Raw genomic sequence first — 72,089 nt, 5'->3', positions numbered from 1 at the left:
AATTTGCCCCTTTTCTTCGGGCTTGAAAGACTAATGGGTGCCTTGAAGAAAAACTATCGTCGCATATTCTTCTCACTCCTAATAACTTCTCCTAGATATTTGGGCACGTCTTTTATTCGTGCATTAACTGCTTATGTAACGGGCACGTTTTCCCATTCCTCCCTTAATTTCCTTCTCTTTCTTTCGGGTATTTTAAGGATAGAAAGAGAATTTAATTTCATTCTTCCTAAACACTCTCTTAGTTTTCATTCTTCCTTTAAGTTTTCTGTCTGTCTTCATTGAACCTGTGACCTTAAATTCTCTGTCAGTCTTCATTGCACTTGTGATTTTGAATTTTTTATCAGTCTTCATTGCACCTGTGATCTTAAATTCTCTCCACCTTAGCATTAACCACGCCCGCTTCTCCTGTTTGTTTCTTCTACTGCTGTTTTTGCCGGTAAGTTTTCCTTTTCTTTATTTCCACCGTTTTATGCTGTGTTGACTTGTGAATTTTCTGCTACTGTTGTTCCTTGTTTGTGATGAAGAACTTCTTCTGATGCTTGCATACTAGTTTGCCCCTGTTCTTCGTCTTAAATTAAGGAAGCCATTACTTCGAGGGTGAAATATTGAGCATGTATACTACTTTTAGGGTTGCTACGTTATCGTGGTTGTATTGCTATGGATGTGTTTTTTGATTTTGGTGATAACTTGTTCTTGATTTTATTCTTTCCGCAGCCATGTCTGACCGTCCGCGGCCTACTTATCAGACTCCTGATTCTGGGTTATCGAGATCTCCTCCGCGTCGAAATTCTCAAGATGATGTTCGTCGGAGTCGAGTTTCTTCTGGAGCGAAAGCCTCGTCCTCTAGGGAAGATATTCCCCCGATAAATCCGTCTGGTTCTCGAAGAGTCTTTAATCGCTCAGTTGCTTGTCCTCGTGATGATACTAGGAGTACGCAGGCTCCGCCCCGCGCTGTTGCTTTTGACATTCCTCCTCTACGTTCGTTAGTGCCCGAGCATCATCTACGGTCTTCTCCAACTTTTAAAGGGAAGAATACGAAGAGCGTAGCTCCTAGGGTTGAATCTTCAAAGAATCCCCCCGTGAAGAGAAAAGCTTCGGAAGTGTTCGTTAGTTCATCCGGCCCCGCCGAGGAGGATGAGGCTGCTCCCTTGATACGCAGTGTCTCTGTTAGCAGGAAAAAAGTAACCTTCAAGCATATCGATCTTGAAATATTCAAGGAAAAGCATGAGCTTCAAGCCTTCGGGGTTCGTTTTTATTCCCCTGAGGATGATATTACGTATGAGCTTATCTCCAAGTACGAATTCGATGAGTTTCATTTGTTAACGACGGTTGGGGCATTCGAGGCTGGTCTGATGCTGCCGTTGTACAAATCCGGTGATTCCTTCTACTACGACGTGCTCGCTAGTCGTGAGGGTTCTTCCACCAATACTCATAGTCGTTCCGTATCCCAACTATCGGGGAATTATCTCCGCGCCCTGAAGGAATGCTATCTGCGGAGTAAGGGGGAAACGTCGATGACTTGTTACGTTCCTAATCCCATGGAGAAGGAATGGTATACTCCTGAGAATTTCAATAACTCCTTTGGGGATTACGTCAATAGTAGGAATCGCAAGCCATGGAGTGTCAGCCTTCGGAATCTCCCTGCTCCTCGAGGCGAGATTCGTCTGTTAAATGAGGTCAGCGATGCCAAGCTGAAGTATGTTCCTGGCACGGAGGCGTCCAGTCGTCGGAAACTCTTCCCCGCGCGAGAGAGGATCAAGCGCGATCATGATTACGAGTGGCACGCCACCGTTATCGAGATAGTGGGTCCGTGGGCTTACAGTTGGATTCCCGGTCCCCGCGGTTGGCGGCCTACCGAGAATAGTAAGCCGCGCGAATCTACTCCTATTCGCTATGGAGATTTCTGCCCCTGGCGTCTGAACTTCGCGGGCATGAATATTCCTTATGCCCTGGACGTCATAGAGGGAGACGAGGAGGATGGTTCCGGTGCTATACTCCCACCGAAGAATATCGCAGCTGCTCAGGTACGCAGATTCTAGCTGCGCTTCTTTTTTAGAACTTCCATCAGACGGGAAAAATAATTCTTTTTGTGGTGTTGGTTTCAGGTATTGAAGAAGAAAAATATTAGGCCGAAGCAGTCTTCTACTACGGTGATGGGCGAGGTTGAGGCCCAAGAAGAGGTTACTAGTCCAGTGAACGAAGAGTTTGCTGAAGACGAGATTACAGATGGGGAGGAACGTACTGGTACCTCCCCTATCAATGTCGGAGAAGAGGTCTTCGCTGGTCACGCTGGTGATGAAGGAAGGAATAAAGTTGTGATGGCCGATGACGTTGTCATCGGGGATGTTTCCGTCCCTGCGGGTGATGTCGCGGATACCCTTCCCACTTCTCAAGAATTTTCTTTTGATCGGATGTATTCCACGGGGGAGTTCTTTGACGAAGCCCTCGATTTTCCCGAGGACTTCTCTTTACTTTCCCCCAATGATGATTGGGATGTTCTTGGTGGTGATGGTAATAGGGATGCTACTGTAGAAGACGTTGGTGCGGAGGAGACTGCTGTGCATGTGGGTGCGGAGGAGCATGCTGAGGGGGTCGTGTCAGAGAAAGGAAAATCTGTCGTTGACGCGCCCGCCGATAGTCTTCCTCAGTCGCCGACGTCGGAGGGTGAGGACGCCATCATGGATTGGTTCAAGGAAAAGAATCTTTTGTTTGTCTCTCATCCCGCTCCCGTGGTCGCTGGGGAAAAGGAATCCACCGCGTATACCCGTCGCATGATGGAGATGTCTTCAAAGGCGCAGGTGTCTGAAGCCTGGGGAAAAAGGTTGACTGCTCCCGAAGCTACTCTCGTGCCGGAGCCTCCTACTTCCGTTGCCGATATGATGGCTATCGCCGACGGGTATCAATATGGCTTTCCGCAGCAGCGTGTGCTTGAGGTAAATTTTCGTACACACTTGTACGTGACGATCAGACGCTTCGGTGAAATAATGTTTGTCATCTTGATGTGTAGATGATGAGGAGCGAGCATTGTAACCACGTGCTGTATCAGTTCTTCAAAGCGAAATCTCTGAAGCTTGAGGCTAAGCTTCGTCATCGGGAAAAGGAATTATCTGCGGCTGAAGTGGAAATTGAAGAGCTAAAGAAAAGCCTTAAGGAGAAAGAAAAGCTGGGTGAAGCAGAGGCTGATCTTCGGTCAGAACTTGTTGCAGTGCGCGCGGAGTTAGAGCAAACTCGTAGCCAAGTTTCCACTTTCACAGGTTTGGTTCTTTTCCCTCGCCGTATGTCGTCATTCTTTTATTTCTTAGTTGTTCTGTCTGAGTCTCCCCACCCTATCTCCAGTGGGTGGCGTCCCCGAGCTGATATGGCTTCGAAATGAAAGAGTTCGGCAAAAATCTCGTATTAGAGATTTGGTTGAGAAAATTAAGAGTGAAGCTAAGAAATGGGATGCTCGGGCTGAGGTATGGCGCACGCGGCATGTTCAGATGGTCGACATGCAAAATCTGTACAACCATGATCGTGCTTTATTTAATGGCACACTGCTTTGGACTCGTGATAGTCTGCGGGAAGCCCGTGAGCGTACTTCCTTGTTGGAGTCTAGGATTCAGCGGTTGGAAGAAGAATTACAGACGGCTCGATCCATTCCTCTTTCAGGGGTCCAGGATAATATGCTCTGTCTTTCCAGAGAAAGAGATGATGCTCGTGCTGAAGTCTACGCTCTCAGCAATGCTCTTTCCGCGTCTCGTGCCGACGTAGCTCGTCATGCTGAGTCTGAGAGGAATCTCGAAGTGTGCATGTACAGACTCAGCAAAGGGGTTTCAGAGATAAATAAAGAGGTCGACCACCTTCGTCATATGGACTCGATGAAGCAGGTAGAATTAGATGCCTGTCAATTTACTCTCACCAACCTTCAACTAGACTATAAGAAATTATCCGCGGAATATGATCATCTTGATGAAGCGCGAGATGCGGTTGTTAATGAGTATGAAGAGGCTTCGGCTTGTGTCGAAGGTATAATCCCATTTCATCGAGTGTGACCTTGTCTTTTTTCTACGCTAACTCCGTGGTGTTGTCTTTTTCAGAGCTCGAGGGACGCCTTCGCGTCACAAATGAAAAACTTGAAAAGGCTCAATCGTCCTTAGCGCAGCAGGAAGAACAGACCAATCACTTCAAGAATTTAGCAGCAACCCGCGAGGAGGACGTTGGTGCTGCTTCTGGAGAAGTGAATCGGCTATCTTCGTTATTATCCCAAGCCCACCAGCGGACAACAGTTATTAAACACAAGGCTCGTTGTCAATTGGCTGAGGAGACGAACAAGATGCTGGAGAGGATAGAACTTGGCCTAAGGAATGAACATGGTCTCGTGAAGAACTATCCTCGTCGTCCCGTTCCTTCTGCCTTGCCCAGCTCCTCGGGCCCTTCTTCTGGTGGGAGCGTCCCGTCAAGTCTTTGGAATAATCCTGCCGATGGGGCCGCCACTTAGGTAGAGATCGCAGAGTTTTGTAGGATCCGCGGCATCATTATACTTTTTGTAATCATGTAACAAGGATATTTTTTGCTGATGATCCTGTAAAAGGAATATTTTTTGATTGTGTATCCTTGACTTTGGCCTTTCACTTCTTGTAATCACGCTTTATGAAATGAATCCTCTTCCTGATATACCTACAATGTTGTTTTGTTTTTATTTTAAGTATTTGTGAAAAATCAAAACAAAAGTTTTCAAGTGTTTTTGAGTGCGATACTGAAGGAAGGTACCTTCGTGATCGTCTTGAGATCTGTCACCCCGCTGGCGAATCCTGGGCCAGAGGATTCCCAGACGGTGGGGGCCGGGGAAACGTTCTAGGATATGGGATTAAAATATTTACGCACCCATTCCGTCGACCCGTTGCCTTAAGATTGGTTGGGTATCTCTTTCTGCTGGGTGCCTTCCCCCTGGTCCTACACTTATGGACACTGATGGGGGAGCCCTGAGAGATTGTAGTTTAACTACTTTCCCCAATATTGTAGGTAGATTCCACTGACTTGATAACTTGAAAGCTTGTTTGATTGATAAGTTGAGGTCTGCAATTCCTCTTCCAGAGATAGAAACATGTGGAGCGGTCAGGCTCCCTTCTTCTTCTGGTACACTCCAAGCAGATTCAAATCTGTGTTGCTTCTATGGGAAGTATGGTTTGAGCCATTTAGCATTCCAAGGATGCCGGAGGACCTCGCCTTTTAGATTACGAAGGTAGTAGGAACCGTTACCCGCAATGTCGTGGATCATAAAAGGTCCTCCCCATGTAGGTGCTAACTTTCCCCATTTCTTTTCTTGCTGATACCGTGGGATTGTTCTCAACACATACTGTCCCTCTACAAAATTCCGTAGCTTTACCTTTTTGTTGTACTCCCTTGCTAGTCTTCGTTGATAATTTTCCATCTTTTGCAATGCTACTTCTCTTTGAGATTATGATGACGGTACCCTGGTGTTGATTCATTGGCTCAAAACCTTTGGGTTTATCATGGCCTCATCCAACCACTCCAGGCGTGGCGTTTGTGCATGGGGTATAAGTATTAAGGAAAACAAAACATATAAGCAAACACGTGCGGAGCTAAATGAATGTAAAGTGCTGAAATGTAAATAAGACCATGGTTTACGTGGTTCAGCACTAAGGCCTACATCCACGGGATTCGTTGTTCTACTATGTTCTTCACGGTTACACGAATAGTTGAATGATTCTTGGGGTTTACATGTTTCTCTCCTCTCAGGGATTAACTTACCTTTGCTATTTCTCTCTCTCTCTCCCCTTTCCTTCCTGATGTTTTCGATCCCATTTCCTCTTGGTGGAGATCGGGTATTTATAAGGTTAGAACGTGGGACCCATCTCTGAAGACCGTTGGAACCTTATCTTCTTGTGTCCTTGCGTCCATCGCGCGGAGGTCTGCGTTTCCCCCTTGATCCCGCAGAGGCATCCTCGCTCGTTCCACAGGTTGGTCGACACGTACACTGCTCGGAGTGTTTAATGTGGGTAGTTGAGGGGTCTGCTCGTGTCAGACAAGTGTCTTCTGCCCCTGTCAGCCCGTGTCAGCTAACTTTCTCTCCACCGTTGATCTTGGCTTCTCTTTTGGGGATGAGATAAAGTAACTCCTCGGATTTTATTTGGTGTTTCGTGACCCATCATGTTTTGATGTTTTTGGCCTGCATGCTTTCCACGTACCTCTCTATATACACGTGTATGATAGTGAGATATATGTGTACACAGTAGTACTACCATACAATTCCAACTAAGACACTGAAACACATAAGGGCGAAAATGATAAGTTGACCGAGCCATACTCCCGGTTTTGATCTCGCGTGTAATAAAATATGGGTCCAATATGTGCCCTTCACTGATCCAAATGATGAGAGTTTGGATCTTGTCTATTATTTCTCAATTGGTTTTGCGGGAAAAGACGTCGGTGAATGTAGCATCATCCTATGACCAATCACCAGCCATCTTTTACTTTTTCATTTTCCATTTTTCCACTATTATTTTTCTTTTTTTGAGCTTATTCCAACGTATCAGAAAGATTCTCCAACGAACTTCATTTGTTTTGACATGAAAAATCCTGATATGACTTTTGTTTGGAAAACTTATTCGACCTTTTATTTCCGCTTTCTCGTACAGGCAATCACATAATTTTCATGATCCACTTGTTATTTACTAGTTGTTGTTTTTTTCACGAATCATATACCACACATGAGTCGCAATAACAGACTATACAGTATAAACATACTTCATTCCACATAAACAGTGAGAAGGGTTTGATTTTATGCACACTTTGAGACAACATAAAACCAAACTTTTAACACGCGAGGTAGTGGCACGACAAACGAACATTACTTCTCTTAAATATAGCTCATGTTTTTATTAACTATAGCCAAATAAAATAAGTCATTAATCTAGTTAAACGGATTCTTATAATTATTAACATAACCCATATATATACATAATTTTTATATATAACCCAAAATAAATTATATATCAAATCCCTAAATAAATAATAATAAAAAAATTTAATTATATAATTTTCCTAATTAAAGTTATGTAAGATCTATGGCCTAATTGATGAATACCAGATTTAATGTAATCATGATTGGGAGAAAAGAACATCATCTTAGAATTTTTTTTATAGAGTAATAGTGCTTATGGAGTTTTAGAAAGTTGATTTTTTTTTGAAAAGAATCAAAACCTTAGTTGATCTGATTTCGGTTTTCGACTAATACTGTCGTGGAGAATTTGAAAGGGAACAATTAGAACATATAACTTCCATCGATATTAATTTTATAATGATTTAGGATAAATACCATCATTTTAGAGATAAGGTGAAAAGTTGAGTTTAGATTATTTTTGGAAAAAAGTAAAAATCATTGGTTTATAGTTAGGAAATTTGTAACGAGAGAACAATTAAAAATTAATTAAGGTATAATTTAGTTTGGATCTAAAAAAGAAAAATTATGGTTTATATTTTGATTTTGGGGAAGAAATATGATTATTAGTAAACAAATTAAGACATGTTTGGTAATTCATTTTAGCTGAAATTTTTTGGGCTATAAACAGTTACAATGGATGAAATTGTATATTGCTATAGAGTTGAATTTGATTAACTAGAGTTCATCATCCATTCTAATCTAGAAATTTATGGTGTACGAAAACTTTCACATATATACAACAAACCTATTAAAAACAAAAGTCAATGTATACAAACTTTGGTAAATTTTAATCCCAAAAATACAGTACCCAAAAAAGAAAGAAACGAGCATATAGTCTATGGAAAATACTTTGTTACCTGTTTGGATAGTATTTGGGAAGTTTCTCTTACTCGATAATCCATAAATCATTTCGGTGACACCATCTTAAAATGACTTTTGTATATATGTGAAAGTTTAACACATTTAAAAGGCTGATGTGGGCACACGAACCACGTGGGGGTCCGAACGCTCACAATCAATCATTAACATCTAAAGAGATTATGATGATGGTACCCTGGTGTTGATTCATTGGCTCAAAACCTTCGGGTTTATCATGGCCTCCTCCAACAACTCCATGCGTGGCGTTTGTGCATGGGATATAAGTATTAAGGAAAACAAAACATATAAGCAAACACGTGCAGAGCTAAATGAATGTAAAGTGCTGAAATGTAAATAAGACCAAGGTTTACGTGGTTCAGCACTAAGGCCTACATCCACGGGATTTGTTGTTCTACTATGTTCTTCACGGTTACACGAATAGTTGAATGATTTTTGGGGTTTACATGTTTCTCTCCTCTAAGGGATTAACTTACCCTTACTATTTCTCTCTCTCTCTCTCCTTCCCTTCCTGATATTTTCGATCCCCTTTCCTCTTGGTGGAGATTGGGTATTTATAAGGTTAGAACGTGGGACCCATCTCTGAAGACCGTTGGAACCTTATCTTCTTGTGTCCTTGCGTCCATCACGCGGAGGTCTGCGTTTCCTCCTTGATCCCGCAGAGGCATCCTCGCTCGTTACACATGTTGGTCGACACGTACACTGCTCAGAGTGTTTAATGTGGGTAGTTGAGGGGTCTGCTCGTGTCAGACAAGTGTCTTCTGCCCCTGTCAGTCCGTGTCAGCTAACTTTCTCTCCACCGTTGATCTTAGCTCCTCTTTTGGGGATGAGATAAAGTAACTCCTCGGGGTTTATTTGGTGTTTCGTGACCCATCATGTTTTGATGTTTTTGGCCTGCATGCTTTCCACGTACCTCTTTATATACACGTGTCTGATAGTGAGATATATGTGTACACAATTTGCCCCTTTTCTTCGGGCTTGAATGACTAATGGGTGCCTTGAAGAAAAACTATCGTCGCATATTCTTCTCACTCCTAATAACTTCTGCTAGATACTTGGGCACGTCTTTTATTCGTGCATTAACTGCTTATGTAACGGGCACGTTTCCCATTCCTCCCTTAATTTCCTTCTCTTTCTTTCGGGTATTTTAAGGATAGAAAGAAAATTTAATTTCATTCTTCCTAAACACTCTCTCAGTTTTCATTCTTCCTTTAAATTTTCTGTCTGTCTTCATTGAACCTGTGACCTTAAATTCTCTGTCAGTCTTCATTGCACCTGTGATCTTAAATTTTCTGTCAGTCTTCATTGCACCTGTGATCTTAAATTCTCTCCACCTTAGCATTAACCACGCCCGCTTCTCCTGTTTGTTTCTTCTACTGCTGTTTTTGTTGGTAAGTTTTCCTTTTCTTTATTTCCACCGTTTTATGCTGTGTTGATTTGTGAATTTTCTGCTACTGTTGTTCCTTGTTTGTGATGAAGAACTTCTTCTGATGCTTGCATACTAGTTTGCCCCTGTTCTTCATCTTAAATTAAGGAAGCCATTACTTCGAGGGTGAAATATTGAGCATGTATACTACTTTTAGGGTTGCTACGTTAACGTGGTTGTATTGCTATGGATGTGTTTTTTTATTTTGGTGATTTTTTTGTGTGTAACTTGTTCTTGATTTTATTCTTTCCGCAGCCATGTCTGACCGTCCGCGGCCTACTTATCAGACTCCTGATTCTGGGTTATCGAGATCTCCTCCGCGTCGAGAGTCTCAAGATGATGTTCGTCGGAGTCGAGTTTCTTCTGGAGCGAAAGCCTCGTCCTCTAGGGAAGAGATTCCTCCGATAATTCCGTCTGGTTCTCGAAGAGTCTTTGATCGCTCAATGGCTCGTCCTCGTGATGATACTAGGAGTACGCAGGCTCCGCCCCGCGCTGTTGCTTTTGACATTCCTCCTCTACGTTCGTTAGTGCCCGAGCATCATCTACGGTCTTCTCCAACTTTTAAAGGGAAGAATACGAAGGGCGTAGCTCCTAGGGTTGAATCTTCAAAGAATCCCCCCGTGAAGAGAAAAGCTTCGGAAGCGTTCGTTAGTTCATCCGGCCCCGCCGAGGAGGATGAGGCTGCTCCCTTGATACGCAGTGTCTCTGTTAGCAGGAAAAAAGTAACCTTCAAGCATATCGATCTTGAAATATTCAAGGAAAAGCATGAGCTTCAAGCCTTGGGGGTATGTTTCTTTGACCCTGAGGATGATATTACGTATGAGCTTATCTCCAAGTACGAATTCGATGAATTTCATTTGTTAACGACGGTTGGGGCATTCGAGGCTGGTCTGATGCTGCCGTTGTACAAATACGGTGTTTCCTTCTACTACGACGTGCTCGCTAGTCGTGAGGGTTCTTCCACCAATACTCATAGCCGTTCTGTATCCCAACTATCGGGGAATTATCTCCGCGCCCTGAAGGAATGCTATCTGCGGAGTAAGGGGGAAACGTCGATGACTTGTTACGTCCCCAATCCCATGGAGAAGCAATGGTATACTCCTGAGAATTTCAATAACTCCTTTGGCGATTACGTCAATAGTAGGAATCGCAAGCCGTGGAGTGTCAGCCTTCGGAATCTCCCTGCTCCTCGAGGCGAGATTCGTCTGTTAAATGAGGTCAGCGATGCCAAGCTGAAGTATGTTCCTGGCACGGAGGCGTCCAGTCGTCGGAAACTCTTCCCCGCGCGAGAGAGGATCAAGCGCGATCATGCCTACGAGTGGCACACCACCGTTATCGAGGTAGTTGGTACGTGGGCTTACGGTTGGATTCCCGGTCCCCGCGGTTGGCGGCCTACCGAGAATAGTAAGCCGCGTGAATCTCCTCCTGTTCGCTATGGAGATTTCTGCCCCTGGCGTCTGAACTTTGCGGGCATCAATTTTCCTTATGCCCTGGACGTCATAGAGGGAGACGAGGAGGATGGTTCCGGTGCTATACTCCCACCGAAGAATATCTCAGCTGCTCAGGTACGCAGATTCTAGCTGCGCTTCTTTTTTAGAACTTCCATCAGACGGGAAAAATAATTCTTTTTGTGGTGTTGGTTTCAGGTATTGAAGAAGAAAAAGATTAGGACGAAGCAGTCTTCTACTACGGTGATGGGCGAGGTTGAGGCCCAAGAAGAAGTTACTAGTCCAGTGAACGAAGAGTTTGCTGAGGACGAGATTACAGATGGGGAGGAACGTACTGGTACCTCCCCTATCAATGTCGGAGAAGAGGTCTTCGCTGGTCACGCTGGTGATGAAGGAAGGAACCAAGTTGTGATGGCTGATGACGTTGTCATCGGGGATGTTTCCGTCCCTGCTGGTGATGTCGCGGATACCCTTCCCACTTCTCAAGAATTTTCTTTTGATCGGATGTATTCCACGGGGGAGTTCTTTGACGAAGCCCTCGATTTTCCCGAGGACTTCTCTTTACTTTCCCCCAATGATGATTGGGATGTTCTTGGTGGTGATGGTAATGGGGATGCTACTGTAGAAGATGTTGGTGCGGAGGAGCCTGCTGTGCATGTAGGCGCGGAGGAGCATGCCAACATTCGTGCTGAGGGGGTCGAGTCAGAGAAAGGAAAATCTGTCGTTGACGCGCCCGACGATAGTCTTCCCCAGTCGCCGACGTCTGAGGGTGAGGACGCCATCATGGATTGGTTTAAGGAAAAGAATCTTCTGTTTGTCTCTCATCCCGCTCCTGTTGTCGCTGGGGAAAAGGAATCAACCGCGTATACCCGTCGCATGATGGAGATGTCTTCGAAGGCGCAGGTGTCTGAAGCCTGGGGAAAAAGGTTGACTGTTACCGAAGCTACCCTCGTGCCGGAGCCTCCTACTTCCGTTGCCGATATGATGGCCGACGGGTATCAATATGTCTTTCCGCAGCAGCGTGTGCTGGAGGTAAATTTTCGTACATACTTTTACGTGACGATCAGACGCTTCGGTGAAATAATGTTTTGTCATCTTGATGTGTAGATGATGAGGAGCGAGCATTGTAACCACGTGATGTATCAGTTCTTCAAAGCGAAATCTCTGAAGCTCGAGGCTAAGCTTCGTCATCGAGAAAAGGAATTATCTGCGGCTGAGGTGGAAATAGAAGAGCTGAAGAAAAGCCTTAAGGAGAAAGAAAAGCTGGGTGAGAGGCTGATCTTCGTTCAGAACTTGTTGCAGTGCGCGCTGAGTTAGAGCAAACTCGTAGCCAAGTTTCCACTTTCACAGGTTTGGTTCTTTTCCCTCGCCGTATGTCGTCATTCTTTTATCTCTTAATTGTTCTGTCTGAGTCTCCCCACCCTATCTCCAGTGGGTGGCGTCCCCGAGCTGATATGGCTTCGAAACGAAAGAGTTCGGCAAAAATCTCGTATTAGAGATTTGGTTGAGAAAATTAAGAGTGAAGCTAAGAAATGGGATGCTCGGGCTGAGGTATGGCGCGCGCGGCATGTTCAGATGGTCGACATGCAAAATCTGTATAACCATGATCGTGCTTTATTTAATGGCACACTGTTGTGGACCCGTGATAATCTGCGGGAAGCCCGTGAGCGCACTTCCTTGTTGGAATCTAGGATTCAGCGGTTGGAAGAAGAATTACAGACGGCTCGATCCATTCCTCTTTCAGGGGTCCAGGATAATATGCTCTGTCTTTCCAGAGAAAGAGATGATGCTCGTGCTGAAGTCTACGCTCTCAGCAATGCTCTTTCCGCGTCTCGTGCCGACGTAGCTCGTCATGCTGAGTCTGAGAGGAATCTCGAAGTGTGCATGTACAGACTCAGCAAAGGGGTCTCAGAGATAAATAAAGAAGTCGACCACCTTCGTCATATGGACTCGATGAAGCAGGTAGAATTAGATGCCTGTCAATTTACTCTCACCAACCTTCAACTAGACTATAAGAAATTATCCGCGGAATATGATCATCTTGATGAAGCGCGAGATGCGGTTGTTAATGAGTATGAAGAGGCTTCGGCTTGTGTCGAAGGTATAATCCCATTTCATCGAGTGTGACCTTGTCTTTTTTCTACGCTAACTCCGTGGTGTTGTCTTTTTCAGAGCTCGAGGGACGCCTTCGCGTCACAAATGAAAAACTTGAAAAGGCTCAATCTTCCTTAGCGCAGCAGGAAGAACAGACCAATCACTTCAAGAATTTAGCAGCAACCCGCGAGGAGGCCGTTGGTGCTGCTTCTAGAGAAGTGAATCGGCTATCTTCGTTATTATCCCAAGCCCAACAGCGGACAACAATTATTAAACACAAGGCTCGTTGTCAATTGGCTGAGGAGACGAACAAGATGCTGGAGAGGATAGAACTTGGCCTAAGGAATGAACATGGTCTCGTGAAGAACTATCCTCGTCGTCCCGTTCCTTTTGCCTTGCCCAGCTCCTCGGGCCCCTCTTCTGGTGGGAGCGTCCCATCAAGTCTTCGGAATAATCCTGTCGATGGGGCCGCCACTTAGGTAGAGATCGCAGCGTTTTGTAGGATCCGCGGCATCATTATACTTTTTGTAATCATGTAACAAGGATATTTTTTGCTGATGATCCTGTAAAAGGAATATTTTTTGATTGTGTATCCTTGACTTTGGCCTTTCACTTCTTGTAATCACCCTTTATGAAATGAATCCTCTTCTTGATATACCTACAATGTTGTTTTGTTTTTATTTTAAGTATTTGTGAAAAATCCAAACAAAATTTTTTAAGTGTTTTTGAGTGCGATACTGAAGGAAGGTACCTTCGTGATCGTCTTGAGACCTGTCACCCCGCTGGCGAATCCTGGGCCAGAGGATTCCCAGACGGTGGGGGCCGGGGCAACGTTCTAGGATATGAGATTTAAAATATTTACGCACCCATTCCGTCGACCCGTTGCCTTAAGATTGGTTGGGTATCTCTTTCTGCTGGGTGCCTTCCCCCTGGTCCTACACTTATGGACACTGATGGGGGAGCCCTGAGATATTGTAGATTAACTACTTTCCCCAATATTGTAGGTAGATTCCACTGACTTGATAATTTGAAAACTTGTTTGATTGATAAGTTGAGGTCTGCAATTCCTCTTCCAGAGATAGAAACATGTGGAGCGGTCAGGCTCCTTTCTTCTTCTGGTACACTCCAAGCAGATTCAAATCTGCGTTGCTTCTATGGGAAGTATGGTTTGAGCCATTTAGCATTCCAAGGATGCCGGAGGACCTCGCCTTTTGGATTACGAAGGTAGTAGGAACCATTACGCGCAATGTCGTGGATCATAAACGGTCCTCCCCATGTAGGTGCTAACTTTCCCCATTTCTTTTCTTGTTGATACCGTGGGATTGTTCTCAACACATACTGTCCCTCTACAAAATTTCGTAGCTTTACCTTTTTGTTGTACTCCCTTGCTAGTCTTCGTTGATAATTTTCCATCTTTTGCAATGCTACTTCCCTTCTTCCTTCCAAGTCGTCCAACCTTTCTAACATCATATCTGTTGTGAGGTTTTTTCCCAAGATTCGGTCTTCTTGGTTGGCATGAGGATTTCCGTAGGTATGACTGCTTCAGCTCCATAAGTTAGAAGAAACGGGGATTCCCCGGTAGCGGATCTTCGTGTTGTCCTGTATGCCCATAAGACATTGTGCAGTTGTTTGCACCATCTTCCCTTATGCTCGTCTAATTGTTTTTTGAGTATAAGGGCGAGGGTCTTGTTGGTAGCTTCCGCTTGTCCGTTTCTTTGAGGGTATAAGGGGGTGGACTTGTTCTTTCTTATTTTGAAAGTGTCGAAGAGCATGTTTATATTTTTTCCCTGTAATTGCTTGTCGTTATCAGATACAATTTCCGCAGGTATACCAAATCTGCAAATGATGTTCTGGAATATGAAAGTGAACACATCCGCGTCTCTGATCCTGGCCAAGGCCTTAGCCTCCACCCATTTACTGAAGTAGTCCGTGGCTACTATCAAAAATCGTCTCTTCCTTGATCCTTCGATGAAAGTCCCCGACGATGTCTACGCCCCATTTTGCAAATGGCCACGGGCTATCGACAGAGTTTAACATTGTTGCCGGCGCGTGGATTTTTTTCGCGAAGCGCTGGCATTCTTCGCATCGTCGGGACATCCTCGCAGCATCTTGTATCATGGTCGGCCAGTAATATCCTTGCGTTTTTGCCTTGTCAGCTAGTGATCTCATGCCGCTATGATTCCCTGCGTCACCATAATGGATATCATTTAGAATTCGATGCCCCTCTTTCCGGGACAAGCAGCGTAGTAATGGTCCAAGGAAGGATTTTCTATACAGGACCCCCTCCCGAAGATCATATCTTCCCACTTTGGAGAGCATCTTCCTAGCTTGTTTCCGATCCGCAGGTAAGCTTCCTTTTTCGAGGAAAGCATGTATTGTCACCCTCCAGTCATCTTCGTTGTTGAAGTCTTCGTCTTGATTTGCTCTTGACAGGATGTCCTCTTCATCAAATTCATTATGGATGTCTTCTCCTACTTGGTCTTCAATATCTTCTTCCATCGTATCTTGATTGGTAGCGAAGGAGAATTGAGATGCAATCGAAGGCTCGTATACCCTTGCTATTTTAATACCTTCGGCATTTTTATCCCTCAGCATGGATGATATATATGCTAGGGCATCCGCGTGCCTGAGGTCCCTTCTGCATAAGTGCCGGAACTTAATGTTCGGGATTTGTGATGCCAATGTTTGGACCAAGGCCATGTAAGCTGAAAGGGTGTCATCGTACACATTATACTCGAGCCCAATTTGCCATATGACAAGCTGCGAATCACTTGTCAGCCTTACATCGATTACCCCCATCTCTATTATTATACGTAGGGCATGTACGACAGCTTCGTATTCAACAATGTTATTGGTATGCTCTTTGAATTCCAATCTAAGTGCCTGTATAATCCTTTCTCCAGTTGGGGTGATAATGACAATACCTATTCCTGCTTCTTCCTTATTTTTAGATCCGTCGACAAAGACTTCCCATTGTCTATGACTCGCAGGTTCGAGGATATCCATTGGATCCTTGATTTCTTCCTCGGCTTCTGGTATTCCCTTAATCTCTTCGTCGTTGTCTAGGGGGAGGTCTGCTAAGAAATCTGCCAGCACTTGGGACTTCTGAGAATGTTGAATTTCATGAATGATGTTGAATTGGTCCAGATGGGTGTTCCATTTGGCTATTCGGCCCACTTTTCCCGTGCTTTTGAGGACTGCTTCCAATGGTGCTTTGCATGGTACCCTGACGAGGTGAGTTAGGAAGTAGGTTCTCAGTTTTTGGGTAGCCCATACCAGTGCGAGGATGAGTTGTTCAATCTTAGTATAATTTCTTTCCGCGGAATTGAGTGTCTTGCTGACGTAATAGATAGGCTGTTCTACCTTTGTATTGGTTTTGACTAATACCGCGCTGACTGCGTCCTCCGTTGCTGCTATGTACAGTGCCAAAACTTCATCAGGGTCTGGTTTCTGCAGGATCGGGATTGAAGCTAGATGTTCTTTGATTTTTTGGAATGCTTCCTCGCATTCGGCGGTCCATTCGAACCTGCTCCCTTTTTTAAGAATGTTGAAGAAATGTTTGCATTTGTCCGAAGACCGTGCAATAAATCTGCCCAACGCTGCTATGGACCCATTGAGCTTCTGCACTTCCTTCAGATTCTTTGGTGACGGCATCTCTACTATGGCTTGAATCTTGGCTGGGTCTACCTCGATGCCCCTTTTCGTCACCAGATACCCGAGGAACTTCCCCGAGGTGACACCGAAAGTACATTTCTCCGGATTCACTTTCATGTGATGTTGTCTCATTGCTTCGAAGATATTCCTCAGGTCCTGGTGGTGATTTTTACGCAGCTTGCTTTTGACGAGCATGTCGTCCACGTAGACTTCTAGGGTTCCTCCAATCCATGGCTTGAAGATAGCATCGACCATCCTTTGGTATGTTTCCCCTGCGTTTCGGAGCCCGAAAGGCATTCTGGTATAGCAATAAAGGCCATGTGGGGTATAGAACGCTGTGTGTGGCTGAGCTTCTTCTGCCAGGGCTACTTGGTTGTAACCAGAATATCCGTCCATGAACGACATCTCTTCGTACCCTTCAACTGCTTCAACCAGTTGATCTATGCTCGGCAGGGGATAGCTGTCCTTTGGACATGCCTTGTTGAGATTAGTAAAGTCGATGCATATTCTAACCCCTCCATTTTTCTTAGGAACAATGACCATGTTGGAGATCCAGGTAGGGTACTTGACTTCCTTGATAAATCCTGCATCTAGTAGCTTCCGAAGTTCTGTTTCTACCGCCTCATGATATTCTGGAGCCACTTTTCGTATTTTCTGCCTGAACGGGGGCGTGCCCGGTTTTATGCGTAGTTCATGTTGGATTACTTTTGGGTCAATCCCCGGCATATCTCCTAACTTCCAGGCGAACACATCCGCATATTCCTTAAGTAATTTGGTTAAGGAATGTTCTCTTCCTTCGTTCATGATGGTCCCAATTTTGACCATCTTCGGGTCTTCTTCCGTTCCTATGTTGATTTCTTTTATGGTTTCTACTGGTGTGAACACAGGCTTCGGGTTTCCGAGGACTGGGGCGCTCTTTAATTGCTATTTAGCGTGTTTCTGCTCTTCGAAGGTTGTTGAGGTACTTGTTTCCGAGCCTTGGACATTACCATCTTTTGTCAAGCCTTTTCCTGTAGTTTCCTTAAGGAATAGGTCTACGGCTTTCTCTTTCGCGGTTTCTTGATTTCTTACTCTTCGGATTTTTCGCTGCTCTTCTTGCTCATTGTTGATATGATCCTGAGTGGCCTGGCATTCTCGCGTAGCGATTCGATCTCCCTTGATCTCCATTATTCCCTCAGGTGTTGGAAATCTGAGGTATTGGTGGTATGTTGCCGCAACTCCTTTGAGCTTGTGTACCCATTGTCGTCCAATAATGGCGTTGTAGGGGGAAGGGGTGTCCACCACACTGAATCGGGTATCCAGTTTCATGGGCCCTGCGTTAACCTGTAACACGATGTCTCCCAAGGGCTTCGTGGCTGCTCCATTGAATCCGTAGATGGTGTGATAAGAGGTCATCAACTGTTCATCATGGAGCTTCATCCGTTTGAATGCATCATAGAATAGGACATTTACAGAGCTTCCCCCGTCTATGAGGATTTTTTTGAGGTTACATCCAGCTACTGGTAATGTTAGGACCAAGGGATCGTTATGGTCTTCCATATCTTCTTCGATATCCTCGGCATCGAAGATGACAGGAGATTCCATCCATTCTTCGTGTTCGTCCACCGCTATCCCATCGACCTTATATAACTCGCAGCGGTCTTCGAATTGCTTCCGTAACCTTTTTCCAATCTGCGCTGTGAGTGAGGGTCCCGTTGCTTCGGAACACGAGATGGTGTTGATTGTTCGGTTTTCTTCCGGAAGTTGGACTGGTTTGGTTCGTTTGGATCTGTCCTCGGTAACCTCCTTTCGTATGTAATGTTTGAGCTCTCCCGCATCAATTAATTTTTGGATCATTATTTTAAGGTTCTTGCATTTTTCAGTCTGGTGTCCGTTGAAACAGTGATACTCACAGTAATCTTTAGACTTCTCGGATCTCGGGGGATGCTTTCCCTTAGACCATGGCCACTCTAAGTTTTCCCTCCCTTTGATCTCTCGTAGGATACGAGCATAGCTAGCGTTGAGTTTCGTGTAAACTTGGTCTTCGAATTTTCGGTCGCCTGTTCTTCGTTCATCCCTCCGTTCCTTCCTATCTTCGTGAGGTCTCTCATCTGAGCAACCCCTTTTGGCCCCATTGGTTTGTTCCGCTGAATTGGTGCGGTGAGACCTCTGCGGACATGCCCTCGGGTTTTCCCGTTGAATTTCTTCAAGTCGAGCGTGCTTCTGGATAATTATTCGGAGATCTCCTTCTGTCTTGGGCACGCTCCCGTGAATTTCAACAAATAGGGGACTCATTCGGTCTAAGCCCCATTTATAGCAGTTGATGCTTACCACTGGGTCCACGCTCCCTATGGCTTGGCAGATCTTATGCCATCTGTTTGTGTACTCCCTCGTGGTTTCCTTGTAGCCAATTGCTAGTGAAAAGAGCTTATCCATCCCGGTGTTTACAGTCTTGTTGTACATGTATGTTCTTAAGAATTTCTCTGCGAGTTGGTCGTATGAGTGGATGGAGTTTAGTGGCAGATTATCAAACCATGATAACGCCGATCCCTTCAAGCTTGACGGGAAGTATCTACAGAGTACGGCGTCGTTCTGACCCCATCTAGATAAGACACGGTTGTAGTACCGAACATGTGCAGCAGGGTCGTTGGATCCATCATAGCATTCGAACGTCGGGACAGGGCATTTCAGTGGAATAGGGGTGTTGGCCAAGCGATGTGTTAGGGGCGTGGAGTTAGCTTCTCTCATGACCTCTTCTAGCCTCCCCCCACCTTGTTTATTTTTTAATTGCCTGATCTCTGCCATGATCTCCTCTCGTAGTTCCTCCATTGCGCGTTGGTGCTCTAAATTCTTCAGCTCATTACCGTCTGACTCTCCATCGTCATAATCCGGGTCGGATACGCTACGTCTCCTTGTCGCGTCTTCATTAGCCGCTAGGACGACTCTACAGTCTTGGTTTGGCTCTGGTGCTTTGGAGCTTGCTTCATCAAGTTGTTGGCTGGTCTTCGTGCTTAGAGCAATCCGCTCCTTTAAATCTTGATTTTCTCTGGCCAACAGAGCTACAGCTTCTGCGTAAACCTGCTGGTTCTTCCTTAGTTCCTCCAGCTCAGCCATTAGTCGGTGTGATTGGTTGGACCCCTGATTGGGAGTCCCAGCGCGTGCCGCTACATCCGTGGTGCCTCCCTCCTCCATGGTCTGTACTAAAGGTGGCAGGGGTTCAGCTTCGGTTGCTGGTGTTTCCAAATTGGAGTGAGCACCTCTCTGCGGTGCCAGAGCCGCCGGTATGGTTTGATTCTGATTTTTTGTTAGCGGCATTCCAAAGGTTAGCAGGTGCGCGGGTTGGAATGTTCTGGATTCATCCACCCTTTCTCTTGGTTGATTAAGTTGACTCATGGCGAAGGTATTGCTAGCCTCCCCGTACTTTATCGTTGCTGCTCTGAGAGCCGCCGCTGCAACTGAATTAGCGTTCATGGGTGAAGTGATTTCTGCAGTATCTTGCCTTCGATTGGTCATTTTAGCTTTATCTCCTTTTTGCTTGCTTCGGGTGATGATCGGGGTTGTCCTGGGTGTTTCTTTTGACCAAGCTTTGGATTTTCCTGCTTCCTGCGTCTTCTCCATCACGTGCCCTTTTGTTGATAATGAAATCTCGCGTAAACTTGCCTTCTTTACTCACAACACGTTCTCTCTGCATAAGTTATTTCAAACAACAGAAACGGGAATATCCGCGTGAAGCGGGTTAGTTGGCGAAATACAATTTTTCAAGAGGAAATTAATACCCGTAGGCTATAAAATACGGGTTAGAGTTTTATTAAAGGCGATCCTTAGTATAAAAAATACGAAAATTGTAAATCCGATGGATTAGAACAATAACCCGCTTAGAACAATAACTCTTATCGAAGACCAAAGGTGGGTTTTTGAACATAATACAGTTGACGAATGATATATATGGTCCGAGATGATAAAATCATAGCAATCATATGCTAAATTAAAATGAAATCACAGGACAAGATAAATCTTTTACCGGGACGAAGTCCCTGTTTCTAGCGCCAAATTGTGGGCACACGAACCACGTGGGGGTCCGAACGCTCACAATCAATCATTAACATCTAAAGAGATTATGATGATGGTACCCTGGTGTTGATTCATTGGCTCTAAACCTTCGGGTTTATCATGGCCTCCTCCAACAACTCCATGCGTGGCGTTTGTGCATGGGATATAAGTATTAAGGAAAACAAAACATATAAGCAAACACGTGCAGAGCTAAATGAATGTAAAGTGCTGAAATGTAAATAAGACCAAGGTTTACGTGGTTCAGCACTAAGGCCTACATCCACGGGATTTGTTGTTCTACTATGTTCTTCACGGTTACACGAATAGTTGAATGATTTTTGGGGTTTACATGTTTCTCTCCTCTAAGGGATTAACTTACCCTTACTATTTCTTTCTCTCTCTCTCTCCTTCCCTTCCTGATATTTTCGATCCCCTTTCCTCTTGATGGAGATTGGGTATTTATAAGGTTAGAACGTGGGACCCATCTCTGAAGACCGTTGGAACCTTATCTTCTTGTGTCCTTGCGTCCATCACGCGGAGGTCTGCGTTTCCCCCTTGATCCCGCAGAGGCATCCTCGCTCGTTCCACAGGTTGGTCGACACGTACACTGCTCAGAGTGTTTAATGTGGGTAGTTGAGGGGTCTGCTCGTGTCAGACAAGTGTCTTCTGCCCCTGTCAGTCCGTGTCAGCTAACTTTCTCTCCATCGTTGATCTTAGCTCCTCTTTTGGGGATGAGATAAAGTAACTCCTCGGGGTTTATTTGGTGTTTCGTGACCCATCATGTTTTAATGTTTTTGGCCTGCATGCTTTCCACGTACCTCTTTATATACACGTGTCTGATAGTGAGATATATGTGTACACAGCTGATTTCTCAAAATGACCTCTTCTTTTGGAGGGAGCACAGCCATCCCAGCTAGCTCCAGAACCTAAAATGTAAAAGAGACTGGGCCTCCTGTCCCATTTGTACTTGCTCCACCTAGCAAGAGTTTGCTTCTCCATAGTCATAACATTGGCTCCGCGTAGACTGGCCTATGATCTCACTTAACGTCAAATGAAAAATGTCAACACAACGTCAAATGAAATGAACAATTATCTAACTATTATCTCACCGTGTTCTCATGGATCATTTTTTTAAAAGAGAGCCCATGATAGTACGAAATGGACATTTGTTTGGGGCCTCATGTGCAGTAAATGATTCATGGAAAATGAGTCGAGAAAAAAAATGAAAATTTTAAGTGAAACTATTTCAGATAACCACCATATATATGAACGGTTAAACTTATGGACGAAAATTTTCTAGTTACAAAACTAAGATCAAGTATATTTTCATTCCAGGAAACGAATGAGGTTTGGTACATTTCGGACAATGACAATTGTATTTTTCAGTGTCGAGTTTAAGATTTTGAGATGGTGGGGTAAACTGTATTCTATAAACTTTCCATAACTCTTATCGAGGAAATAAGAATTAATCCCCTTATTTGGTTATAAAGGAAAGAACCGAGGATCAGCAATCAATAAAAAAAACAGTAAACATAATGCAAACGAGTATAGACTGTTAATATTAATATCTTTGTAGATTTGTCAAATACAGGGCCAAGGAAAAAAACTTGTTTAAGGAGTGCAAGAAAGTAAAAATTAATGAACTTGGAAACCCAAACTCGTAGTAGTTTTAGGTTTGGAAATTAGACTGAATGTGCGACTGCACCCCACGCCTATGAATAGATAATCTAAAAACAATCTTTGTACATCGACGAATTAGATTAGCCAATATAAAGGAAAATGTAGAGCTGAAGAAAACTTGATTGCTGGAAGTTTTATAATATTATTACTCGTTCCATAAAAATAACGAAAGTTATGAAGAAAAAAAGTTACGGAGAAAATTCGAAACAACGACAATTTTCCTGTTGGGTTTAAATTGAATTTAGCATTGCATAAAAACTCACATATTGGTTACTCTGAAACTAAAAATAAAGGAATACGGGTAGTCAGATAACGCTCATAACCCAAAAGGTGCTACCGAAAGCCCAAATACTATCGTTGACCAAACAATTTTCTAGAATGCGGGGTTGGAGTTTTCATTTAGGTAGAATCTACAAACGGTTATTTTCCATTGAGAGTTGACATGCGTCTTTAGCGATTCACTAAAAATACCACTGTGAACCATGAAAATTAAGTGAAGATGGTGGATATATAAATTTGATACATTGTCACCGATAAAGTCCAGACTACTATAGTTTAAGCCAAAACGAAATGAAGCTCATTATTTACCAAAATGTTTGTGGAAATAATGTAAATGAACTATAAGTAGGAGGTTGGAGTAAGATGAAAAGATAAATCTAATAATTAGAGGGTTAACTATTAGGTGATCACGATGGTTCCTCTGTTGGTAATCAATATTGTTTATATGTTCTTTATTGTCTCGATTTATAAGGATCTGGTTATTACCTGAGTATCCATCCATCCGAAGAAAATAAGGAGTTGAAAGCCTATGATAACACTATTCTATCAATGTTAGTTACACTTATGGGCAGCTTTCCCTTGGATAATCAAAATTTTCACTACATTGGGAGAAATAGTTATAAGTTAGAATTTGATATTTGTAGAATCTTTCAAGATTTTGCTCTGATTTTAAATCAGTCAGACTTCATAGTATTCTAATCTATATACTCCCATGAGATCACGAAAATTGAAAAAAAACTACTCCAAAAGACTTCAATATAATGTGATTTCATTTTGTCTTGCACTAACTTAAATTTAAACTAGGTTTACTGATTTAAAACTTTCATTATAGCTGTCACTTAATTTTCACATTCCTATGTTATTCACTAGCATTTAGTCTAGCATTCATTTTCCAAGAATCAGTGACCGTTTGTATTTTATTTTCCTACTAAAGTATCAAATTGGTGGCACAATTTCTTTTTGTATAAATCAAACCAAAAAAGTACAGCAACAACAAAGCCATATACAAAGAAAAAACCTTTTACGGTAACTTTGGATGCAACAAAAATCTAAATTGTTTTGGCTTAATTAGCGCAAATTTTATTGAAGGATATTAAAATTGCAATACTGGGACTTCATGAAACATGTACATGTGTAATCTTAATTCATTGTCTCATTTTATTGAACTGAACATTAGGTAGAACAAATAGTATTATCAGTAACCAGATAAAGATACAAATTCCCTCTAATATAGTTTTAACAATAAATAGATAATGAGATATTTTGTAAAAGGGTTGTATGTTTATTGCCTAATTAGGGTCTGGGTCCTAAAACATGCGGTTGACGCATGCACTAGGATCGTTGACTAACTTTGACTGTTTAAATATTTTACCAAAGTACCCCCTTGTGAAACATCTAAAATGCACCCTAACCTAACCCCTTAACGGAGTGCATCTTCTTCCTTCTCTCCTAGCTCCTTTGTTGCCGCCACCACCACAAAACTAGCATCGTTTTCTTTAATTATAATCATCACCACGAACAAAAACAGAGAGGTATCTAAGATCTTCTAAATATCTCATGGCCTAGTATACTCGTTGAGGACATTTAACAATCACCTGATGCGCGAGAAACTGGTGAAAGAGAGGTGAGTCGATTTCTTTAGTTTTTCTTCCCAGTTATAGGCCTCCTTCCCGGTAGAAATATCAAATTTGATAGAAACCCAAGTTTCATCATCCATCGTGTATTCTAAAGCTCATCAATTCATGACCATCAATCACCTAAATCAAAGGCAACAGTAACAAACTCTTACCATACCCATTTCTTATCCTCAAATATCTCTTCTAGGCATCATGATTAGCCATAAGAACTTAAGAATACCAGCCAGCATACCCATAGCTAGTCGCGTGAACAACACGAGCAGGTGATTTGTATAATAATAAGCTGGCAGTTGCAGCTCTTTTGATGGTTCACTCACTCTTCAAATTTGAGTTGATTGTTACAAGCATTTTCCTTACTATAAACTGTAAAGTCATTTTACAAATTCAAGCATATGAATGTTATAATAGAAATTGATTGAGGATATGAAATAAACAATAATTTCAGAGAGTGAATATAATGTGAAAATAGTTAGGGAAGAAGATGAAAGGAATAAGATGGAATAGTCAACATCAGTCTACTGATGGTCCGGGTTTGTGGCAAACTAAAACAAGTCACCTAACAATTTTATCACAGTCTTCGTCAGTCAACGATCCTAATACATCAATTGCATGTTTTAGAACCCAGACCCTAATCAGTAAATAAATATCCGAACCTTTTACAAAATATCTCTTAAATAATTAAAGGATGAAATTGTATTTGTCAAGAACCAAATTTATAAAGTTTTGCATTCAACTGATAAACAAAGTCTCAATTTTTTGACAAGACAACAAAATATATCCATCAATGGATTGCCGAGTTCTTTGTCCATGTAGTTTACTCCAACATCCCACATTTTTAACATTTGAATACCAAAATATACGATCTAATTAACTTTACCAAACCTCAATACTCTTTTCTGTAAATGAAATGACCTCCTCTTGGTTTTGTAACTAGGAAGTTTTTTTTTCTATACTTTTACACTTTTATGACGGCTATGTCAAATAGATGCTCACTTAACTTCCATGCAGCCTTTGGTATTTACTCATTTCCATGAATCATTTAGTATATATGGTGCCCAAATAAAATGAGGTCCCAATAAATCTCAGGTTTCTTCCTTAATAGACGAGAATGATGGACGTGACTCCCTACTACAACTTGCGTGTTTGGATAACTTGCGGATTTCCATTAGTCGCTTCTCCTTCAATAGAAATTTTGATCAATGAGAGCACGAACAATATGATAGTAATTTGATATGCATTCATTTGACACTGTGTATTGGCAACAATATTTTAATTATTTATATTATGTTACATAAATTCCCGTACGGCGGTAAGCCAAGGCATAAACTAATAATGAGCAAGCTATACTGACTCTGGAGTCTAGATTTTGGATAGACTTGACACAAGTTACCCTTAGCATTTGGAGTCAATAAGCTCTATATGTTTAACTCAATCCCAATTACAAATTGGTGATATCGTGCACATATTTTATTTTCTGATCTAATTTAATATATGCATATTTATCGATCAAACAAAAAAACGAATATCTTAAAAAACCGTTATCTAAGAATATTGTAGTGTATTTGTCTTGTTCTATCCGTACAAAAACTTGAAACTATATACTTCAAGTTTTCCACACATAAGGATATGGAAGTTGGCAAGGTAATTAGGTGCTGCTCGATCAGCCTCTCAATAAATATGATTTGTTCAATTTTTTTATTTGTACTCTAAACATTTTCTTACCTCTACTGCTGATCACGTTCAAATACTAGATCACCCCTGCCACGATGGGGAAGGCCGATCGAAAAAAATGAAACACCGTCATGCATAATGGTGTTATAAGGTTAAAATTGATATGCATCTAATTTATGGTAGTTTATATAAATTTTCCACATTTTGTATGGTGGTTTGCATCAATTTACCTTATTTGTTATGCATTCTTTGTGTTGGTTTGCATCAATTCCCCCCATGTATTATGTACTATGCATAATGGCAATGCATTAAATTTTAAAAATATAAACATGATCGAATTTTTCATAAAAACTCTAAATTTTATATTGTTGTTTGTACTCGTTGTGTTCATTTTTGTAAAACCTTTCCACTGACATAAAATTTATAAAATTCTAAGGAACGGATTTTTTAAATATGTTATATTAAAGTTTGGTTACCAATTATACCCCTGAAAAATAAGAAACACAAGAAAAAGGAGGGACATTTTGGGATTTTCATGTCCCAAAGACTACCACCAAATTCAATTTCAATCTTTTTATCAAATTGAATATTTGTGTTAGTCTAAATTTTACAAAAAAAGTGGCCATAAAATGGACTCCTTCCCTACGAACCCTTCGGGCCCTCCAGTCGATCAGTCCAACTAAAATTTAAACATTTTCTTAACTCTACTATTGATCACATTGAAATACTAAAATTTTAGTAAAAGAACTTTTTGATTTTGGCCCAACTTACCTCCATTTTAACTCTTGAATTTGGCCCAAACACCAGTAAATCCTAAAAAATTCAATATCACTTATGTCACTGGCTTAATGTATGGGGTTTTGTTATCTTGTGCATGGATGCACCGATCATTAACATGAGAAAGTGTAAAAGACTATAAAATATGAGATAATAATTATTTACATTGGAGAATGCATTTGTAGAGAGAGAAATTCAAAAATCCATGAATCTTTGCATTTCCAAATACAAAGAATCATTATCTCTCTTATATTAATTTTATAGTTTTTTACACTTTCTCATGTCAATGATTGGCTCTTATCTTGTGCATCCATGCACAAGATAACAAAATCCGTATGTTAAATGCACCACGTACAAAAAGTGGAAACAATTGTTCTTAGTTAAAATCGCGGAACGACTAGGAAGTAGAAACCTTTTGTCGATTTTATAAGCCTACAAAAATTAATCTAAAATTTTATAATTAACCAATTCACAATGTTAAATGAACATTTTAATACTGTATTTTTATTAGCTAGTCTAATACGTACATTCTTTCTATTACGAGGAAAAAAAAACAAAAACGAGAGTGCATCTATGTGCACCCAAGAGTGCACATTTCTCCTCTCTTCATTGTCTGGAGCTAACGGGGTTATCTTGTTATAATAAATTTAATTTTTATTTAAGAAAAACACACACACACAATTTCCAAGATTAATTATTTCTCTTTCTCTTTTTTTCCTCCTTTTTCCTGCTGCGGTACTATCTTTTCTCCTCGGATACATAAAGAACACATCCAATTGTCTGAATTTCTAAATCCAAAGGTAAATAACATATCAACCTCGTTCCACTGTTCAAAGATGAAAATAATAATAATCCTGAATCCAATTTTTTTCATCAAAATTTCTTTACTCCAAGCAACACTCTTATCTTTTAATCTCATAGTCTTTCTTCACTGACAATGATGACCACACAATTGGGTCAGAACTGATATTTAGTCAATAACAGAGAAACATGAACCTAAAATTAAGTTAATTAAACGAACCAATTTAAACTATATTGATTTCTTTTATCAATAAAAATAATACTGTAATTAGGAATGTGCATTGACTTCATAAGTGTGAAAAAAATTTGTCCAAAAATCATGATGATGCTACAATGACCGGAAGAACGTACCGTGCATTCTCCCGCGTCTCACGAAAAAGGGGAGCCCCCGGGACCTTATAGGGAGAAAACAGGAGGCCCAGACATTTTATGTAAGACATGGGAGAATGCGCGGTACATTCTTCCAGTCAATGTATTATTATGAAAAATTAGTCATCTAAAAAGCATCTATCCACTACCTGACGTTGATAACATAGCCTCATTTAATTGGGGCCTCTGAAAACAATTGGGGGCTATCACAAATTTTATCTTTTTTTATTGATACAATTTTCGTTTTGATAGCCCAAGTTTTAACCTTTTAATTATTAAGTTTCTCCTTTTAGCTCACTCCAACATCTTAAATTTTATTTTGATTACTCCTACAAACACTTTAAGAAACAACGTGTTTTATTTGGCTTTGCCTTGAACTACCTTAGTTTGAATCTTTTTTTTGGAAACCCTTTTACTTGGTGTAATAGGAGATTTAAAAATCCTTCAGAACTTATTTTTGAGAAGCTGGATAGGGCTTTTATGAATGATAAATGGGTGTCGATTCTTCCACAAACTAGAGTCACAAATTTGGGTCTTACATACTCTGATCATAGTCTGATTTTGGTCAAATGTTTTCATTTTGAGAAGCATTATAATATTCCTTATAAGTTTTTCAGATGTTGGCAGCTTAATCCTGAGTGCAAAGATGTTTTGCATTCTTCTTGGTCTAAAAAAGTTAAAGGTTCTCCTAACTTTATCATTGATAAGAAACTCAGTAATATCAGTCTTGATCTGACCAAATGGAACATCAATTCTTTTGGTCATATTAAATCCACAATTGGTAAAATGAACACAGAGTTAGAAAGGCTTCAAGCTCTGCTTTATTCTCCTCGGATTGGTGTTTTCATTCTTAATTATGCCAAACAACTTGACTATTGGTATGAAATAGAGCACTCATTTTATGAACAGAAATCTAGAATAAACTACTTCACACAATACGATAGGAATATGCACTACTTTCATAATACTGTTAAGCTTAGAAACATGTATAACGCTATTCACACAATTAGGGATGATCAGGGTAATTGGTTAGAAAATAGAGATCAAGTTTCGGATCTGCTCACCAGATATTTTAAGAATTTTTTTACTTTCTCTAGTCCAAGTATGGTCGATATTGATGACTCTCTTAAGTATGTTTCCCCTATTATCTCTGATGAAGTTAATGCTACTTTAACTGTTGTTCCGTCCCCAAAAGAAATTTTGGATACTGTTATGGCTTTAGCTCCTTGTATTTCTCCGGGGCCTGACGGTTTCCCAGCTGGTTTCTATTAGGATAACTGGGACACTGTTAAGGATGACGTCATTGCTCATGTGGAGAATTTTTTTCACAAATAGGTACCTGCTTAAACACTCTAACTATACTTTTATAACTTTAATCCCTAAGATCAAGAATGCTTCTTCCCCTCATGAATTCAGACCCATTAGCTTATCTAATTTTGTGTATAAAATAATTTCCAAGATTTTAACTAATCGCTTAAAACCTATTCTAGATAGTTTGATATCTCCTTTTCAGTCTGCATTTATTGCCAATAGGCAGATTCATAATAATATAATCATTACCCATGAAATTCTTCAAGACTTTAAAAAGAAAAATGCCAAAAATGGTCATATTGCTATTAAGCTGGACCTTTCAAAAGCTTTCGATAGACTTGAATGGTATTTTATTATTACTGTCTTTAAGAAACTTGATTTTTTGAAGCATGGTGTCAAATGATACATCAGTGTATCAGTACGGTCTCCTATTCTGTTTTGGTAAATGGTTCGCCAGGTGAGACCTTTTTCCCTTCTAGAGGTATTAGGAAGGGCGATTGTGTTTCGTCCTATATCTTTATTCTTTGTATGGAGGTTCTATCCCAATTGATGTTCACAGCTGAAGATCAAAATGTGATACAGGGTTTTAAATTTAAGAAAAACAGTCCTTCTATTTCACACTTATTTTTCGCCGATGATTGTATGTTGTTTGATAGAGCTTCTATTACCTAAGATAGGAACATAATGAAGATTATTAATGTGTTTTCAAAAGCTTCATGTTAGGCGATTAATTTTGATAAATCGGGTTTCTTTACCGGTGGAAAAATGCATCATCGTCACATCAAACTTTTATCTAAAACTCTTGGTATGAAGTTTCTTAGCCGTGCTGAAAAATACTTAGGTACTCCGTTGTTTATTGGCAGAGATAAGATTAAATATTTCAATTTTCTCATTGAAAGCTATTATTCTAGGTTAAGTTCTACTAAGAATGCTAATCTCAATATTCTGTATTGGCATAGTTCTGATATCTCTGCTTCTCCTTATAAAGTCGCTTGGCCTTCGATTGGAGCTATTGTCATGTGGTGTATTTGGGAGCTAAGATGTGATGTTCTGTTCAGACACATTTCAATTGATTTTCCTCGAGTGATTATTAATACTAAGAGAATGATTAACTCTTATATTGCTCCTCAACATAGCATTTCTGTTCATATTAGTGATCATAAATTCCTTTCTTCTGAGGTGGATCATTTCATGTTTGTTGATGGCTCCTACAAGGATTTTAATATGGGTTTGGGTGTCATCTGGTGTGACTGTGCAGGGAATGTAAAAATCTCGAGAGCTGACTTTGGATTGATATCAGATGCAGTAGGTGTTGAAGCTGCTGCTCTACTTTTGGCAATCTCTTGGGCAGAAGAGATGAATCTCTCCAAAGTTTTCTTTGTTTGTGACTGTCTCCAATTGGTGCATTTTGTTAATGGAGGCAACAGTAATATAGAGTGGCGGAACGGGGATCTTTTAGAACAATGTCGGAGTTTTATATCTATGTCATTATCTTTTGAACTTGTGTATGTTAAGCGTCTGAACAATAGTTTAGCGGATCGACTTTCACGTCGAGCTAGGAGTGATAGTCTTAATGGTCTTTGGTCTCCTTTTCCTCTCTTTTTAAACTTGTCGAGGAATGAGAACCTATCGGATTTCTGTAAATCTTTCCTTTGTTAATGTCATGATGTGTTTTTAAGCAAAAAAAAAAAAAAGAATCTTGCCACTAATCATAAAATTTATATATCTGCTATCTTCACTGTATTTTTATGTTCTCTTTGTTATCTACCGGTGGTATTTTTAATGAATCAATCAACACACATGAGTCTGAATACACAACAACCATATGTAGTTTCTTCTTGAACATCAGCTTGACCTTTACAGTAATTTCTAAAGGGTTGGGACATGCATAGATAGTGTCCATCAAGTATACTCCAATTTGTGTGTATAAGGTACGTAGTCGTACCAACCAGATGTCAGATGACAAAGTAGAGATTTAAGGTATCTGAGGGAATGAAGGTATCAAATCTTTTACTAAATGCAAACTCAATGAGCGGATATTCAAATTGCAAAAGTGGGATATGTATAATCCAAATCAATTATTTCATTCTAATCTACTTCTGTATATTTATTTAAGAGATTATACTGGAATAATTATCAAGGAATCAAGCAGAAGGATTACTACTCCCTCAGTTTCAAATTATAAGGTTGGTTTCATATGCAGTTTACACATGAAACCAGCCTAATAAATGGAGGGAGTAGTAATTATATGCGTTTATAGGGTGTTTCTGTCCAGAAAATATTGAATCATAAATCATTTAGTTGAGTCCGGTTTTCTGTCAAGGCTAGCCTGGATGAAGGAAGATTCAAGATCTGAAGCTGTCAAGGTCTTATTTTTCACTCAATTTGATTTCATTTTATGGTAGAAACAAACCCATTTTTGCAATTTGGGAATTTTTCATTGATTAGACCATGAATTAGACTAATTTCAGCATGGATTTTGTTTTTGATTCCTATAGTTCATGATTTACAATGAATTTTTGATTTTTTTGTGAATTTTGATTCATTTCTTAGAAATTTTTTATGATGTCTGATGTCTGTGGTTCAAGGTTGTTTCTGTCTTTACCAGGTGATGCATTTATACTTCTGACTGATTCTGTATCTCCTAGAGATCTATGTTCAATCAGTTCATGTTGTACTAGTTTGAATACCCTTGTATCTTCGGACCCTAGTTAGTAAGTTCGCGAATGATTCGCGAATCATTCACGAATTTTACCGTTTTATTCGCGTACATTTGCAACTCCGAACCCAAATCGCGTATTATGTGGCATTCCCGGATTATTCGCGAACCGTTCACGAATTTTACGTATTCCGAATGATACGTCCGCTTAATTCGCCATAAATTCTTTAGCTTTTACTTTTCAAAGACTTCACTTTTTGGGCTTTACTGCCTTCCGAGCATACACGACCGAATATTAGACGTGTTGTAATTTTTATGAAACAAAAACGACTGAAGAGATTTGAAGGTGAAGGTGAGAGAGATCTCAAACTCACTAACCAAGCATCTAAACCACCATACGACGTCCTCTTGGATAACTAATGTTGTATATATTATTAATATCATCATATTAAGTTTATTTTTTCTTTAAATAACTCACACATATGCATAAAAATTGGTCTATGACCTTATAAATACAAATTATTTGTTATATATAGATACCGAATTTTCAGAGCCGAACTCACATTTATAAATCGAATTATACACGTACGTATGCCGTTCCGAATTACTGACGAATCACGTCCCGTTGACCGAATTTTGGACCGAATCTGGATTTTACAAAACCGTATAATACTCGTACGTTTGCCGTTCCGTACGTTTGCCGAATCCCGAATTGCTAACTAGACTTCAGACAGAGTGTGGTTATCACAGTGTGAAAGCCTTAGAATTGTGAATTCACAAGATCTTGTTGAATGGAGAAATGGTGTTACGTCGTATAAATGTTTATGCAAGTTTATGTTCAGTGTACAACCTTTACTTGGTATTTGGGTTCATCAAAACCCTGAGCTTGGCAATGTAGCTTATGCCATGCCAGGTTTTTTATCGGTCACTAGGGCTTTTAAATGGATCACTATTGTGGGCACCGGTTTTTGAATGCCAGGTTTATGTAGTTTATGTTCAGTGTACAACCTTTACTTGGTATTTGGGTTCATCAAAACCCTGAGCTTGGCAATGTAGTTTATGCCATGCCAGGTTTTTTTATCGGTCACTAGGGCTTTTAAATGGATGGGGAGTTGGTGTTTCTTCTGTTGGAAAATGTACTAAGTAACAATACAGAAGACAAGTTAGTATACTCAATACAAGATACGTTATAAGTAAGACACAACCAAATATAACAAAGGCACAAACTTGGACTTGTTCTAGTGTGACGTTTTCACAAACATGTTGAATGCAGTAGACATGTAAATTGATGTTAGTTCAACTCATCCCCTATGCTTGCTACAAATGCAATGTTGGTGTATTCCATTCAATACCCAACTTCATAAACATTCCAGGGAATATCGTAAACACAGTTTCAACGTAATTCAAGCATTCAAATCAATAACACAATTGAAAAGAAAAGGACATATAGAATTAGGGAATAAAAATAGCAACCAGTGGATTGAGGCTAGAGAATTCTCTATGTTCTTAAGACGATTGCGCCCCCACAATGATGTTGTATAGTTGATTGGCGTTCGTCTCCCAAGATATAACAATCTCCTTTTTGATTGATGCAACACTTCAAACAATCAAGACTCATCAAACTAAATTGTGCAAAGATGTAATCTCTTTGACACTCTGAACTTGACACAAAACAGGGAATAAAAACATTGATGTCCTTGAAATAAGAAAACAAATCAGATTTTTATAGGAGAAAATTGTGACTGTAGCGAGAGACAGGAGTCTGTTGTGAAGAGGCACCACGTCTGGTCCTCAAACAGACACTAACCCTTTCGGAGAAGACACAACAAGAAGTTAAGAACTATTTGTTGGTTATTTTTGAAACCAAGTAATAACCCTGCTACCAACGCTTGGCATAGTTCCCTTATTTCTATTCAACTGATTAGGAATTATGCCTAATAATTCCAATAATCCCCTACATGAATAGAAATCGTCTATTAGAAGAAAAAAAACGACTCGAAAACAGACATTGAGATTACATAATGAAAGTTACAGTGTCGAGATAGGTGGATTTTGTCTTTGAACCTTCCCTAGTGAATTTTTTCCGAATTTACTAGCCTCCTAGTGACCATTGGTCTTGAACTATTCAACTGTATAATGTTAATTGAGACAACAAAATTCACACTGTTTCTTTCGGGTACCTTTAGTTCTTACAGTTGTATTCATTTTGGCCCCGAACAACTCCCGGTATTCATGAGTGCTATTGGAGAATATAGCCTTAAGTATTCTCGTATAGGTGATCTCCCATTAAGAGTAACCTGTCTTACTCCACTTATTTCTAAGTATAAGAATCGTTAAAAGAATACCTTAACCTCTATCACTTGTACAGGCAACACTGTTTGGGTTTATCATAGGAATGAGTGGAAGAAGTTTTACATCTTCTACGGTGTTTTACTTTGAACTTTACATACGTTTGTTGTCTCTTTGAACCAAGTGTAGTTGCATATTTTCTGATGACTACAACCAAGTGAAATTAAAGACTAAAAACTACTAAAACATACAAGATTCAAGATAAACAAGATGTAAAGATTATGAAATATAAAGATTGACAGAACCATACAATGTGGTTCGGCCATCAAGACCTACGTCCACGGGAAAGAAGATGTTTTCTTATTGATTATAAGGTATTACCCTTGAAAGAGTTACAAATCTCTTTTAGATTTCTTACTTTCTCTCTATCTATGTCTCTCTCAGGAATTCTCTGTAGAAAGACCATCTAATATTAGATAAGTTGTCCATCTCCTTCTACATGGACTGGTATTTATAGGCGAAATAAACTCGTGGTGGCTTGATCGTCCGAGCTTGGTGAGCTGTCATTCATCGGTCTTGCAGCTTCGGACTGGTTCTATACTATCCCTCGTGATGGATCGTATGGTTCTTCCTACGAGTTGTCTCGCTCCTCTTCGTATCGCGCTGCTCTTCTAAGGAGAACCTTGTGCTTTGTCACTTCTGGGTAGTAGTATAGATCGTCCGAGTCTTCTGTCACGATGTAGATCGGCCCACGTCTCGTCCTTATCCTTCATTAAATGCGGTCTTCCTTTTTAGACTTGACCGTCTGGGCGGATTAGACTGCTCCTTACACGCGTCATTCATGTGATACTGTAACATGTGCCTCGACTGAGATAAACTCTCCTTTTTAGAGGATGATTCGATGCTCATATCTCATCATCTTATCATGCATTCATCCCTTGAGATGTTGACACGTGGTCATCGGGTATTTTACCTACACATTTTGCTCCGTTTCTTTGCAACTTGCCGAGGGCATGATGGGAAGAAAACTATGTAACCGTCCCGTATTTTTCGCCACGTCCGCGATTTCCTCCACGTCTGCACTTTTAGTGAAATTTTACCCATTGGACTTGAGACACCGGTTGGGGGTCCTTCCGTTTCTTATAAAATATTTTGGGGGGGGAGAGAATGTCGCTTTTATTATCTCTTTTCAGAGTTCAGAACTTTTTCATTCTTTCTCTCCTTTGTCTCTTGTTGTTTCTTCTTAACTTCCTGTCTCCTATAAAGAAGCTTATAATGTCTGGAGAAACTCCCCATCTCGCTCCTCAAGACGGTATGGTCCCCTTTCTTTGCTCTTTCTTTTGTTTTCTCCGATGGTTTACATCGTTATTTTTGGACTCTGTGATCATTATGCTTGTTAGCATCAACGGTTCTCGTCATTGCTCCACTCTCTTTCTTGGGTTCTGCGATCATCATGACTGTTTTGATGATTTCCCCATTTGTCTTCGACTGTGAAGTTTTACTGTTACCGTCGCCGGTTTTTCTACCGGTGCATGTATATTTTGGTTCTTCTTTGTTTTGATTACCATCGTTCTAACTTCCTTCTTTTGTTTAACCTTTCAGCAACACCGGGAAAGCTCCAATGAGACATTCGAGTTCCGACCGTTCCTCTGGTATCCCGGATGAGGCCTTCTTGGAATTGGTGAGGGTTAGACATCGTCTTCAACGGTTTCATATTTCCTTTGCCACTCCCGAGAGTCAGTTTGGTGTTCTTTCGAATGATCCTTTTGAGAAGAACCCATGTGGTCCCAATGAAATCATTGTCACGGTGGGTCAACTCGACGCCGCCTTCGTCTTCCTCTGTACTGTCCGCTAGACCCTTTTCAGTACGAGGTATTGCGTAAGCTTGAACCACAACGAGCTATATTTTAGCCCAATGGTAATTTTTACCGAATCACCCGATAATGTTCTCCCCGAAGCCAATGTAAGGTTACTGAGCACGAATTGAATCAGTATGTTCCTTCTCAGAAGAATTTGTACACTTCTGGTACTTTCGTGGAGAACTATTGGTGTCAACAGTCCGATACCTATGATGGTTTTGGGGTTGGGATTTCTCGGTCTCGAAAAGCTCTCCGAGGTCCTCCGCTTATGACCGACTTAGATCCTCTTGTTGACACCCAACATACGCTTCGCAAGACTCACGATCCCAAATGGCTTGTTTCTCCTATTCGGGTTGTGAGACCTTACATTTTTGGTCGGGATGAACTTGGTAATGTTCTTCCTTATATTCCTGAGATGCATGCCGATCTGCCCTCCTATATGCCTTGGGAGCTTAAATGGGTCATTTCTCGTAGGCGTTTGTCTCAGTCTGATCGGGATACTGAGGATGGTAAGGTAAAACATACTTATTTAACATTTTGACGTATATGTATATATACCTTTCCCCTGTTTTTTGCCGTAACATCCGTTGTATATGTTTTTGGCAGAGGAGGAGGTTAGCTGATGGGTCTGGGCCATCGAATACTTCTGGGGATGTTGTCGAGCATGCCCTGGAAGTTGATATTGGTGCTTTGTTTGGTGAGAAAGAAGTGTTGGATCTTATTGAGTCATTCTTGGATGATCTTGATCAAGCTTTATTGGAAAATCCCATTGAGCCCGATACCGTTGTTGGACTGGAAGTGAGTCTGCCCCAGGCGAGTGATGTTGCTGACAAGGGTACTTTTCCTGATGCTAGTGCTCGGGGTGGTGGCGAGAACATAAGTAATAGCTAGCCTCGTGACGATCACGAGGGTTGGTACTCCTGGTGTACCGAGCAACTTTGTTGGTGGCTTTCCTAGCTCTTCAGCGGATCCGTATAGTGCTTCTTCCGCTAGGCTTTGGTTTAGTGGCGGGTCCGAGGCGATGAAGGTGTTATGCTCGGATAAGTATTCTCAGTTGAGCGAGGACGAGAAAGCTCGTATCTTGACTCCCTTGCCCAAGTCTGCGCAGCAGCAGCTTGTGTTATCGGTATGTGGTGAACTATTAGCTTCTCCTTCTTTTTTGGTCATTTTTTATTTTTGTTTCGTTTTGACAGGTATTGTGATCTTGGTATACTAGAGCAACAATTTGAGGATTGGTATGATTTCCGAGACTCTTGTTGCTAGGAGGAGAGCCAGAACTTCCGAACAAGAGGTGCAACATCTTCGTTCTGCTGTGGAGATGGCTAAGCATGAGGCTTTAGCTTTTCGTCGGGATAAAAAGGAGTTGGAAGGTATTTACGTGCTCCTGTATCTCAGTTTTGATTTTCCATGGTAGGGTTTAGACTTCTGAATTATACCCTGTATTGGTAGCTACGGTCATACGGTTGGATGGGCAGTTATATAATGCTGGTCATAGACATGCTAGAGAGCGTAGAAGTCTTAAACTCAATGTGAGTGCATGCCAGTGCAAGATTGACTCCTTGGATTAAGAGAATGAAAGGTTAGGAAGTATGTAGAAGTACGTCGTGATCGTATTGTAGAGCTTTGTGATTTACTAAATAAGGCTAAGAAGGTGGCTGTGGACCATGCAGATGAGATCAAGTTCTTGCGTGTTCAAAATGATGAGCTTATTGAACGGCAGTGCAACCATTTTCCTGTGCTGGCGCAAGCTGAGGATGATAGGGAAGCACTGAGACAACTCAAGCGGGAGTATATCGCGCTTGAGAGGGATCGTGAAAGGCATATGCTATCATTCCCCCATGGTGATGTGGCCATAACTCTAGCGGAAGCGAGAATTAGTGCTTTAGATACTGAAAAATTCGATTAGAACATAATTTAGCTGCCGTTTTATTTGAGAATGAAGGTTACTCATTTGAAAAATTTGTGAGTCGTCTTAGCATGATATCTTGCCTAGTTTAACCATTTTTTTTTTTTTTGCAGAGGCGTGAAAGCAAAGGTCCGAGTTGGAGAAGCAACTAGAGGAGGAGAGAGCTGCTAGGCGAAACCTTGATGAGGAGATCAACGAGTTGGTAAACCAACATGAAGAGGAATTGTCCGCCGAACGTGCATACAAGAATGAGAAGTTGAGAAACCTTCATGCAGAGTACAAGGCTTTGATAACGAAGACCTGTGAGGCTTCCATGTTACGTGAGCTCCAAAAACTCGCCGATGTTGCTGCTGCGAACATTGTGGTTCCTCCACCGGCTGTCGATCACGAGCCTGAGCATAATGATCCAGATGTCGAGGATATGGTGGATGTTGAGAAAGATGCTCTTGATGGTGGAAAGACTTGAGTCTATCTGTCTCCATACTCGTGTAAGCGTTGCCTCTTATAGGATTTCTAGTTTTCATCTTTTGGTCTGCGATGTTGTTCGAGAGTTTATGTAATGAACATAGCTTGATAGGTTCGTATGCTTCTTTATGAAAACATTAATTTTCGTATCTTTGGAAAGTCCTCAACTGTGGGAGGCGTTATTTTGCCACTTATACTTTGGTAAGTCCTCATGTGTGAGGCACGTTGATACTTTTGAATAACTATTTTATCACTATATCTAGCGACATATTGCTTTTGAATCACGCAATGGTCTATTGTTAATGCCTTTGAAAGAGATTTGGATGTTCATTATTGGTCCAACTTTGGATGACATAGACAAGCAGTGATCAGTTTCTTGATTGGATATGTCACCTCTTACGGTGTTGGGCCTCGAATGTAACAAACTTTCATTTAGCTCTTGCGTTATTGTATGTTTGGTTTTGTAGTGTCCGTTTAGGTTACGCTTTCCCCTTGGCTGAGTGATCAGATGTTTGACTCACTGTTTATGTGTTGTAGGCATGTTTCGAATAGTGATACCTCGGTCGAGTGCTTCTTGCCTTGGCCGAAGGTAAGCATCTTGAATCTGGGTATCTCCTGTTATGGGAGGACATCATCTGATATCATGATCGTGATGGCATTACCTTAGGTTTGTCGTCCGTGTAAGGTAGCTTAGGTTATTTGACCCGCATCATTGGCTGTGGAATGGAATGTGTGTCTAGCACCGTGCCATAGCTTTTGATGGACTTTGCTCTGGAATGTAAGTGTGGTGTGATGAATCTATATGCATGTATAAAGCAAAAGAGGCGAGAAAATAAGCAATAAAAAGTTAAAATAATAATAATGATAAAAAAAAAGAAAACTTAATTAAGAAGTGGAACTGTAATGTTGACAAGAATACACAAAAGGAGCAGTTTCATTATTTTCAAAAGAGGGTTTGGTGAACCCTTAGTACATTTGGGTAAGGTTCGTAACCTTATTAAAAGTAGGGATAGAACCCCTTCTTCAAGGTTTTAACCCTTGGAAGGCTATTTCAGTACCATATGCTCATTTGGTATTAAAAAATATGTTTTGGTTGCTTGTAATTTGGTTGGAGTGACTTTCGCGCTCCATTCTCATTGTTTCATGAGACGACTCAGTTTGAGTTGCTTTTGTTCTAGTGAGGTGTATTGGTTGTTTTGGCTGAATTTGGCCAACGAGCAGTAATTCAGATACTTGGCTCCATGCTGTATAGTAGCCATCGGCAGCCATTCGAGGTTCTATATTATTTTTCAGGGTCTCTTCGATATCACCTCGTCTTATGATACATGGCCAAGGATAGAGGGCGGGCCCTAGATTTATAGGATGTGCCAAACCTCCTATTTTTTCTTTTCGACGTTCTCCTTCGTCCTTTTGGTCAGAAAATGTTTTCTTGTCTCCCGGTGCTCTTGACCAGGGTTGGTACTCGATTCTAAGTTGTCTGATTTGGGCCTTCCATCTGGATACCCTTTTGGTGTCGTCATTATGGTTATGCTTGAATTCTATCACGTTTCTAGTGACAACAGTCACATCGTGCTTTTGGAAGTGATTTCTCCACTTGTGTGTGGCATATATTAGTGATGATATAATTTTCTCCTTCTTCGAATAATTCTTCTCTGTTGGTTTCAGAATTCTCTTTATGGAGCGGACCCGCCTTTCTGTATTTTCTTTGATTTGGGTCATTACCGCACCAATGGATATGTTGGTGGTGGTTAAGTAGACGAAAATTTTCTCGCATGCCTTCTCTTTTATCGAAGGAACGAGTAGTTTGCCTTCCTCCTTTGCTGCTTCATTTTCTAGGCCGGATGTTGTGCCGTTGTCGAAAGGACCTTGTGAGGTACTGTCCCTAGTTTCTTCTTCAAGGAGAAGGTGCTTGTACCCAGAGTAGTTATCCATCAGTGATAGCAATTCTAAACTAGGCGCTACATCAATGAGTCGCCCGATGTTATCTGTTGCGATTAGGGGGTCCAATCTTCCTTCCCCGTCGTTGGGAAGGTTTTGCAGGGCTTTTGATGACATGTTTTTTTTTCGAATTAGGTGTAATGTCTGAGTTCTCGGCCTCGTTCATGCTCGTCATGTAGAAACGTGCACTTTCTTTGCCTCTTGCCTTGTCCTTCTTGGATTTTGATGAATTCACCCTTTGTTCACCATTCTGAACGTCCATATTGTAACAGTATTTAGCCTCGCCCGAATCACTTTGGATTTCGGCGATTCCACAAGGTTTAGGAAACCTTAGTTTATGATGGTACGTAGAGGCAAACCCTTTGATCCCATGGATCCAGGATCGCCCGATGATGGCAGTGTATGGCGAAATTACGTCCACTACGCAGAATGTGGTGAGTGTAAGGATTGCTCCTACACGAATCTCCAGAGTTATTTCTCCTATTGGCGGGTGGATGAGCCATTGAATCCAAATATGTTGTAGGTAGAGGGCACAAGGCACTCATCTCCAAGGCCCATCTGTTTGAATGTTTCGTAGAACAAGATTTCGACAGAACTACCTCCGTCGATCAAGATTTTGGGCATTTCCCATGGCAGTTCTCTAGGTTTTTTTTCCCCACCTTCGTGATCGGGAAAATCAATGGCCTTCGTGACCATTAGTGGGTCGTTTTGGTTTCGTCCTCCATCAGGTGCCTCCGAGGCTGAAAAGCTGATGGGTAGTTTCATCCATTCCTCTATCGGAGGTTCTCTGGCCATACTGAAAACTTCATCACCTTCAAAGTTTATTTTGTGGATTCGTCTTGTAATATTTCCTTCTGGTATGGGAGCAATTATTACTGAGTGCGATATCGTGTTACATCCTAAGTACTGTGCTTCACGAGGGATCTCCGCATGATGTATTGTTGCTCCTGCGATGGGTGGGATCGCCGGTTGTAAGATGTATTCTTGGATCTTTCCCTCGTCGACCATGTACTGCACCATTTTATTTAAGTCTCTACACGAGTCTGTCGCATGGATGTGAAATTGGTGGAAATCGCAGAAGTCTGTTCAATTTTTGGTTCGTTCTGGCTGCTGACCTTTGTTCCATGGGTAAGTGATTTTATGCTTTCCGTCGATCTTTTTGAGGATCTTTGATATGGGGGTGTTCAGCTTCGTGTAGTCTGGGTCTACGAATTTTCCCTTCTTTTGTTGGGCCTGATCTCGCCCTTTCCATCCTCCAGTCCGATGTTTACCGAACTGGGATGACCAATTATTGTATCGTCCCGCTCCTTGGGATGGCATCTGAGGGTTCTGTGGTTCTACCACATTTGCTCCTCTACTGGTTCCTTTTGCCATTTTGTCATAAGTATCATCTTGGAGTTCCTCCAAGGCCACGTAATCCTCTTGGATTTCTCTTAGTTTTCCCAAGTTCTTTGGCATGGTTTCATATATGCGTACAAATATAGGGTCTGTCTTCCTAAAACTATTTTTAAAGCCCAAGATCGCATGGTCTTCAGGGACCTTCCCGATCTCGGCACACAATTTCCTCCATCGTGTCACCAGGGAGCGGAGTGACTCGTTTGGCCCCCGAGACATCTGGAACAGCGCGTCAACTTCTGGTCGAACTCGGCTTTTATGAATGTATGTTTCTAAAAACAGCTCGGATAGGTGAGCAAACGATTTAACTAATCCTTTGGGCAAGTTTTTGAACCACATTAGGGCTTCATCTCTTAAACTGGCTGGGAAAAATTTACACAACACCACATCATAGTGGTCCCATTGGGTTAGTGTCATTCGGTAAGTTCTAAGATGCTCAATGGAGTCTCCCGTTCCGGTGAACGGGGCATTAAACGTCGGTAAGGAGCATTTCCTTGGAAATGGCAATCTTAGCAAATTTTCAGATAAGGGAGATTGTCCTGCTTCTTGCATGACTTCCACCAATTTTTTCCTCTCCTGTTTTCCTGTGGCTTCTCTGTACATTTCCTCAAGCCGGCTGAGTCGATCCTGGAGTTGGTCATCACTTCGTCTTGTTTCGGCCTTCTTTTTTCTTCCCAGAGCTCTCTCGGGCGAGAAAGATGGTTCGTGGTTGCGATATCTTGATCGTCCTGAGTCATCGTCAGAATGTTCGGCATGCGATACAAACTTAGAACGGGTTGACCTCGAGGTATCCACTCGCTTGGTATTTGGGGCTGCGAGGTTCATGGCCTCGTAGTTGGTTTTAACCTCGCCGATTCGATTCTTGTCTCGTTTGTGCTTGGGATCGATATCTGACAATCCCTCGGATGGGCTATCCTCGTGGTCGAAGACACCCTTGCTTCCTCCGGGAAAGCGATCCACTGTTTCCTCGTTACACTAGTGGAAAATGGAGTATCTTTGACCCACATCAGAGACCCTCGTTGACCGTAGCCGACACGTTGACCATAAATAGCCGTCTCTGATTCGGTAAAAACACGGAGAAATTCCGGGTATATAATAAGTCGTCTCTCAATTAAAAAAATTATTTACTATCTTGCCATCATAAAACTACCAATTCAACGACCCTCAACCTCCGATTCAGATCTGGTGATCGATTCTGGGCCCCACAATTTGATTGGTCACGATATGGTAGACTGAAAAGAACGGCTGGATTATAACAATCCTTTCTTCATTTTTATCGATGTGTTTGTACTCATCTCTATCTCTTCATCTTTCATTATCTTCTTTATTCTCTCTCTCATACCTCTTCACTAGCTCACACCGAACTCATGTCCATCCTTCTTTCTCTTGTTTTGTTTTTTTTTCTCTGTAAGTTTAAACATTTGCTCTCAATCGACCTCCATCACCTTCTTCTTCTTCTTCTTCAAAGAATCTGTTTCGTCGATTTTTTCTTCTCGATCCAGATCCTGAAGGTGAAACAAAAGTCAATACCCACAAGCTAATAATCGATTCATCGGTGATCTGCGTTGTCAATGATGAAATAATTCTTGCGATTCATTGGGGTAATTATCTATGACTCAATCTTCTTCATCATCTTCAATTTCAGAAATTTAATTTTTAATATTAGGGTTAGTATGAATTTCCAAGCTCTTGATTTTCCTGGTAATAGTTTCGATTGAAGTGTTATTTTTCTGATTAGGGTTGTGGTTTATTTCAACTGGTTCCTATAATGATTCCTGATGATGATGGTGTGGTGGTGGTGATGAAGCAGAAGTTTTTCAGTTGCACTGCTTATCAGTTCAGTTTTTTTTTTTACTTTGATTTGGTGTTTGTTGATTTGATGGAATTGTAATGAGCACTGTCTTCGATATCAAGAGACTTACTGGAAGAAAGTAAGTCAAAAAATGGTTAGATTTGGATTAGATTTAGATTTGTTTTTTAATTGGTAGTGGGGATTTGTCTGGATTTGTGATTTATGAGTGATTTTGGTTTTGTGTAGGTTTGATGATAAAGAGGTGCAAAGAGATATGAAACTCTTACCATACAAGATTGTCAACAAGGAAAGCCACATGTTGAGGTTTAACTTAAGGATGAGGAGACTAAGGTTTTCAGTCCTAAGGATATTAGTGCTATGATTCTGACCAAGATGAAGGAAACAACTGAAGCATTCTTTAGAAAGAAGGTTAAGGATGATGTCAGTACTGCTCCTGATAAGATTGAGAACCAAATCAAATCAATTCAAATGTGGCTGATTGGTTGTTGTCTTTAGTGTTCTACAACATACTTCAATGATGCTCACTACCAAGGATGCTAGTGTGATTGCTGGATTAAATGTAGCAAGAATCATCAACGAGCCAACAGCAGCAGCTATCGCTTATGGTTTGGACAAAAAGACCAGAGAAAAGAACATCCTTGTTTTTTTATCTTGGTGGTGGTACATTTAGGAGGTATAATTCTTACATAATAAGGATGTATAATTAAGTTAGGTTTTAATCTGCTTTGTATTTTGTTTTTTCTTCTGCTTAGTCTCCATCGATAATAATGGGTCTAAATATTTCTTCTGATAGACATATTTATGATTTTGATATTAATTCTTATTATTGATGATTTCGTTAAGTCATCCCTGTGGCGAATAGGCTTAGGATGCAAACATAATTGGAAACTAGTGTTGTTTGTTAGTACTTGAAGCTTGCAACTGGGAAGAGTAGGTGTGGAAAATGCATATGGTTCCTTGAGATGAGTATCAAAAACTAAAATTAATGTATGTGGGATTTATGCACATATGCCAACAGTGTATTTTTGTATTCTATTATAATCCACGGTAAGTTCCGAACTACATATCCAGCTGATCTGGAACACTTACGTATATCATATTCCCTTGTACTTCTTTCCTGTTCTGGCCATTAGATTTATACTCACCGTTCTCATATATCTTTGATACTTTAGTATTAAGCAAATGTTTGATGATTTCTTTACGGCATTGTACGGTGGTATTCATGTAGCATCTGGGCACGATGACTCCCATTGAACCTGCACTTTGTTTAGTTATTTGTCATTTCTAAAGTTTTAGATGTCTTATATTCACACCTCAGATAATGTCTATTGAATGGTTTAAGACTTAGTGCATTCTTTTCAGGCTCTTTCGTTAAATGAGGTTAAGAAGGGAGGGCTCTCTGCAGGCGATGTTGCAGCGCAATACAAGTACAAGAATGCAGTCATGGATGTCAAAGTTGACACAGAATCAAATGTGGGTCACTTACCTTTGTAATGTGCACTACTGTCTTAAACTTTCAATGTTTATTTTCCTGCATGATTTATAGTTTTTAATCATGATATCTATGTTTATCGTCACTCTGGCAGATTTTGACAACCCTGATATTCTTGGAGAATTGCTTCATTTAATCTGCCCAACTACAACTCTGGAAAGGTACCAAGTTAATTTCTTAAAAATATTTACAAGTGCAAAATCTTAGTTATTATCTGATATACATATACTTTTGTTCTGTTGTAGCTAGAGGCGCAATACTTCCATGATCATGCAACCGTCACAGCAGTTGTTGGCCTGAACCAGTCTACTGTAGTGCGAGCAAGTGAATGCTCCTGATCCAATTGTGAGTTAGTTTGCCTTGAAAAATGTTCTAAACGAGCTGATGTTTTACCAATCAAGATCGCAAATCCATTAGTTATTCCGTATACCATGATTTCCTGACATTGATAATATTTACAAAATATCGCAGATCAACACTTGCAGTGACTTTTACAAATTCTGGCAGGCAACCCATGATTTGCACGATGCCATAAATCTTAAGCAGCATTGGTAGCAACTGATCCTAAGGAAGTTAAGCTTGGTGATAACTTAGAGGTAACACTTTATCGTGCATATGTCTTCAATTACATTTAATCCAACACATCTTAAAGGCATATTATAGTAAAAACCTTGACAATTAGGTACTTATTTGCGTCAGATAGCATGCTGAATCTTGTATATATTCCACTATATCTAACTTGTTGGTTGTTGATGATTTCTAATTTCTTACGCATAATCTTGGATATCGTTAATGAACAGTCTGATGCATTCTGATTTTTAATTTCTTATGATTTATAGTTTAGCTTGTGCAAGTATCTTCTTCTTCCCCTGTATCTGCCTTCGATTTCCCTGAAACTTCTGTTTTGTTGCAATCTTCTTCCATCGTAGTTATAGTCATCTTCCCCCCAGCTAATATTCTTAGTTGTTAAGTTACATATGTGATGTGCCCTTCTAGAGTAACTACAACTAAGGATTGATTTGTCAAATTTACCTCACACATGACCTAGATTAGGTTATGGTTATGGTTAATCACAGAGAATTTGTATGTATGCAAATGATGCAAGAAACATGTTTTTAGCACTCTTAATGATGAGGTTATTGAATCTGGTGGTACGTAGTAGTTCAGGAAAAATGAGATTGTTGGTGATGATTGAAATGAGATTGCAGTTATGGGTGGATTGGAAAGTAAGCTGAGTTTATGATTGTATATTACAATGAGTTTTGCTTGGATTGTATAAGTTGTTCAAATAATGTGAATTATAGTTGTGGTCTTGATTAGTCTGGTAGAATGGAAATGTTATGGTTTGATCCATGCAATTAATGAGCCAATAACTGTTATCTACATGACCTATATGTCAAATTACCTCACACATGTGCTTCAAGCTACTACCCATTGCTAGAATATCTGTCGAATTACCTCACACTATTGTACATGACCTATATCTAGTAATTTATTTTGGTCTACCGTGTATTATGAACTGAACGAAGTTATTGTACTGTTGTTGATTTGCTTTGCAGGAAGTCGCATGTGAACCAAGGACACAACACATTGATGCTCTGCTTGATATCATTTGTGAAGTATTGTCATAGGAGGAGCTGAAATATCATTTTTTTATCAGTTGTCTATTAGTTTAGCATATTGTTGTCAGAATTTAGCAATCTTGGACATGTATTCCCTGAACTCAGTATTTCATCTTTTTTGTGTAGTTTTACACCCAATGGAATGAATGTTAAAATTCTCAGTTAAATTTGAAGTTGTACTTGAATTTCAGTTATGAGTCGTATTTGAATTTCAGTTAAATTTGAGGTTGCATTTGAATTTCAGTTTGACTGTAGTTTGACATGACTGTAGTTTGACTTGACTAGACTTGACTGTTTGACTTAAATTCCAGTAAGATTAATTCAGATTCAACCATTCAGACATTTCAGCTGATCTGAATTTGTATTTTTTTTATATTATAATTAAAATCTACGACCAGTATAGTGGGTCATCATCTAGTTACTGTAAGAAACGGTCTCTGTTCAGAGACCCACGCAATAAGGGTCGTGCAATTAAAAAACGCTTTATAAACGACCCATTCAGAGAACCCTAGAACAGGTCGTTTAACTCGTATATATGACGTGTCCTGGCGGTCTCGGAATGTCTGTTTTCCACTAGTGTTAGTGGTGTCAGAGATGTTGATTCGTTCGTCATCTTGCAAGTGCTCAAAGGGGTTTTCTTCCTCTGGGATCTCTTCGACGGTGGCGAGTGGCATCTTCTTCTTTGCTTTACGTTTCAGCCTACGGTTTCTCCGTTCCAACCTCCTATTAAGCCTTCCTAATTTCTCCATTCTCTCATCCTGAGCCTTTTGGGATTTTAGGATGGTAGTATTAGCATCGCCGAGGTCTGAAGGGTCGTCCTTCTTGGCCTCTCTATTTAATGTTTGACTTGGAAAACGGTTCAACCATCCTGGTTGAGTTAGATGAACGTCAGCATGCCTCTCGAAGGGGTTTCCCTCGCCTTCGGAGCTAGAATTGTCAGGGTTTCCCCTCTCCTGGGATTTCACCGTTTAGCATGGCCTCGCCTGGTTCCATGTCGTCGAGTCCTTCTGGCTGGGCTCCGCCGTTTTCACCTTGGCTCATGCGAGCAGATCGTCGCGTCACCATTATCTTCCCTGTAATATATGCAATAATACTTAATTTTTCTTTTCTTCAGAAAAGTGGGACCCTAGATTTGCAGATCATGTGCAATTACTAAGTCATAGTTCAGACTGGACAATTTAGTACATGAAGACTTTTTAAGTTATTTTGGAGACATGTGAAAATGTCAAAACATTCCCTCTTTGCACGATGAGCTTATGATGAAAAAAGGTGTGTTATCAGTTCTCTTTTTTCAAGAAAAATACCTCCTTCAACACGTTATACCTTTATTGGGGAAAAAACCAAATTATGACGATTGAGTATATCTTCCCATTCTAGGAAACATCACTCATCATCTTTTAACTTTTGATTTTGGATAAACTTTGAGTTTGATGATTGATTATGTACTCATTAATCCTTACCCTTGACTTAGATTTAGGTTCTTAATAAGGAGATCTTGGACTATCTTGAGTTTGATGAAGAACATCATGAAAAATTCGTCATTTCAACTCTCATAAGGTGATATTTTCCTTATGTAGTTTACTGACTAGCATCTCTTCCCAGTTCTCTCATGGAGGAGATTGTTTGAGCACGGAAGTGTTTAAACTTCATTTCTACTCCGATCTACAACACTCTGGAGCTCTTTGAGAAAGGCCTAAAAATCTTTGACATAACAAAAAATCTTAAAGAAAATAGGTGAAAACACGTAGATCTGTTGATTTTGAGTTTCTTCTAGACTTCTCAGATCGTGGAGATCATGTTTGAGTCCGAGCTATACTCATTCATCCCGACAGGACTCTACTCGGTAGTATGAAGGAAACATCACTCTTATGGAGATTATGAAAACAATATAGAGTTGTTATTAGGGAGGTAGATTAAATCTTCATACCTCCCTGTTTCTAGCGCCAAAATGTAGTTGCATATTTTCTGATGACTACACCCAGGTGAAATTAAAGACTAAAAACTACTAAAACATACAAGATATAAGATGAACAAGATGTAAAGAGTATGAAATGTAAAGATTGACACAAGCATATAACGTGGTTCGGCCATGAAGACCTACGTCCACGAGAAAGAAGATGTTTTCTTATTGATTATAAGGTCTTACCCTTGAAAGAGTTATAAATCTCTTCTAGATTTCTTACTTTCTCTCTATCTAGATCTCTCTCAGGAATTCTCTATAGAAAGACCATCTAATCTTACATAAGTTTTCCATCTCCTTCTACATGGACTGGTATTTATATGCGAAATAAACTCGTGGTGGCTTGATCGTCCGAGCTTGGTAAGCTGTCATTCATCGGTCTTGCTGCTTCGGACTGGTTCTATACTATCCCTCGTGATGGCTCGCCTGGTTCTTCCTCCGAGTTGTCTCGCTCCTCTTCGCATCGCGCTGTTTTTCTAAGGAGAACCTTGTGCTCTGTCACCTATGGGTAGTAGTATAGATCGTCCAAGTCTTCCGTCACGATGTAGATCGGCCCACATCTCGTCCTTATCCTTCATTAAATGCGGTCTTCCTTTTTGGACTTGACTGTCTGAGCGGATTAGACTGCTCCTTACACGCGTCATTCATGTGATGCTGTAACAGGTGCCTCGACTGAGACAAACTCTCCTTTTAGAGGATGATTCGATGCTCCTATCTCCTCATCTCATCATGCATTCATCCATTGAGATGTTGACACGTGACCATCAGGTATTTTACCCACACACCAAGATCATGGGATCTCCAATCAACAAGGTAGAGTTTCTTTTATGAAAGATCATGTTTCAGTAGGCTAAAACCCATTCCCCTTGATAACATTTCTCTAGACATCCAGAATTTTATTCTTTATTACGCGCGGTCTATCTAGACTATTCTCTAGAGATTTCAACTTTTATAGCCAATTCCAAGTTCAAGTATTCAGCTATAATTCATGTTTGCAAAACACAAAACACCGGCATTTGGTGATGCCTGAACTCTTCAGTTCGGATATTAGATCTTCTGCCCTTATATCCAAGTTACTGCTTCATTGTCACTCATGCCCCAATTGCAAAACATAAATTATTAAACTTAAAAATAAATCCCTCACAGTAGGAGGATTTATTACCTCAAAACTAAGTTTGGTACTGGTCCACAACCAGTTGGTCAGAACTTAGTATAGTACAGTAAGTACTATCACAAATCATCAACTATCTTTGTGGTTTTTGTGCTTCATTTAGTTTTCAAACTTAAACTTCTCAAAAGTTAAGATGAGTACCTAATGGGCACCACCAGCATAGTAGATACTGTTACAACGATCAACCATCTCTATGGTTGTGCTAATTAACTGGGTCACCCAAAAAACACCAACTTTTCCTTTTAGTTTTCATTAGAAAACCAAATCCATTTGGACCAAACTATGGATTTCCACTTGGGTACAGGTTTAACGTTCTTTAACCCTGTTAAACTTACACCATGGTGGACTTGACACATACATATCCTTTCTTTGGTTAAGTTGGAACAAGTCTTTCTAACTTACTATCCATTTAAGACCAAAACCAAAGTATAGTTGTTTAGCAAAGTCAAACTATACATATATGCTAAATACTATGAAAATGGTTACACTTAAACCATTCAATTGATCCACTATTATTTTGTTTACTGACTAGTCTTTGGATGTATTCAGGAACCACATACCACAATGTCCAACAGAGTACAAAGTGGAAGTTCATATGTATTAGTCTTAAAGTCGAATCAATATAGAAAATGCATCCTTCCAAATTTGTTCAAAGGCAACACATTTTCATATATTTTGGTTGATATAAGGTCAAGACCAAATGAACTTAGTCTTTGCTTAGCGTACTGCACCATGTATCAGTACAATGGTTTCACACTAACCATCCAAAATGGTTTCACAATAACCATCCGGTACCATATATGTAATAACATAATCACTCTGAACTAGGCTGACTTTCCGGCTCTTCAGAATTTTTGCAGAAACAAGACTTAACTTTCTCAAATTTCTAAAAATACTTCCACAATTCCAAAAATTCAGAAATTTGGTGGGGATTATCATCAGAATGTGTATACACGTCCAAAAGGATTAACCCAAATTCCTTTTCAGTAAAAAGATATACCTGAATATCTAACTGATGTGCAAACTGAACCTTTTACCAAATTCACCAAAATGATCCCAAATTTGTGAAATTCAGAAGAAACAATTCTAAAATTTTCACATACCTTTTTCGCAACAATTGCATGCTAATCCTTGTCAAAACTTTTGCTTTAGAGGGATGTCCTTGCGCCTTAAGTTCATGGCGGTCACTACACAACGCCATTGTTCTCTTCTTTTTCTATGATCACAAAACCAAGTAGAGGATAACTTAGTACATTTCATAAATTATAATCGTTTTAAGATTGTTGGAAAATGTACTAAGTAACAATACAGAAGACAAGTTAGCATACTCAATACAAGATATGTTATAAGTAAGACACAACCAAATATAACAAAGGGACAAACTTGGACTTGTTCTACTGTGACGTTTTCACAAACATGTTGAGTGCAGTAGACCTGTAAATTGATGTTAGTTCAATTCATCCCTTATGCTTGCTACAAATGCAATGTTGGTGTATTCCATTCAATACCCAACTTCATAAACATTCCAGGGAATATCTTAAACACAGTTTCAACATAATTCAAGCATTCAAATCAATAACACAATTGAAAAGAAAAGGACATATAGAATTAGGGAATAGAAATAGCAAACAGTTCATTGAGGCTAGAGAATTCCCTATGTCCTTGAAACGATTACACCCCCACAATAATGCCGTATGGTTGATTGGCGTTCGTCTCCCAGGATACAACAATCTCCTTCTTGATTGATGCAGCACTTCAAACAATCAAGACTCATCAAACTAAATTGTGCAAATATGTAACCTCTTTTGACACTCTGAACTTGACACAAAACAGGGAATAAACACTTTGATGTCCTTGAAATAAGAAACCAAATCAGATTTTTATAGGAGAAAATTGTGACTGTAGGAAGAGACAGGAGTCTGTTGCGAAGAGGCACCACGTCTGGTCCTCAAACAGACATTAACCCTTTCGGAGATGACACAACAGGAAGTTAGGAACTGTTTGTTGGTTATTTTTGAAACCAAGTAATAACCCTGCTGCCAACGCTTGGCATAGTTCCCTTATTTATGTTCAACTGATTAGGAATTATGCCTAATAATTCCAACATCTCCTTCACGGGCAAGAAAAAGATGGCGAGTATTTTTATCTTTGGTGACTTGAGGTTGAGCCAAGAATGAAGAGTTATGGTTGTAAATTGTTCCGTAGTAAGAGCCTTAGTCATCCTCATTTGGATTGGGAGTCTATGAGATGGACTCATAGGTCACATGGAGGTGGTTTTAGTAGGTCACAAAGGGTTTCTGGGCAGAACAGTTCTGTATTTGTATTTAACCGGTTGACATTTGAAGACAGACAAAAATTACTTGAACTTGCAATGAGTCAAGTAGGTTTGGAGGTTTCCTAATTTAGCTTCTGGCCCATTGCTCCCCCGCTTTGGTGATGGAGGTGATGGCTTAAAGAAAGACTTGATGCTTTTGTCAGAACGAAGGTTACAACTTTTGAAAGTGTATCAGAAAGGCGGTGGCAGGTACATGGATTGGCAAAGAATGTCTGGGAATCCATCAAATACAACTAGGGTGGCTGCAAGCAAACTAAAGAAGAGTCTGGAACCCCCAAGTAGTACTGGTGCATCGCCTAATGGAGATGATACTATTCATTTGCACAGTTTGAAGAGAAGAAGTGTGGCCATTTGCTTGAAGGAGAGCCTGACACCAGTACTTTGCAAATTTATTCCGACTGGGGGACTTGTGATATCAAAAAGTGGTCCTTTCATCTCGGAAAGTAAGCATGCATCACAGCTTCATCAGTTTCTTTGGTCGGGTGACACATTAGAGCTCAGTCTACATGCCTCGGCTTTGAAGCCATATACTAGAAGAGCATGGCCAACGATGCATGATGCCCTCTACAAAGTGCCAACGTGGAACCCAAAGTCTGGTCAAGAGTATGCTGGCTTATGGGGTGGAACTTTTTGCTGGGCGCCTGGTACACCTAGTGAAGACAAGGGAAAAGCCTTGTTCTTTCTTTTGCTTTCTTATGAAGAATCCGAGGGGCAACAACTTCTGGCGACCAAAATTTTAGAAGGTAACCATTATGTTCATCATCCAAATGGTTCGGCAATGTTTATTGTGAATGTTGATGAGCTATGAACAGAGCGATTCCCGTTACAGACAGATGGAGATTTTGCTAGGCTGGACATAAAACATGCTTGTACAGGGGAAGGTATCGCAGATGGTTATGGTTTTCGGTATCCTGGATATAAGCCTGGTTCTTTATTTGCAATTCAAGATGATCTCCTTGCATTTGTTTGGAAGGAATCTAGAACTGTCTTAACCCTACAGAGGATCAATCTGCAAGAGCTCTTGAGGAAAGGTAAAAGGGTTCCTGCGTTACCTCCTATGGAGACATATCTGACGAGATCATATTCAAATGTATACACAAGCTTCTCCAACTCCACATCTGCACTTTAAGCATCACTCATCTTGTGCTTTTAAGCTTTCTAAGGTTTCCAATCTCATTCGTCTTCTTACTGAAAGTTTACTATTATACTCTCATTCAAATAGCAGAAAGCCTAGTATTCCAGTATCTCGGATTCTCAGTATAAGCAAAAGTGGGTTTAATCTTTGTTTATGTAATTATAAGAGCTATCTGTTGTTTTAGGGGAGGGACCCCTGAAGATGTAAAATGAAATTTGATACCCACATGATTCCATTGTAAACCTACACAAGAAAACTCGTCCCATTGTGGTTTAAGTGATTTTTGGTGTAGCTTTGATCTGTTGAATATGTTTTTCTTTGAATTTTTTAAATTGTTCCATTCGGGAGTTTCATACCTGCCATCTGGTTCGTTTTTTTCTAATGGAAAGACTAAATCTACTTCTAGTACCCCATAGAGTTTCTTTTATGAAAGATCATGTTTCAGTAGGCTAAAACCCATTCCCCTTGATAACATTTCTCTAGACATCCAGAATTTTATTCTTTATTACGCGCGGTCTATCTAGACTATTCTCTAGAGATTTCAACTTTTATAGCCAATTCCAAGTTCAAGTATTCAGCTATAATTCATGTTTGCAAAACACAAAACACCGGCATTTGGTGATGCCTGAACTCTTCAGTTCGGATATTAGATCTTCTGCCCTTATATCCAAGTTACTGCTTCATTGTCACTCATGCCCCAATTGCAAAACATAAATTATTAAACTTAAAAATAAATCCCTCACAGTAGGAGGATTTATTACCTCAAAACTAAGTTTGGTACTGGTCCACAACCAGTTGGTCAGAACTTAGTATAGTACAGTAAGTACTATCACAAATCATCAACTATCTTTGTGGTTTTTGTGCTTCATTTAGTTTTCAAACTTAAACTTCTCAAAAGTTAAGATGAGTACCTAATGGGCACCACCAGCATAGTAGATACTGTTACAACGATCAACCATCTCTATGGTTGTGCTAATTAACTGGGTCACCCAAAAAACACCAACTTTTCCTTTTAGTTTTCATTAGAAAACCAAATCCATTTGGACCAAACTATGGATTTCCACTTGGGTACAGGTTTAACGTTCTTTAACCCTGTTAAACTTACACCATGGTGGACTTGACACATACATATCCTTTCTTTGGTTAAGTTGGAACAAGTCTTTCTAACTTACTATCCATTTAAGACCAAAACCAAAGTATAGTTGTTTAGCAAAGTCAAACTATACATATATGCTAAATACTATGAAAATGGTTACACTTAAACCATTCAATTGATCCACTATTATTTTGTTTACTGACTAGTCTTTGGATGTATTCAGGAACCACATACCACAATGTCCAACAGAGTACAAAGTGGAAGTTCATATGTATTAGTCTTAAAGTCGAATCAATATAGAAAATGCATCCTTCCAAATTTGTTCAAAGGCAACACATTTTCATATATTTTGGTTGATATAAGGTCAAGACCAAATGAACTTAGTCTTTGCTTAGCGTACTGCACCATGTATCAGTACAATGGTTTCACACTAACCATCCAAAATGGTTTCACAATAACCATCCGGTACCATATATGTAATAACATAATCACTCTGAACTAGGCTGACTTTCCGGCTCTTCAGAATTTTTGCAGAAACAAGACTTAACTTTCTCAAATTTCTAAAAATACTTCCACAATTCCAAAAATTCAGAAATTTGGTGGGGATTATCATCAGAATGTGTATACACGTCCAAAAGGATTAACCCAAATTCCTTTTCAGTAAAAAGATATACCTGAATATCTAACTGATGTGCAAACTGAACCTTTTACCAAATTCACCAAAATGATCCCAAATTTGTGAAATTCAGAAGAAACAATTCTAAAATTTTCACATACCTTTTTCGCAACAATTGCATGCTAATCCTTGTCAAAACTTTTGCTTTAGAGGGATGTCCTTGCGCCTTAAGTTCATGGCGGTCACTACACAACGCCATTGTTCTCTTCTTTTTCTATGATCACAAAACCAAGTAGAGGATAACTTAGTACATTTCATAAATTATAATCGTTTTAAGATTGTTGGAAAATGTACTAAGTAACAATACAGAAGACAAGTTAGCATACTCAATACAAGATATGTTATAAGTAAGACACAACCAAATATAACAAAGGGACAAACTTGGACTTGTTCTACTGTGACGTTTTCACAAACATGTTGAGTGCAGTAGACCTGTAAATTGATGTTAGTTCAATTCATCCCTTATGCTTGCTACAAATGCAATGTTGGTGTATTCCATTCAATACCCAACTTCATAAACATTCCAGGGAATATCTTAAACACAGTTTCAACATAATTCAAGCATTCAAATCAATAACACAATTGAAAAGAAAAGGACATATAGAATTAGGGAATAGAAATAGCAAACAGTTCATTGAGGCTAGAGAATTCCCTATGTCCTTGAAACGATTACACCCCCACAATAATGCCGTATGGTTGATTGGCGTTCGTCTCCCAGGATACAACAATCTCCTTCTTGATTGATGCAGCACTTCAAACAATCAAGACTCATCAAACTAAATTGTGCAAATATGTAACCTCTTTTGACACTCTGAACTTGACACAAAACAGGGAATAAACACTTTGATGTCCTTGAAATAAGAAACCAAATCAGATTTTTATAGGAGAAAATTGTGACTGTAGGAAGAGACAGGAGTCTGTTGCGAAGAGGCACCACGTCTGGTCCTCAAACAGACATTAACCCTTTCGGAGATGACACAACAGGAAGTTAGGAACTGTTTGTTGGTTATTTTTGAAACCAAGTAATAACCCTGCTGCCAACGCTTGGCATAGTTCCCTTATTTATGTTCAACTGATTAGGAATTATGCCTAATAATTCCAACATCTCCTTCACGGGCAAGAAAAAGATGGCGAGTATTTTTATCTTTGGTGACTTGAGGTTGAGCCAAGAATGAAGAGTTATGGTTGTAAATTGTTCCGTAGTAAGAGCCTTAGTCATCCTCATTTGGATTGGGAGTCTATGAGATGGACTCATAGGTCACATGGAGGTGGTTTTAGTAGGTCACAAAGGGTTTCTGGGCAGAACAGTTCTGTATTTGTATTTAACCGGTTGACATTTGAAGACAGACAAAAATTACTTGAACTTGCAATGAGTCAAGTAGGTTTGGAGGTTTCCTAATTTAGCTTCTGGCCCATTGCTCCCCCGCTTTGGTGATGGAGGTGATGGCTTAAAGAAAGACTTGATGCTTTTGTCAGAACGAAGGTTACAACTTTTGAAAGTGTATCAGAAAGGCGGTGGCAGGTACATGGATTGGCAAAGAATGTCTGGGAATCCATCAAATACAACTAGGGTGGCTGCAAGCAAACTAAAGAAGAGTCTGGAACCCCCAAGTAGTACTGGTGCATCGCCTAATGGAGATGATACTATTCATTTGCACAGTTTGAAGAGAAGAAGTGTGGCCATTTGCTTGAAGGAGAGCCTGACACCAGTACTTTGCAAATTTATTCCGACTGGGGGACTTGTGATATCAAAAAGTGGTCCTTTCATCTCGGAAAGTAAGCATGCATCACAGCTTCATCAGTTTCTTTGGTCGGGTGACACATTAGAGCTCAGTCTACATGCCTCGGCTTTGAAGCCATATACTAGAAGAGCATGGCCAACGATGCATGATGCCCTCTACAAAGTGCCAACGTGGAACCCAAAGTCTGGTCAAGAGTATGCTGGCTTATGGGGTGGAACTTTTTGCTGGGCGCCTGGTACACCTAGTGAAGACAAGGGAAAAGCCTTGTTCTTTCTTTTGCTTTCTTATGAAGAATCCGAGGGGCAACAACTTCTGGCGACCAAAATTTTAGAAGGTAACCATTATGTTCATCATCCAAATGGTTCGGCAATGTTTATTGTGAATGTTGATGAGCTATGAACAGAGCGATTCCCGTTACAGACAGATGGAGATTTTGCTAGGCTGGACATAAAACATGCTTGTACAGGGGAAGGTATCGCAGATGGTTATGGTTTTCGGTATCCTGGATATAAGCCTGGTTCTTTATTTGCAATTCAAGATGATCTCCTTGCATTTGTTTGGAAGGAATCTAGAACTGTCTTAACCCTACAGAGGATCAATCTGCAAGAGCTCTTGAGGAAAGGTAAAAGGGTTCCTGCGTTACCTCCTATGGAGACATATCTGACGAGATCATATTCAAATGTATACACAAGCTTCTCCAACTCCACATCTGCACTTTAAGCATCACTCATCTTGTGCTTTTAAGCTTTCTAAGGTTTCCAATCTCATTCGTCTTCTTACTGAAAGTTTACTATTATACTCTCATTCAAATAGCAGAAAGCCTAGTATTCCAGTATCTCGGATTCTCAGTATAAGCAAAAGTGGGTTTAATCTTTGTTTATGTAATTATAAGAGCTATCTGTTGTTTTAGGGGAGGGACCCCTGAAGATGTAAAATGAAATTTGATACCCACATGATTCCATTGTAAACCTACACAAGAAAACTCGTCCCATTGTGGTTTAAGTGATTTTTGGTGTAGCTTTGATCTGTTGAATATGTTTTTCTTTGAATTTTTTAAATTGTTCCATTCGGGAGTTTCATACCTGCCATCTGGTTCGTTTTTTTCTAATGGAAAGACTAAATCTACTTCTAGTACCCCATAGAGTTTCTTTTATGAAAGATCATGTTTCAGTAGGCTAAAACCCATTCCCCTTGATAACATTTCTCTAGACATCCAGAATTTTATTCTTTATTACGCGCGGTCTATCTAGACTATTCTCTAGAGATTTCAACTTTTATAGCCAATTCCAAGTTCAAGTATTCAGCTATAATTCATGTTTGCAAAACACAAAACACCGGCATTTGGTGATGCCTGAACTCTTCAGTTCGGATATTAGATCTTCTGCCCTTATATCCAAGTTACTGCTTCATTGTCACTCATGCCCCAATTGCAAAACATAAATTATTAAACTTAAAAATAAATCCCTCACAGTAGGAGGATTTATTACCTCAAAACTAAGTTTGGTACTGGTCCACAACCAGTTGGTCAGAACTTAGTATAGTACAGTAAGTACTATCACAAATCATCAACTATCTTTGTGGTTTTTGTGCTTCATTTAGTTTTCAAACTTAAACTTCTCAAAAGTTAAGATGAGTACCTAATGGGCACCACCAGCATAGTAGATACTGTTACAACGATCAACCATCTCTATGGTTGTGCTAATTAACTGGGTCACCCAAAAAACACCAACTTTTCCTTTTAGTTTTCATTAGAAAACCAAATCCATTTGGACCAAACTATGGATTTCCACTTGGGTACAGGTTTAACGTTCTTTAACCCTGTTAAACTTACACCATGGTGGACTTGACACATACATATCCTTTCTTTGGTTAAGTTGGAACAAGTCTTTCTAACTTACTATCCATTTAAGACCAAAACCAAAGTATAGTTGTTTAGCAAAGTCAAACTATACATATATGCTAAATACTATGAAAATGGTTACACTTAAACCATTCAATTGATCCACTATTATTTTGTTTACTGACTAGTCTTTGGATGTATTCAGGAACCACATACCACAATGTCCAACAGAGTACAAAGTGGAAGTTCATATGTATTAGTCTTAAAGTCGAATCAATATAGAAAATGCATCCTTCCAAATTTGTTCAAAGGCAACACATTTTCATATATTTTGGTTGATATAAGGTCAAGACCAAATGAACTTAGTCTTTGCTTAGCGTACTGCACCATGTATCAGTACAATGGTTTCACACTAACCATCCAAAATGGTTTCACAATAACCATCCGGTACCATATATGTAATAACATAATCACTCTGAACTAGGCTGACTTTCCGGCTCTTCAGAATTTTTGCAGAAACAAGACTTAACTTTCTCAAATTTCTAAAAATACTTCCACAATTCCAAAAATTCAGAAATTTGGTGGGGATTATCATCAGAATGTGTATACACGTCCAAAAGGATTAACCCAAATTCCTTTTCAGTAAAAAGATATACCTGAATATCTAACTGATGTGCAAACTGAACCTTTTACCAAATTCACCAAAATGATCCCAAATTTGTGAAATTCAGAAGAAACAATTCTAAAATTTTCACATACCTTTTTCGCAACAATTGCATGCTAATCCTTGTCAAAACTTTTGCTTTAGAGGGATGTCCTTGCGCCTTAAGTTCATGGCGGTCACTACACAACGCCATTGTTCTCTTCTTTTTCTATGATCACAAAACCAAGTAGAGGATAACTTAGTACATTTCATAAATTATAATCGTTTTAAGATTGTTGGAAAATGTACTAAGTAACAATACAGAAGACAAGTTAGCATACTCAATACAAGATATGTTATAAGTAAGACACAACCAAATATAACAAAGGGACAAACTTGGACTTGTTCTACTGTGACGTTTTCACAAACATGTTGAGTGCAGTAGACCTGTAAATTGATGTTAGTTCAATTCATCCCTTATGCTTGCTACAAATGCAATGTTGGTGTATTCCATTCAATACCCAACTTCATAAACATTCCAGGGAATATCTTAAACACAGTTTCAACATAATTCAAGCATTCAAATCAATAACACAATTGAAAAGAAAAGGACATATAGAATTAGGGAATAGAAATAGCAAACAGTTCATTGAGGCTAGAGAATTCCCTATGTCCTTGAAACGATTACACCCCCACAATAATGCCGTATGGTTGATTGGCGTTCGTCTCCCAGGATACAACAATCTCCTTCTTGATTGATGCAGCACTTCAAACAATCAAGACTCATCAAACTAAATTGTGCAAATATGTAACCTCTTTTGACACTCTGAACTTGACACAAAACAGGGAATAAACACTTTGATGTCCTTGAAATAAGAAACCAAATCAGATTTTTATAGGAGAAAATTGTGACTGTAGGAAGAGACAGGAGTCTGTTGCGAAGAGGCACCACGTCTGGTCCTCAAACAGACATTAACCCTTTCGGAGATGACACAACAGGAAGTTAGGAACTGTTTGTTGGTTATTTTTGAAACCAAGTAATAACCCTGCTGCCAACGCTTGGCATAGTTCCCTTATTTATGTTCAACTGATTAGGAATTATGCCTAATAATTCCAACATCTCCTTCACGGGCAAGAAAAAGATGGCGAGTATTTTTATCTTTGGTGACTTGAGGTTGAGCCAAGAATGAAGAGTTATGGTTGTAAATTGTTCCGTAGTAAGAGCCTTAGTCATCCTCATTTGGATTGGGAGTCTATGAGATGGACTCATAGGTCACATGGAGGTGGTTTTAGTAGGTCACAAAGGGTTTCTGGGCAGAACAGTTCTGTATTTGTATTTAACCGGTTGACATTTGAAGACAGACAAAAATTACTTGAACTTGCAATGAGTCAAGTAGGTTTGGAGGTTTCCTAATTTAGCTTCTGGCCCATTGCTCCCCCGCTTTGGTGATGGAGGTGATGGCTTAAAGAAAGACTTGATGCTTTTGTCAGAACGAAGGTTACAACTTTTGAAAGTGTATCAGAAAGGCGGTGGCAGGTACATGGATTGGCAAAGAATGTCTGGGAATCCATCAAATACAACTAGGGTGGCTGCAAGCAAACTAAAGAAGAGTCTGGAACCCCCAAGTAGTACTGGTGCATCGCCTAATGGAGATGATACTATTCATTTGCACAGTTTGAAGAGAAGAAGTGTGGCCATTTGCTTGAAGGAGAGCCTGACACCAGTACTTTGCAAATTTTTCCGACTGGGGGACTTGTGATATCAAAAAGTGGTCCTTTCATCTCGGAAAGTAAGCATGCATCACAGCTTCATCAGTTTCTTTGGTCGGGTGACACATTAGAGCTCAGTCTACATGCCTCGGCTTTGAAGCCATATACTAGAAGAGCATGGCCAACGATGCATGATGCCCTCTACAAAGTGCCAACGTGGAACCCAAAGTCTGGTCAAGAGTATGCTGGCTTATGGGGTGGAACTTTTTGCTGGGCGCCTGGTACACCTAGTGAAGACAAGGGAAAAGCCTTGTTCTTTCTTTTTTTCTTATGAAGAATCCGAGGGGCAACAACTTCTGGCGACCAAAATTTTAGAAGGTAACCATTATGTTCATCATCCAAATGGTTCGGCAATGTTTATTGTGAATGTTGATGAGCTATGAACAGAGCGATTCCCGTTACAGACAGATGGAGATTTTGCTAGGCTGGACATAAAACATGCTTGTACAGGGGAAGGTATCGCAGATGGTTATGGTTTTCGGTATCCTGGATATAAGCCTGGTTCTTTATTTGCAATTCAAGATGATCTCCTTGCATTTGTTTGGAAGGAATCTAGAACTGTCTTAACCCTACAGAGGATCAATCTGCAAGAGCTCTTGAGGAAAGGTAAAAGGGTTCCTGCGTTACCTCCTATGGAGACATATCTGACGAGATCATATTCAAATGTATACACAAGCTTCTCCAACTCCACATCTGCACTTTAAGCATCACTCATCTTGTGCTTTTAAGCTTTCTAAGGTTTCCAATCTCATTCGTCTTCTTACTGAAAGTTTACTATTATACTCTCATTCAAATAGCAGAAAGCCTAGTATTCCAGTATCTCGGATTCTCAGTATAAGCAAAAGTGGGTTTAATCTTTGTTTATGTAATTATAAGAGCTATCTGTTGTTTTAGGGGAGGGACCCCTGAAGATGTAAAATGAAATTTGATACCCACATGATTCCATTGTAAACCTACACAAGAAAACTCGTCCCATTGTGGTTTAAGTGATTTTGGTGTAGCTTTGATCTGTTGAATATGTTTTTCTTTGAATTTTTTAAATTGTTCCATTCGGGAGTTTCATACCTGCCATCTGGTTCGTTTTTTTCTAATGGAAAGACTAAATCTACTTCTAGTACCCCATAGAGTTTCTTTTATGAAAGATCATGTTTCAGTAGGCTAAAACCCATTCCCCTTGATAACATTTCTCTAGACATCCAGAATTTTATTCTTATTACGCGCGGTCTATCTAGACTATTCTCTAGAGATTTCAACTTTTATAGCCAATTCCAAGTTCAAGTATTCAGCTATAATTCATGTTTGCAAAACACAAAACACCGGCATTTGGTGATGCCTGAACTCTTCAGTTCGGATATTAGATCTTCTGCCCTTATATCCAAGTTACTGCTTCATTGTCACTCATGCCCCAATTGCAAAACATAAATTATTAAACTTAAAAATAAATCCCTCACAGTAGGAGGATTTATTACCTCAAAACTAAGTTTGGTACTGGTCCACAACCAGTTGGTCAGAACTTAGTATAGTACAGTAAGTACTATCACAAATCATCAACTATCTTTGTGGTTTTTGTGCTTCATTTAGTTTTCAAACTTAAACTTCTCAAAAGTTAAGATGAGTACCTAATGGGCACCACCAGCATAGTAGATACTGTTACAACGATCAACCATCTCTATGGTTGTGCTAATTAACTGGGTCACCCAAAAAACACCAACTTTTCCTTTTAGTTTTCATTAGAAAACCAAATCCATTTGGACCAAACTATGGATTTCCACTTGGGTACAGGTTTAACGTTCTTTAACCCTGTTAAACTTACACCATGGTGGACTTGACACATACATATCCTTTCTTTGGTTAAGTTGGAACAAGTCTTTCTAACTTACTATCCATTTAAGACCAAAACCAAAGTATAGTTGTTTAGCAAAGTCAAACTATACATATATGCTAAATACTATGAAAATGGTTACACTTAAACCATTCAATTGATCCACTATTATTTTGTTTACTGACTAGTCTTTGGATGTATTCAGGAACCACATACCACAATGTCCAGAGTACAAAGTGGAAGTTCATATGTATTAGTCTTAAAGTCGAATCAATATAGAAAATGCATCCTTCCAAATTTGTTCAAAGGCAACACATTTTCATATATTTTGGTTGATATAAGGTCAAGACCAAATGAACTTAGTCTTTGCTTAGCGTACTGCACCATGTATCAGTACAATGGTTTCACACTAACCATCCAAAATGGTTTCACAATAACCATCCGGTACCATATATGTAATAACATAATCACTCTGAACTAGGCTGACTTTCCGGCTCTTCAGAATTTTTGCAGAAACAAGACTTAACTTTCTCAAATTTCTAAAAATACTTCCACAATTCCAAAAATTCAGAAATTTGGTGGGGATTATCATCAGAATGTGTATACACGTCCAAAAGGATTAACCCAAATTCCTTTTCAGTAAAAAGATATACCTGAATATCTAACTGATGTGCAAACTGAACCTTTTACCAAATTCACCAAAATGATCCCAAATTTGTGAAATTCAGAAGAAACAATTCTAAAATTTTCACATACCTTTTTCGCAACAATTGCATGCTAATCCTTGTCAAAACTTTTGCTTTAGAGGGATGTCCTTGCGCCTTAAGTTCATGGCGGTCACTACACAACGCCATTGTTCTCTTCTTTTTCTATGATCACAAAACCAAGTAGAGGATAACTTAGTACATTTCATAAATTATAATCGTTTTAAGATTGTTGGAAAATGTACTAAGTAACAATACAGAAGACAAGTTAGCATACTCAATACAAGATATGTTATAAGTAAGACACAACCAAATATAACAAAGGGACAAACTTGGACTTGTTCTACTGTGACGTTTTCACAAACATGTTGAGTGCAGTAGACCTGTAAATTGATGTTAGTTCAATTCATCCCTTATGCTTGCTACAAATGCAATGTTGGTGTATTCCATTCAATACCCAACTTCATAAACATTCCAGGGAATATCTTAAACACAGTTTCAACATAATTCAAGCATTCAAATCAATAACACAATTGAAAAGAAAAGGACATATAGAATTAGGGAATAGAAATAGCAAACAGTTCATTGAGGCTAGAGAATTCCCTATGTCCTTGAAACGATTACACCCCCACAATAATGCCGTATGGTTGATTGGCGTTCGTCTCCCAGGATACAACAATCTCCTTCTTGATTGATGCAGCACTTCAAACAATCAAGACTCATCAAACTAAATTGTGCAAATATGTAACCTCTTTTGACACTCTGAACTTGACACAAAACAGGGAATAAACACTTTGATGTCCTTGAAATAAGAAACCAAATCAGATTTTTATAGGAGAAAATTGTGACTGTAGGAAGAGACAGGAGTCTGTTGCGAAGAGGCACCACGTCTGGTCCTCAAACAGACATTAACCCTTTCGGAGATGACACAACAGGAAGTTAGGAACTGTTTGTTGGTTATTTTTGAAACCAAGTAATAACCCTGCTGCCAACGCTTGGCATAGTTCCCTTATTTATGTTCAACTGATTAGGAATTATGCCTAATAATTCCAACATCTCCTTCACGGGCAAGAAAAAGATGGCGAGTATTTTTATCTTTGGTGACTTGAGGTTGAGCCAAGAATGAAGAGTTATGGTTGTAAATTGTTCCGTAGTAAGAGCCTTAGTCATCCTCATTTGGATTGGGAGTCTATGAGATGGACTCATAGGTCACATGGAGGTGGTTTTAGTAGGTCACAAAGGGTTTCTGGGCAGAACAGTTCTGTATTTGTATTTAACCGGTTGACATTTGAAGACAGACAAAAATTACTTGAACTTGCAATGAGTCAAGTAGGTTTGGAGGTTTCCTAATTTAGCTTCTGGCCCATTGCTCCCCCGCTTTGGTGATGGAGGTGATGGCTTAAAGAAAGACTTGATGCTTTTGTCAGAACGAAGGTTACAACTTTTGAAAGTGTATCAGAAAGGCGGTGGCAGGTACATGGATTGGCAAAGAATGTCTGGGAATCCATCAAATACAACTAGGGTGGCTGCAAGCAAACTAAAGAAGAGTCTGGAACCCCCAAGTAGTACTGGTGCATCGCCTAATGGAGATGATACTATTCATTTGCACAGTTTGAAGAGAAGAAGTGTGGCCATTTGCTTGAAGGAGAGCCTGACACCAGTACTTTGCAAATTTATTCCGACTGGGGGACTTGTGATATCAAAAAGTGGTCCTTTCATCTCGGAAAGTAAGCATGCATCACAGCTTCATCAGTTTCTTTGGTCGGGTGACACATTAGAGCTCAGTCTACATGCCTCGGCTTTGAAGCCATATACTAGAAGAGCATGGCCAACGATGCATGATGCCCTCTACAAAGTGCCAACGTGGAACCCAAAGTCTGGTCAAGAGTATGCTGGCTTATGGGGTGGAACTTTTTGCTGGGCGCCTGGTACACCTAGTGAAGACAAGGGAAAAGCCTTGTTCTTTCTTTTGCTTTCTTATGAAGAATCCGAGGGGCAACAACTTCTGGCGACCAAAATTTTAGAAGGTAACCATTATGTTCATCATCCAAATGGTTCGGCAATGTTTATTGTGAATGTTGATGAGCTATGAACAGAGCGATTCCCGTTACAGACAGATGGAGATTTTGCTAGGCTGGACATAAAACATGCTTGTACAGGGGAAGGTATCGCAGATGGTTATGGTTTTCGGTATCCTGGATATAAGCCTGGTTCTTTATTTGCAATTCAAGATGATCTCCTTGCATTTGTTTGGAAGGAATCTAGAACTGTCTTAACCCTACAGAGGATCAATCTGCAAGAGCTCTTGAGGAAAGGTAAAAGGGTTCCTGCGTTACCTCCTATGGAGACATATCTGACGAGATCATATTCAAATGTATACACAAGCTTCTCCAACTCCACATCTGCACTTTAAGCATCACTCATCTTGTGCTTTTAAGCTTTCTAAGGTTTCCAATCTCATTCGTCTTCTTACTGAAAGTTTACTATTATACTCTCATTCAAATAGCAGAAAGCCTAGTATTCCAGTATCTCGGATTCTCAGTATAAGCAAAAGTGGGTTTAATCTTTGTTTATGTAATTATAAGAGCTATCTGTTGTTTTAGGGGAGGGACCCCTGAAGATGTAAAATGAAATTTGATACCCACATGATTCCATTGTAAACCTACACAAGAAAACTCGTCCCATTGTGGTTTAAGTGATTTTTGGTGTAGCTTTGATCTGTTGAATATGTTTTTCTTTGAATTTTTTAAATTGTTCCATTCGGGAGTTTCATACCTGCCATCTGGTTCGTTTTTTTCTAATGGAAAGACTAAATCTACTTCTAGTACCCCAGAATGATGAATATCTTTGGGGCTACTGACAAATTCTTTCATGATGAAAATGCGCAGTTACTTTCTTCATTGTCACTGGAAATGCTCAAAAAGTTTAGCAAATAATCTTTTATAGGTGATCTGCTTGCTCTATTTTTTTTTTTGCAAACATGTGATAATCGGCAGCGGACAGTAGCAATTTACACTCTGAAACGGTACGTGACTTGCTATAATAGTATAATGTGAACTGAATTCGCTGAAGCTTCCAAATTGTCAGGACTTTCCATTTTTAGCCACAAACCTCAAAACAACTTAGAGATGTCAATAACAGAAGTCAACTGGTCAAAGGTCGATTATCTAAACAGTCATCTAAAATCGCCAATCAACATATATAGACCCTAATAAAATTTCATTCCCATCTAAAAAAACACATTACAAGTATTTTGTTGCATCTGCCATGAAGATGTTGCAACTAAATGACCCCAGAATCTGATCAACAAAATCTGTGCAAGTGAGCTTTCAAAAACTCAATTTTTTCATTGTTGCTTAAGATATTTAGAGGTAATTGGATTTGATACTTGATCAATGGAAACCAAACAAAGGCAGAGTTACATATCAATGGAGGAAGAGAAGGAATTTTTTTTTTTTTGATCGATGGAAGAAAAGGAATATGGTAGTAGAGAAAATGAAAATGAGGAGATAAAGTATGGTGGAATGAAATCCATGCCCTTCATAATAGGTATGTTTTACGTACTGATCGAGAGAAACGAAGATAAAGTGAATAAAAATTCTATTCTTCTTGATCATGCATAATCAATATATAATCTTCTTTCGGTTTCCATGCATGTTCACGTTTTCTGTAAAAATTGGTAATGAATATAAGCTGGTATGATGAAGTTATAACAATCTTGAATAACTTGAACTTGTATATTGAAGATTTGATTTTACATTTTCTCAGTTTTACAGAAGAGAGTTTTTTTTATGAAAGAGAAACTAAATCTCAGGAGATAAACTAAAAAGCAAAACACGCACTTCTCAAATGAGTCTGAGAAGTATTAAAAAGACACAACCAAAGAGAGACTCACATGAGTCAGTCACACCAACGCAACATAAGGTAAAATACAATAGAAATGTAAAATACATTTCACTACCCCCCTCAAGCTCATGGGGAGTAAGGACCCTGAGCTTGTGACGCAGTTGACTAAACCTTGGACCATGCAGTGCTTTAGTGAATACATCCGCCACCTGATCAAGGATAGAAATGCAGAAAAATCGCAATTGATCTGACTGCACAGGTTCTCTAACAAAGTGAAAATCAATGGAAACATGCTTCATTTTACTATGCATAATAGGGTTGCTAGCCAGAGAAATAGAGGAGATGTTATCACAACCAATAGATGGAATCACAGCCAGAAAGATGCATAGGTCTCGAAGCAACTGATAAACCCAAGCAAGTTCTGCAGCAGTTTGAGCTAAGCACTTGTACTCTGCCTCAGTACTTGTTAAGGATCGAGCAAGAGAGAGGAGAGCATAAACGCGGAAGCATAAAAGACTACATTGATAATAATTCGGTGTGTCAACTTTCATGGCTCAACAGCCTATTTATATTGTTCACAAACTTGACGACCACTCAAGGTACTTTCCTAACTAAGATCAAACTCTAAACATAGACACTTTCCTAATATAACTCTCACAACTTAATGTGCATATCTCCTAAATATAGACTCTCATATATTATTTCCTAATACCCTCCCTCAAGATGGAGCATGTAGATCACAAATGCCCATCTTGGACCAAAGAAATTTAACTTCGGTTTTCTTTCTTTTCTTTTTTTTTTTCAACGCTTTTGCGGAAAAAAAAATATCTTCAGATCATAGTTTAAGGACGTTTCGGTCCCCTTCGTAGTTTAAGGACATTTCGGTCCTCTTCGTAGTTTAAGGACATTTCGGTCCCCTTCGTAGTTTAAGGACATTACGGTCCCATCGTAGTTTAAGGACATTTCGATCCTGTTCGTAGTTTAAGGACGTTTCGGTCCCCTTCGTAGTTTAAGGACATTTCGGTCCCATCTTCGTAGTTTAAGGACATTTCGGTCCCATCTTCGGAAGTTTAAAGACATTACGGTCCCATCTTTGTAGTTTTAGGACATTACGGTCCCATCTTCTGAAGAATACTTCTTGTACTCTTGTTTTCTTGGTTTCTTCGATAGAATATTTTTTGTACTCTCTCGACAACTCATAGGATTTCAGCCTATTATTGTTGTTCTTTTCTCATCACCTCTTGGTGATTGTTTTCTTCTCTCTCTTTTTTTTTTTTTTTTTTCTTCACAACATGAATGTTGTTTCTTCTTTTCTTGTTCCAGTCACGCTATTTTTGCGAAACCTTCACACTTCTTTGTTCTTCAAGATTCTCTCACAATCTTGTCGTCTTTACAAAGTCTGCCACACTTTGTAGGATCTCCAAGTTTCTACCACAAACTCTTCAACCACACTTCACTTCTTCCAACATGTTTAACAGCTTTCTGCAATACCTCTGACAGAACTGTCACACTTGCTTCTGTTACGCTTCTGTAACGATTCTTCTTTGTAACATCTCTTCTCTAACAATTCTGTAACTGTTACTGACTTTAAGTAACACCTCTGACAGAACTGTCACACTTGCTGTTACGCTTCTGTAACGATTCTTCTTTGTAACATCTCTTCTCTAACAATTCTGTACTGTTACTGACTTTCAATAACACTTCCTCACAAACCCTAAACATCACGTACTGTGATTTTTTTTTTTTTTTTTTTTTTTTTTTTTTTTTTTTTTTAGAGCATCATCTAATTTTGTTGCTCCAAACTTCACCAATTCAATCAACAGTAGTAACCACCGCATCATATTCTTCTCTGATTTTCTCGGTGGGGAAATCTCTGCTCAATCTTCTCATAATTCAATGGCAACAGCTTTTTTTTTTTTTTTTTTTTTTTTTGCGGTAGGTAACCATAGCAGCAGTCATCGAACCCTACAGTTGCCATCAATGTTTCCTCTCGAACTCCAGCAGCAACTTAACCAATTTCTTTCATCGTCCTTCACAGCCCAAACAACACAACGTCTTCTTCTTAACCACCGGCAGTATCATTAATTCTTCTCGGTTTCAAACTCCAAAACGAACCCAATCAATCACAATAGCTAACCCTAATTCTTTCCTTCTTCAATTGCCTATAGCATGGACGACATCAGTTTCTCCCCCTTCACAGCCAATCAATCCATATTTAACAACATCAGATGCTGCATTTTTTTTTCCTTCTTTCTTAGCTTAAACACACAACAACTACAGAACCCATCTCTCGGCATCTGGATCACTCTTTTGTGCTGGTAATCGGAGTTATTAAGTAATTCAAATTCCCATATTAACCACCTATTTCCTTGTTTATCTCCACTTCTAAAAAAACAAGTTCTGACTTTTTCTTTTTCTTTTTAAACACGATCACACCCCAACACACGCCTCCACCTAGTATTATCACCGAGCTACTTGTTTTACTGGTTTATCGGCACAAATAACCTGACCAAGACCACCGTAAACTTGTACCAAAAACTTACCTCTTGACCCTTGGTGAACAACTTCCAACACCATGCAAACGTACGTACTGTTCAACCCACATAACCGCAGCAACAATTGAACCTTCTTAACAGCACGCGAACAAACCCACACGAACGGACTTTGATAGGCAACAAGTTTTGGATCAGCATCTACCGGCTACACCTTCTTCTTAGCTCACAATTATCATCAGAACTTTAAGCAGCCGATTTTTTTTTTTTTTTTTTTTTCCTTCTTAAACGTGGAACTCTATACCAAAACATCTAACTTCTCTTCCTCTCCTCTCTCCCTCTCACCTTGCTCTGATACCATGTTAAGGATCGAGCAAGAGAGAGGAGAGCATAAACGCGGAAGCATAAAAGACTACATTGATAATAATTCGGTGTGTCAACTTTCATGGCTCAACAGCCTATTTATATTGTTCACAAACTTGACGACCACTCAAGGTACTTTCCTAACTAAGATCAAACTCTAAACATAGACACTTTCCTAATATAACTCTCACAACTTAATGTGCATATCTCCTAAATATAGACTCTCATATATTATTTCCTAATATATACCATGTTAAGGATCGAGCAAGAGAGAGGAGAGCATAAACGCGGAAGCATAAAAGACTACATTGATAATAATTCGGTGTGTCAACTTTCATGGCTCAACAGCCTATTTATATTGTTCACAAACTTGACGACCACTCAAGGTACTTTCCTAACTAAGATCAAACTCTAAACATAGACACTTTCCTAATATAACTCTCACAACTTAATGTGCATATCTCCTAAATATAGACTCTCATATATTATTTCCTAATAGTACTGGATCTAGCCACAGTAGACTACTTTTTAGAGGACCAAGTTATTGGATTAATACCAAAAAATAGACAGAAACCACTAGTAGATCTTCTGTCAGTGGGATTACCAGCCCAATCAGCATCACTGAATCCTTGTAAAGCAACCAAATCTTTGGTGAATAAGATGCCCTAGTCCAGGGTACCTTTGATGTACCTCAAAATTCTCTTTGCAGCAACCATATGAGTTGTAGTGGGCTTTTGCATGTGCTGGAAAACCTGGTTAACATCAAAACTGATTCCAAGTAAGATATTGCAGACCACCAACTAGAGGTCTGAATTCAGTAGGGTTATCAAGATATTCTCCATCACCAGGAAGAAGTTTAGTAGATGAACAAGCAGGAGAATGACAAGATTTATCACCCACCATATTAGTCCCTTTGAGAAGATCCAAAGCATACTTGGATTGAGACAGAAAAAGTTTAGATTTATCTCTTTTAACCTCCAATCCTAGAAAGAAGTGCAGAGCACCCAAGTCTTTAACAAGGAAAGACTTACCTAGTTTACTTATGAGAGACTTGATGTAATTTGAGTCATTTCCTGTCAGCAAGATGTCATCCACAATACACCAAGCAGATCATTAACAACTTACCCTTTTTGAGCACAAACAGAGAAGTGTCTAAAATAGAAGCAACAAACCCCTAAGAAAATAGTGCATCAGAAAGTTTTTCATATCAGGACCTTGGGGCTTGCTTCAGTCCATAAATCGACTTGTGTAATTTACACACATAGTCAGGATGATCAGTATCTACAAACCCTGCAGGTTGTTGCATGAAGACTTCTTCCTTCAAATCTCCATGGAGAAAGGCATTATTGATATCCAGTTGAGTGATGGACCACTCAAATTGAACTACAATAGAAAGAATGATCTTGATAGTAGTTTTCTTAGCAACTGGACTAAAAGTTTCAGAAAAATCGACCCCTTGATGTTGGTGAAATCCCTTAGCAACTAGTCTTGATTTATGTTTATCAATAAAACCATTAGCTTTGTGTTTTATTCTAAACACCCATTTGTAGCCTACTACATTTTCACTTGGATAAGGTGCAACCAAAGACCAAGTGCCAGCTTGAATATGTGTAGTGATTTCTTCAGCCATGGATGAATACCTATCCCTATATGATCGATTTCATACTAAAGATCTCCCAAGCCAGCTCATGTGAGAGAGATCAAATGAGGCTTGCCTCCTTCTGTTTGGTAATCAAAAGGTTTCGACATGATTATTTCTTGGTTTCTTTCAATAACTTTCTCAAATGTTTTCATCCATCTTATACGAAGGAGGAGATATGTTTTTCAACGATTTTGCGTTTCTCAATTGTATATACATTTGGGGGTATATAAAGTTACCGGATCTGATGGGGTAGAAAGAAAAGTATTGGGGTACATAGATCAAGGGGTATCACTAGTGTTTTTTAGGATATATTAAGAAATACCCTAGTTTATTTAGGGAAAACCGGATTTGTTTGGTCCCGTGTCAATGAGTAAGTCTCTATGAGATCAATAAGACTAATCCGTTTCCTTATCTCCACG

General features: G+C 39.7%; 1 long non-coding RNA gene and 4 pseudogenes across 1 annotated transcript; all 5 read left to right on the top strand.

The window, feature by feature from the left end:
- The first annotated feature begins 45,136 nt into the window (after positions 1 to 45,136).
- LOC113293815 lies at positions 45,137 to 46,507 on the top strand. The gene is made up of 3 exons (XR_003332584.1): positions 45,137 to 45,156; positions 45,283 to 45,407; positions 46,371 to 46,507. It is a non-coding gene; the product is annotated as an uncharacterized LOC113293815 (long non-coding RNA).
- Positions 46,508 to 51,737: 5,230 nt separating this feature from the next.
- On the top strand, positions 51,738 to 53,056 carry LOC113294019 (annotated as a pseudogene).
- Positions 53,057 to 55,977: 2,921 nt separating this feature from the next.
- On the top strand, positions 55,978 to 57,296 carry LOC113294018 (annotated as a pseudogene).
- Positions 57,297 to 60,217: 2,921 nt separating this feature from the next.
- LOC113294016 lies at positions 60,218 to 61,533 on the top strand (annotated as a pseudogene).
- A 2,916-nt stretch (positions 61,534 to 64,449) lies between these two features.
- On the top strand, positions 64,450 to 65,768 carry LOC113294015 (annotated as a pseudogene).
- The last annotated feature ends 6,321 nt before the right edge of the window (positions 65,769 to 72,089 follow it).

Source organism: Papaver somniferum, chromosome 7, assembly GCF_003573695.1.
Source record: "Papaver somniferum cultivar HN1 chromosome 7, ASM357369v1, whole genome shotgun sequence".
NCBI lineage: Eukaryota > Viridiplantae > Streptophyta > Magnoliopsida > Ranunculales > Papaveraceae > Papaver > Papaver somniferum.
The sequence above is the reverse complement of the archived record's forward strand: the minus strand, read 5'-3'. Positions and strand labels throughout refer to the sequence as shown.